The sequence below is a fragment of the Chenopodium album genome, chromosome 2 (assembly GCF_948465745.1).
Source record: "Chenopodium album chromosome 2, dcCheAlbu1.1, whole genome shotgun sequence".
NCBI classification, from domain to species: domain Eukaryota; kingdom Viridiplantae; phylum Streptophyta; class Magnoliopsida; order Caryophyllales; family Amaranthaceae; genus Chenopodium; species Chenopodium album.
In genome coordinates this window covers 82,902,307-82,962,922 of record NC_137835.1, presented here as the reverse complement: position 1 = coordinate 82,962,922, position 60,616 = coordinate 82,902,307, and the positions used below count along the sequence as shown (strand labels likewise).

General features: G+C 35.5%; 3 protein-coding genes across 6 annotated transcripts; 2 read left to right on the top strand and 1 right to left on the bottom strand.

Annotated features, from left to right (window-relative positions):
* The first annotated feature begins 3,764 nt into the window (after positions 1-3,764).
* On the top strand, positions 3,765-8,305 carry LOC145603914 (myosin-binding protein 2-like). The gene is made up of 3 exons (XM_081659885.1): positions 3,765-5,696; positions 5,805-6,053; positions 6,141-8,305. The coding sequence occupies exons 1-3, from the start codon at positions 4,016-4,018 to the stop codon at positions 7,415-7,417; spliced, it is 3,207 nt and encodes a 1,068-aa protein (XP_081516011.1). The 5' UTR covers positions 3,765-4,015; the 3' UTR covers positions 7,418-8,305.
* A 6,785-nt stretch (positions 8,306-15,090) lies between these two features.
* Positions 15,091-17,556, bottom strand: LOC145603905 (7-deoxyloganetin glucosyltransferase-like). Its single transcript, XM_081659877.1, has 2 exons — positions 16,981-17,556; positions 15,091-16,137 (listed from the first exon to the last, which is right to left on the bottom strand). Exons 1-2 carry the CDS (start codon positions 17,465-17,467, stop codon positions 15,191-15,193), a joined length of 1,434 nt encoding a protein of 477 aa, XP_081516003.1. The 5' UTR covers positions 17,468-17,556; the 3' UTR covers positions 15,091-15,190.
* A 14,955-nt stretch (positions 17,557-32,511) lies between these two features.
* LOC145603889 (membrane-bound transcription factor site-2 protease homolog) lies at positions 32,512-41,774 on the top strand. 4 transcript variants are annotated; one of them, XR_014104914.1, is made up of 12 exons: positions 32,512-32,720; positions 32,811-32,876; positions 34,480-34,546; positions 34,642-34,740; positions 34,933-35,036; positions 36,599-36,746; positions 36,920-37,000; positions 37,115-37,567; positions 37,838-38,155; positions 39,589-39,746; positions 40,393-40,656; positions 40,841-41,774. XR_014104914.1 is itself a non-coding variant. In XM_081659868.1 (11 exons), exons 1-11 carry the CDS (start codon positions 32,626-32,628, stop codon positions 40,469-40,471), a joined length of 1,668 nt encoding a protein of 555 aa, XP_081515994.1. In that variant the 5' UTR covers positions 32,512-32,625; the 3' UTR covers positions 40,472-41,774. The 4 variants fall into 4 exon arrangements, 1 of the variants encoding a protein (XP_081515994.1); XR_014104912.1 differs by having other exon boundaries at positions 40,761-41,774; XR_014104915.1 differs by having other exon boundaries at positions 40,376-40,656; positions 40,761-41,774.
* The last annotated feature ends 18,842 nt before the right edge of the window (positions 41,775-60,616 follow it).

Sequence of the window (60,616 nt, the reverse complement as noted above, 5' to 3'; positions counted from 1 at the left end):
TTAAGGCATAAGAGATTGTCTTATCATGCTTTAAACTTTTAAAGAATGATACTTGCCCCCATATTCAGGATTACATCACGTGACTTAAAACAGAACAGGAAGGAAAACGTTTTTTTACATGATTGATCAATGACATTGAACACTCAATTAGTTCCAGACTCCTGTATTAAATTTGTCACACCAGTTATCCATAAAGGAATATGATATAAGGATCCTTTGTACTCATGACGCAGCTAGCCCTTGCGATGTTAATTATATCTTGGCAATAAGGTGTTACGGAGATTTTTTTATTTTACTGCACAATCACAGAAGATCTCACTCTTAGTTTCGGCTCCTGCTTGCTAAGTATATCCTAGCTTTGCATGTGCAATACCCAGAATTAGTCAAATACCCTTATTCAGCATTTAAGAACATATCCCCTACTTTTAACAAGAGTAGTGATTCAACAAGTTCAACTTATTAGGAATTTTCTCAGTACAATGTCCAAAATCGAGGCCAATAAGCCAGAACAGAACCAACAAACCTCGTTTGGCAATGGGCAAACAGTCTAACTTCGTCACCTACATCCCTAATTTAAATCGTGAAGCAGTAAGCAGTATCCACTATCATGAATTACAAAGCTAGAATCAGACATTGAATTGAATGTGATGCAGATAATATAAATTAAGATCACTATAAATTACCATTAACCTATAGCATCATTAAAAGCCCTCTAGTTAATTAATTAGATTAACTATTCAACTTGCTAATATTATGTTTCTATCTCACAAACTATTGTGATCTCTAATAACTCCAAGCGACAAATAAAACCAATCCATTGATACAAGTCCTACATTCAGCTTCAGACAGCTATCTGCAGAAATGGTTTAATACTTAAGCTCATAAAATCATACCCAAAAAAGGGATTCTGCACAAGAAGCAGTGATAAGTAACATACATTTCACTATGTCAGACACCAACTTGACCTATTAACAGCAAATATTTATATTGGCAAGCTGATTGATTTATTTACTTATATACTCCTAAATAATCCAAATTCTTAATATTCAGATCTCAATGACACACTCAAACAATCAATTAAACATTTTATGCCTAAACTTTTAAATAGGAGGAAAAAAAAAAAAAAAACTGGCAATGAGCTGAAAATTATAAATACTATGAACTAACCCACTGACCCCAGTAAACTTCTGGCAACTGGTATCTCATATTCAAACACATATAATTATGTAGATTTTAACATTATGTTAAACTCAATTATGTAACCACAATTGCAAATACTTAAACCCTAGTAAACCTTTTGTATATTTCTTTTTTCTTCTAATTAGACAGCAATTGTGATATATATGCAAATTCCTTGAGGAACCATGCTAACATTTAAGAATTTCCTTTCCAACTGAATATGCTGAATTTCCAGGTTTTGGTTCATGAGCTCCAAGTTATAAAGAATTATAGGGGAAAAAAAAAGCAGACAACAATCAATTCTGAAGCTAAAATTAGAGGGAATAAAGGGTCCAAATGAGTGCTGAAAAATAACAAGGAATCATTATTCAAACTACATACCTTCTGGAAAATTTCCATTAATGGGGGGTTTTGTTCTGCTGCTGGGGTATTAACTATGATTGATAATCCAAAAAAATTGCGGGAAAATTGAAGAAATATTTTGCATTAATTGGTTTTGCAGAGAGAAGAGGGGCAAGAATTAAAGAAAGAGCAAGATGGTGAGTTAATGACACCAATCAATTGATTAAGTGATTAGCCAGCCCATTGAACGGCCCATGGGCCTTAAAAACAAGTCCCAAATTCAATAGATTGAAAAACTAATAAGATAACAAATTCAGGTATTTCTCACTAATTATAATTGGGCTTGGGTCATTCTCAGTTTCATTTATGTAGAATTCATCATCAAATTGAGGAACAAGTATCAATCAATGACATACTCCCTCCGACCCTAAATTATATACGAAGTATAATACTCCGCATGATAATATTTATTTAAGATCAATTTTAAGATTTTAGGTAGGTAACTTGGAATGTTTAATACGAAGTATACCATTCTATGTGTAGATGAAAGTGCTAAAATTCTCAAACAAATAAAGTTGATAGCCAAAATAAGAGCATGAAAAGACATAATATTCATAAAGTAGTTGAATTTATAGCACATTAGTTGAGGAAATAACATTCAATAGCAGTGCCCTCTATTCCTCCATCACTGCTATTGCTGCTGACTATGAAAGGCTTGAAGATCCATAGACACAAATGCAATGATGCCAATGAAGCGAAATTTAGAATATAGTTTCTTTCGATGATTTAAGTTAGCCGACCCCAAACCATTTTGGAATATTTGAGACTAAGGATTTATCGACTATTGCTATTGCTATTGCATATGATTCATATTCTCCTAAAAAACTCTAGAACGCTCTATTGATACCGTTGTATGTTGTAATGGTGTGACCATAATGAAGTTAGTGACACCCATAATAAGTGTAATTAGCTAGTTGTGGTCCAATTTGGGTTTTTTTTTTGGATTGGAGTTGGGAGGGTTGGGGGTTGTATGTCATCTAATTTATACACAATAAACAAAATAGATTTGCTTTATATCAAATCATCACACATTACGATAACTACATTTCATAGATGGGCAAAATAATTCAATTTTGGCTAAAAATAAAGCCACCCCCATCCCAATAAATCATTCTTAACAGAATAATAGTATAAACAATGACCACAAAATAATATAAATAAATAAATATACAGACAATAGAATTTGAGAAATAATATCTTGACATTTTAAACTTAATGCAATTCAACAAATATCATGATTATACATTTACACTCACTGTATTAATATTACCAAAAAAAATTAAAACATAATTATTTTCAAAAATAGAGGTAGTTTTTATAAATTTATAAAAATAAAAGATATGAAAAGCAGACAAATTGGGATGAATAATAAGGGGGCCTGATTGAAAAAACACATGATGAGACCCAACATCTAAAGCATCTCAAAGGGGCCCCTTAATTAGCTGCTTTATATTTATAATTAATAATCATAATAATAATGTATAAATATTTATGGTCCACCAGCTCATTTCTCAAGTTGGTAGGCCACTTCAAATTAGCTGCCTAACAACAAAATTTTATTAAGTGTGGAGCGTTCATAAATTGCCAAAAGTTGACCAATTCTCTCTATTAACTATATTCTTTTTCATCACCGACCTAATTATTTTCTTAATTTCAAGTATTCTTCTACTAGCACTTAAGAATAATATAAATTCATACCATATAATTATATATTAAGATTTTTTAAGCATGACATCAAATGCAAGGATAATACTGCTGCTTACTGTAAGCTTCTGGATTATTTGTGATGATCTCATGATCTACTACCTTGTATCACAAGCATTCCCGTCACTAATAATATTTATTTGTAAATAATACTCCCTCCCTTGAAGAAATAATCATGTATGAAATTTTCTAAAATAACAATGATTTGCGATTTGTTTTACCATAATAATTTATCGTGCTCAAGTGATCCATAGTACTACGTATGAGACTTGTTACAGTATTACTCCGTATAATTTTATGTGTTAAAACACTCTTTTTTTTTATTTTTTTTTAATCAAATATTAACATAGAAAAATCAGTAATGCTTGCTTCACTTGGTCAAAAAAATCAGATGCTTTCTTACATAAAATCATTTTTTTTAAGAATAGCCAATTCCATTGCATGCTCAATTTACTGAGATCCTTTTTTTGGTATTTCTGCAAATCAAGGGACAAATTTCCCTTTATTTTTGGGACCCTTGCTTCTTTTTCTTGCTTTTGGCTCCCTCAATATTCAAACTACTACTACTCTGTAATAATCTTCCTCTACCATTTCATCTTCTTCTCACCCTATTTTCTCTCTCCTTCCTCAACAACTATCCATCTATCTATCTATCATCATTATCATAATCGCGTTCGAGTTCCTACTGTACATATTATTTCAAAGGAATTCAACTACATACTAATTATCTATGGCACCACCCAACAAATTTTCATCCATGTTACATAGAAGAACAAACAGAATAACTCGTGTTCTAATCTATGCCTTTCTTGAATGGACTCTAATCTTTCTCCTTCTTATTAACTCTCTCTTTTCCTACTTCATCCTTAAATTCGCGCTATATTTTGGCCTTAAACCTCCTTGTTTCCTATGTTCAAGGATTGATCATTTCTTAGACTCTCACAAGAATGACAAAAACAAGAAGACAAAGTTTTCATCCTACTCGGAAATCATTTGTGAACAACATGCTGCTGAGATATCAAAGATTGGGTATTGCTCCCATCATCGAAAGCTCGTTGAATTACATGATTTGTGTGACAGCTGCTCTGCTGCTCCATCAGATGATCCTGAAGTCAGCAAATGGATGACAGAGATTGGTATAGTTAAAGATGAAGATGATGATGCTACAAAGAAGTGTTCTTGTTGTGAAAGAGTATTGATCAAGGTCAATCCAATTAGTAAAGTTTCGTCCTCAGATTTTGTGATTAAAGACAGAGAATTATTGGGTGATTTTTTATCAGATCAAAATGTGCAGATAGGTTCTGATCAGTCAGATGATCAAGCCAAGTTTGGGTATCAAATACTGGATGATGGTGATGAAGAAGCTAAAGAGGAGAACGAAGAAGTAGTTTTCAAAGCAGAGAAGGAACCTCTCGATAATATTAATAGAAATAAGGGTGAAATTGAGGAGATTGTTAGAGTTACAACTCAAAATTTGTGTCCTGATATGCTTCCACAGCATCTAGATTTTTATATTGATCATGATGATTATCGATTAATCCCAGTTGAGTTTATTAATGATGATTCTATCAAGGTGGAGAGTAAAAGTGCAGAAATCAGCAGAAATTTTGAGGGAAGGAAAGAAACTTCATCAGGATTTTCCAGGGAATTTGAGCTTGTTTTCGAGGGAGACGAACTTGTTATTCCTGGGTGTGAGGTTACTACTATTGCTAAGGATTTGCCTAGTATACAGGAAGAAGAGGAACTTGTGATTGAGAAGGTACAAATTCACAAAGAAGAGGAGAAGATGGAGAGTTCGGACAAATTTGAGCTGGTTTTTGAGGGTAATGAGCTTGTTACTGCAGGTATTGAGACTGAGATATTAAATCTTCCTAAAGATGAAGAACAGGTGAAGGGTTCAGACAAATTTGAGCAGGTTTTTGAAGGAAATGATCTTCTTGCTGGTTTCGAGTATGGAAATTTACAAAGTCCTGCCGTGGACAAGATGCAGGGTTCAGACAAATTTGAGTTGGTTTTTAAGGAAAATGAACTTGTTGCTGGTTCTGAATATGAGAACTCACCAAATCCCGAAAGTGAGGAAAATATGAAAAATTCAGAAATTTCTCCGGTGGCTTATGAAGGAGATGAGATCATAAGTGAAAATTTACCTACAGATGAAGAGGAGAGCGTGACAGAGAAGTTGCAAGTTCGCGAAGATGAGGAGGAAGAGGATTCACAACTTCCACAATCAGTTCCAAAGCAGGAAAAGGAGAGAGAAATAGAAGTTTCATTTCTTTCAGAAGAAAAAGAGGAGGAGACTGCAACTACTGGGAGTACACCCAGTTTGGATGTGCAAGAGAGAAACAATCAAGCTGTACAAGCTGATAGCCAAGTAACAGCTGTGAGTTTAGAGACACCTTCTACTTCTTCAGGTACTGACAGACTTGTTCCAACCTCTTTAATCTTTATTCTTTTAATTTTTGAGTTAATTTGTTATTATACTACTGAGTCAAACTAAATAATTTAACCCCTATGAACAGATTCTAAGGAGGATAATGCATCTTATTTGATGACTGATGAAACTGATATTGAGGAAAAGAATCAGAATCCAACAGAGAAGCTATTGTTCCAAGAGTATGAGGCGAATCTTGCATCGCTTTTCAGGAGTTATGAAATCGAAACTGAAACAAATCAGAATTCAACAGATGAGCTCTTGGTTCAAGTGGATGAACCCCCTACAGCCAGCAAACAAGAAACTCACACACTTACTGACAATGTAGTATGTCATGGTAATATTCAAACACCCCTGGTTATTGGTTATTTCATGTTATGTTCTTTTTTTGGGCCTATATCTGATTCTGTAATTCTAAATTCAGATGATGAAATTTGTGAAAGAAGTCTTAATGCCAATGTGAGCATGTCACATGATGAAGTTGAGGAAGACAAAGTTCCTGATACACCAACATCTTCTGAAAGCCTACATAAGAAATTATTGCTGCTAGGGAGAAGGGAATCAGCAACGGAGGAATCACTTGATGGGATGAGTACGATTAGTGAGCATGGAGAAACAATGGAGAAGCTCAAAGTGGACCTACTCACTGAGAGGAAAACTTTGAGAGCATTATACAAAGAGCTAGAGGAAGAGAGGAATGCCTCAGCAATCGCGGCAAATCAAACAATGGCTATGATAACTAGGCTCCAAGAAGAGAAAGCAACAATGCAGTTGGAAGCCTCACAGTACCAAAGAATGATGGAAGAGCAGTCAGAGTATGACCAGGAAGCACTGCAAATGATGAATGAACTCGTGGTGAAGAGAGAGAAAGAGAAGCAAGAGCTCGAGAAGGAGCTTGAAGTGTATAGAAAGAAGGTGATGGAATATGAAGAAAAAGAGAGGATGAGGATAATGTGTAGAAGGAGAAGCAGGAATTCCTCTGCTTCTTGCAGTTATGGAGAGGAGAGTGATGGGCAATCGATAGATTACAATCACGAGGTGAAGGATCAAGAAGAAGATGTTGGAACTAGTCCTCGCTATCAAGCAGAAAATGGGCACCAAGATACACCAACCGATGCAGTCCTATGTTTACAAGACTCATTGGCCGGGTTTGAAGAGGAGAGGCAGGCAATTCTAGAGCAGCTCAAGGTTTTAGAGGAAAAGCTCTTTACTCTAGCAGAGGAGGAAGAGGAACATTTTGAGAACATGAAACCATTTGAGCAGTTCTATGAAGAGAATGGCAAAGATTTCGACATTGATAACAGGGGTGACAATAATGAGTTTATTCATGTCAATGGAAAACATCAGCAAGACAGGAGGATCAACGATTCAATGCCAAAGAAGCTTCTTCTTCCACTGTTTGATGCAGCAGAGTCATTAGATTCCCCAAATGGAGTGTTAAATGGAAATGAAGATGAATTTCATATTACAAAGTTCGAGTTAGAAAAGAAAAGGTTTGCCGTAGAAGAGGAAGTTGATCATGTCTACGAGAGACTACAAGCACTAGAAGCTGATAGGGAGTTCCTAAAACACTGCATTGGCTCATTGAGGAAAGGTGACAAAGGCTTGGATCTTCTTCAAGAGATTCTACAACATTTACGTGATTTGAAGAATGTAGAAGTTCAAGCCATGAAGAATACAGATCATTGTGCTTCAGTGTAAATCCTTCCATGACATTATTGGTAAACATAAGATCACATCACCCTTCAGTTCAACATTGTCATACATCTATCTACACCACAACATACTGATACTAGTCAGTGCCCATGCTAAAGCAGATTCCATTGTTCATGGTTAAGTTTCACTACAAGATCAGTCAAAAAGTCTTGATCTAAGGAATCGAAAGATACAGCTAAAGAAGAGGATCAAACTTTTGTCGTCTAGAATTCAGTGAAGGACCCCTCCTAGATGGAGAAGGGGAGGTTCAGGGTATGCAAACAAGAAAAAATCAAGGTTTGCTGACCCTATTTTTTTAATTTCTTTCATTCTTTTTTGTTTCTGCTTTTGTTCTTTATCCAAAGAAAATGTAAAAAAAAAAAACCCAAATTTTTGTGGGGTTAGTCTATTTTTTTCTTGCCCATCACCTCCCTTTTGAGGAAAAAGGGAATGATGGATTTTAAGTGTGTGTAGGATAGTGGAAGTACTCAGAGCACAACCTGTCATTTTGTATTTGTTTTGTGAGGAACAAAAAAACAAGGCCTGGAAATTTGCAGAAACTGGGAGATCCAACAATGATTCCAGTCTCAAGCAAATAACATTAGTTTTTACCACATAATCTTAGGATTAGGACTATATATAGCTGTATTTATTCTTCATTTTTGTTTTATATCAAGGATATTGTGGTATAAACTTTTGCCTTTTTTTTTGTATTTCTTTTTCTTTTCTATTTTTTGAATCAGTTGATCATCACATGGGTTTTGATCAAAGCTTTTGGAGTAAAGTTAGTCTACCTGTATATTAATCTAATGTAATGAATCTGTTCTGTAAAGTATATAAAGTGAGTGTTTGTTTATGCTTATTCCTAATCAAGCTTTATATTCATATAATTTGCTTGATACTCAACATTATTAAGGACAAAGTACATGTAATTATGGCAATAAGAAGCCAAATTGCTTTTATTGTTAGTTTTGCTTAAAGCAAACTACTTTGCTGATTAATTTAGTAGGTACAATTAAGAATTTCTTTACTCCAAGAAAAAAATCCATGTGCATATTATTAACTACGGAGTACATGATAAATGTTTCCATACTTATCTTCTCTCTAATATTTTAAGGGTCGACATAAAACCTTCAGCAAAAACACGCAAAAATGTTAATAATTTTACTAGATTGAAGCGTGTATAGATAATTGATGTGACACATATATACTTTATGGATCCTGTGATAATTAAGATTTGGATGGTGTAAAGTAACAACTGTCTACATCTTAAAGCCTATAAATAATTTGACATAAGAACCTAGAACTTAAAAAAGCTTTTGCTTGAAGTTCCATAACAGAGTAGGATACCAAGTAGCACACCTAAGGATAGGTACAAAGAAGATGATGAGCCACAAAAGAAGAAACATATGCATATACTGATAGTGATGGTAGAGAAGATAATTAAAGTAGAAATGGAACACATTGTCAAAGATAGGAGTCAAAAAGTTCCAGCATGTATTACACACACACACACACATCAAAGAAATAAAACAGCATGTATCATCACTTGTTGGCTTTGAACTCAGACCATTTATTGACATTTGAAACTAGTGCTAATGTTACCAATAGATGCATACAGCAATAATGCACACATCAATAAGGCACGCATCATCTATATTCAGAGAAAAATTGTAGATTGTCAATCCACATAGCCTTAATACAACACTACCTCTGTCAGGATTTAGTTGTCACATTATTATTATAAAATACATTATCAATCATGACAAATAATTCAAGACGGAGGGAGTACATGTAGAGTACCGAGGTTCATTATGGAATTGACACTTACCAAATCGTTACACTGATGCAAAATTCGTGTTTGCTTTTCACCTTTACTCAGTTATGGTTTTCTTTGCTATTCTGCTTCATTGAGTCTAAAGTGGACTCGAAATGAAACAATCGAAAAGACAAAGTGTCTGAATATCTGTAAAGAAACATTAAAGAAAAAAAAAATTAATTCTAATCATGTATCTAATATTCTCATGCAGAGATGTGAAGCATGCATGGACTTAGGTAACTTATATTATATCAACAATTCAACATACTGCATTTCTAGGGCTGATCATGGACCAGGCAAAACAACGAACAAATGATCCGGCCATTCTGCCCCTAACACTGTCAAGTCTGAGGTTAATGAGAAGGAATGGCCTAGGACAAAATTACCAAGAAAACTAGTCAGGCCAGAAATTGAAGGCTCAATTCAGGCCGAGTCAGCTCAGGTATTAAGCAAAAGTGTTCCAAATATAATCAAGTTTTTTCCAGCAATCTTCTGTCACCTTGATATAATTATAGCTTCAATGATAATTACCAACGAATATAAACTCCTAATATGCGAAGAACAAGAAACTAAAAACGTACTTAGAAAGCAAATTATGCTTTAGTACAATAATCTTCACAAGTGAGACAAGAAAAAAGGCTAATATGCTTATAAACCACATAATTGAGAGATTATAGGACATCATATGTGAAAGGCAATAACATTGGGGCCCTTAAGTAGTCATACTGCTTTGGATGCCAAACATCTCAAGTTTTCATTGTCAAAGAACCTACTTTAGCAATTAAGTTAATTGATCCTACAAATTAACACCCACTTATTTCGTTACAATTTCCTAAGAATGTTGTACGGTTCACCTCTTTTGTGTAACAGATGATTTTAGTTTCTACTGATTTAAATAGTTCACTCTCATTTGTACGATCAAGTGCAACTGATTATTATAATCATAACTATGATACTAATTGTTTACTCAGTAGCCTCTAGCCCTCTACTAGAGATGATAGATTAATCAAGAGATGTGCATATCGCAACTGCATTTCACTTGTTAATCCGACTTGATACAGGGGGTTTAGGAGTTATCTATTATAACCAGTAAACTTCCTCTAGCTTCATCAATAAGTCAAAATCAAGCACAATAACTAAGATAATTCTTATGGTATCTTGATACTTAAGTATTTAAGTCATAATGTCGGATACAAACATACAATTTTGGAACTAACTGTGACTGAATGTGAAGTTGGTAAAGGGTCAATCATGCTGAAGGGCGGTGAGGGCTAATAGCGTTGAACCAAGGACTGGCAAATTAGTTAATCCCTACCATCACGATTCACGACCACCCAATAGGCCAAGATAGCACAAAATTCATAGCCACATTTTTAACATTCCTTGAGATCAGCTATGAGTTCCTCAATGCAACTATGTGTAAACAAACATTTAAGCTAATCTCATTTCTTGCTGCTTTCATCATTACCTTCCAAGTTCCAACTAAAAACTAATTCCTCAATTAAGTCCTCACTTCAACAACTATTAACAAAATCAATCCAATGTTTTCTGACAACCATCAACAGGATCACACAGAGGGAAATCATGATTCTCAAAGACTGCTCCCAAAAAATTTGTACTAAATTGTATTTCCAACAAAAACAAGGAATTATTCAACATAAGCAAACATCATAACATAATAGACATACATGTCAGATTCCAACCATGTCAAATAACTAGTAGTTGTACTTTACCCCACTAAACAAAAAGATTGCTCATCTATATTATACCATAGATCTAATCTACATTTTCAGTACTACAAAATCATAATTCATACCATATAAAAGGTATCATTAACCCAGTTACACTAATGATTTCTTGTAACTATAATACTTAACAGGACAATAAAAATCAAGGAATATGCATTATATACCAATCACTTGGTCATTGGGCTAAATTTTACAGCTAGGGGTGTTTAATGAACAAAATTTGTTACAAAAGTATAAACCCACACTAATTACCTAATATTTAAGTCAAAATTAATTTACCCATGAGTAAATTGTTCATACCATTCATTAAAAAGCGACTTTTAAAACTACATACAAGTAATTGATATAGGAACGAATAATGATGACTATAGATTTTGGAATAGTCCAAACTCTTGAACCACTATATGATTAGTTATACACATTTGTCTTGTCGACTCGTTTTACATTCCAACACTACTCATTCTACCATGTCACTTGCGATTACTTATAACTATTACTTCGTATATACTAGTACTAGTAAGATTCTTGCAACATACCCTACTAACCCCAACGAAAAACCCTATATTCCCAAAATACCAAGTATTTGTAAGCATAATGTCCCTAAAACTATTAAATTCATATTGTATACTCTCCCTCTGTCTCTAAAAGTTCTTCCGACATTTGTTGCAACTTGCAAGCACCCATAATCTTTACAAACTAAATAGGGTAACATATCCATTACAGTTCAAATGTTTAATTAGGTCAACTCCCAAATTAGCCAATAACTATCAAATTTCCAAAATTAAAAAAAAAAAAATCTTTTTTAGTATTTACAAACGAACCAAAATTCAACAAAATTGTAAAGGGTTACAAGAAAGTAAATACTTAACTATAGTAAGCTAGTGATGTAATGATGTTGAGGATGGTAAATCATACCTTGAATTGTTGTGGCGAATTCTAGAAGAAGACATGATATGGGAGGGGATTTTGGTCTGCTTACTAAAAATTCGATTGACAGAAAGATAGCAAATCCAAATTAATTGCGGGAAAATGGATTGAATGAAATTGGTCACGCAACTTACACCCGTGCTCTATGGACTATGGACTCTATCTATGAGACTATGAGTATGGGCTTGTCTAAATCAAGTGTAATGGATTGTTTTTCGGGTCAAGGTCCGTCTTTGTAGTTTCCACAATAAGATTCACAAATTATTGATTAATGCGGACTTTCATTAAGTTATTATATGACGGTTCAAAGTTACTTTAAAAATATTTGAAGTTCAGTTCAGTAAAATTAAGTTAAGTTCAGTAAAAATAATTTTAGTTCAGTTCAGTAAAATTCAGTTTTTTTAAAGAAGAATTATAATAGAAAATCAGTAAAAATAATTTCAGTTCAGCAAAAATAATTTCAGTTAAGTAAAATTAATTTAAATTCAGTAAAAATAATTTAAGTTCAGCAAATATAATTTTGTTTCAGTAAAAATAATTTCAGTTCAGCAAAAGTAAGGTGAAGAGAACGGGGCCTTACAATTTAAAATCAGAGGTGATAAAAAAAATGGGCCGAATCGGGCCTTAACATGAAAAGTCATGCCCAAACCCGCAAAAAAAGTAGTGGGCTTCTTATCAGGACAAAGCAAGCTTTTTGAGCTTTTTTCAGGCCTAGTTCGAGATTTTAACTAAAAATGCGTTTTTAGGCTTGCTCAAATCCACCCTATTTTCGGGTCGGGCCGATGTTGATCACCTCTATTTTAAACTACAAAATTTGTCACTTTCATAACAAAAATGTTACCCTTAAAAGACATTTACAATGTATTAGATTAATCATATTAGCCTTTAACCTTTCAAAACATGTATTTATTACAAATTACATATTAAAATACAATCAAACTCATACAAATAAATACTAACCTTTAATGGGGTTAAAGTTACCATAAAAATTGTTGAAGTTATCCTCAAATTGGTTGTATTATAATAAAATTAACGTAACAAGACTTATTGCTAAAGATTTAGATCAAGTTCACTTCACCTTATTTATGCTGAACTGAAATTATTTTTCATACACTGAAATTACTTTTTTTTTAACTGCATTGAAATTAATTTAACTAAACTGAAATTATTTTTACTGATTTCTATTATATTTCTTCTTAAAAGTTATTGATATTAATTGAATTTAAATTATTTTTACTAAACTTTTTTTTTTTGAAGCCCCTTAATTTATTATTTATTGAATTGAAATTATTTTTATTAAACTTAATTTATTATTTACTGAGGTGGTTTTATTTTTACTGAACTAGTTTTATTTAACTGAACTAAATTGAAACTATTTTTTATTGAACATCATTTTTATAGGTGAATTGAACAGGGTCTTAATCCAGCTATCCAATCCGATCCCCACTGAATAATATAGCTTTCAAATTTGGTCAATGCTTAGGGTTTAGATTTGAGTTTGGGTTAGTTCGGATTGAGTTTGAGTTCGGATTATTATAGATGGGTTAGGTCACCTTAAATCCCATTAAGAACAGTAGATTGATGTGTACATTGAGGTTAGGGACACCGGCCACCGGACAAGTATGGGTCTTGGTTTGGTGGGTAGTGAGGCAGGGATGGTGAATTGGTGATAAATTAAAAACCATACCGCATGGGTGATGGCCTTGTGTAATACACTAATACCCCTCATGATTGCTTTAAAAGGAGTTTAATATACTACTCCTACTAACAAGGTGCATCTTCTTATTAGGGAACTCATATGCTAAGATACTCCACAGTTAAGCGTGGAGTATAATTGTATAAATAGTGATTGGGATGAATTTTGGACCTTTTTAATGTTTGTAAAAATAAATCTTGTTTGAGCCCAGGCCACTTTATTGTATAAATTTAATGAATTGTATTGATGGTGGGTCTCACACATAAAATTTGAACATATTTATTTATTATTGATGAAAGGTTTGTTAAGTGAAGGGTTTGTTTAACGGTGATGTGGCAAATGAAAAAAACATCTTAGAGTAACTAAAATGATTTTTAAAGGGATATTTTTTGGCACGCAAATCGAGAAAATAATTAAATTGGGTAGTAATTAAAAAGTTATTAGTAATTTTGGGCTGCAATTTGCAAAAAAATAAATCTAATGATCTTTACTTCGCTAGTGAACTCTATAAAGTAGCAGATCTCTATCTTGAAGTCGGGCGGCTGCATTTTACAAAATACTTCATCCGTTTATTTATAGTTGCAACACACACTTTATCACAATATTTAAGAAAGCGAACCTCACATGATATAATACACTTAAAATGAGACTAAAAAATTGTTAGGAGTATAATCAAGTGATAGGTAAAAGATTTAAAATACACTTAAAATGTGGCTACAATTAGCAAATTTCCCAATTTTTTTACGCATTTTTTTTCCTTTTCATTTTTAAGATCTTAAAATGATAAATTATAATTTAAAAACAACGATTACCCTTTACTCAATTTCCAAGACTCCCATTTCGAACTTTTCATGCATGATTGCATGAATATGAATACATGACGCATGGTTGTTAGCAAGCTGCTTTTACTAGCACTGGTGGCCTCTGATCAATTTTGTCAATATGTCTCCAGACTTTATTTTGTCAAGTTTTGTCATTCTGAATTCATGGGAATATATTACTAGTAGATGATGTAAACGTTACGATGTACTCGTAAACTAAAGGATCATGCTCTTTAAAATTAAACGTGACCGGGTCTAAGCATCTAGCTTTGCAACAAATACTCAATGAAATTGGATCATAATTATTATTTCAATGATTTTTCAATGACTCAATTTTTATAATTTTTGTAAAAAAAATTTTATAAAGGAAAATGATAAACATAGTCCTTGTATATAGAAGACATGCTTGAGATACAAGTTCGACCTCCGTTATCTTTATTTGATTGAGAGTAGAGAACTTTGTTGGATTCCTTTTCCTACTCCTTCAACGAACTCTTATGAGTGAATTCAAATTGTGTTTTCTCCTTTGATAGATCAGATTAATTGAGTAAGCATGTATTTACACGTGATTTGTATTATTAAAGAATTTATGTTTTGCTTTTTTCTAATCTTTTAATCATGGTAAAATACTTTCTTAAAAAGAAAAGTCGGAAAAATATAGAGAATAATTCAAGACTGAAAAATGATTATATATTCAAGAAAAATTGCAAGATCGATCAAGATTCGATTACACGTTTTATAGGTTATTAGGTTACATCCTTTTTTTATTTAAAAAGAGCGATTTGAAATAAGCACATGATTTACTAAAGTATCCAAATTAACACAAGAGGATCCATGTGGACTCATGGTTGCTTCAATGGCCAAATTCTTCCACTTGATGACATTCTTCATAATATCCTTTCTCTTTTCTCCCTCCATAAACTCTTTTACCATCTTAGTAACATCATCTCTTTTCTTAGCATCACTTATATTTATACCAACACCTAGACAATTACAACAATACCAACAAGCAGTAAGTTGGTCGAGAAGAACGGGTTGACAAAGCAATGGTACTCCATTGCTAATACTCTCAGTTACCGAATTCCACCCACATTGTGTCACGAAACCTCCGATAGAAGGATGAGCCAACACCCTCTTTTGGTCACACCAATGTGCGAATATACCTCTATGTTTCACCTCATCTTCGTAACCAAGCGGAAGAGTATTAGGCCTACCGTTAACTTGGCCTGGTCTAACGATCCAAAAGAATTTAGCTAGACTATTTGCAAGCCCCCATGCTAGTTCATCAAATTGCTCAATGGTCAATTGTGCTATTGTCCCAAAACTTACGTATAACACCGAGTTTGGCTCTTGAGAGTCAAGCCATTGTATGTAGTCACAATTTTCTTGTGTTTCTGTATTTGGACGATGGATATCATTTACATCAACATCTTTTATTTGGTCAAGTAACAAATCGAATGGACCAACTGCGTAGATGTTCGGCGAAAAAGATGAAAGATCTTCTAGGACATCTTTCTCTAAACCATCAAATGTGTTCAGGATGATTGCTTTTGATTCTAGAGCTTTTTTTAAATATGAGCTTACATAGTTCAAACATCTATCATTTGGATTTGTAGCTCTGAATGTAGTTGGCAAGTTCTTTAAGCGTATTCCCTTCAAACTTGGTATCCAATCAATTATCGTCTCAAGATAACCATTAGTTAGACAGCTTGAGTCTGCACGCACATACATTATATATGCATATTAGAGCGAGTAAGGTCATGTTTGGTTAGCCTTATTTCAAGACCTCAATATTTATTTCAAATCAAAACAGAAAAATTAATTCAGATCTAATTGGATCAGAAAAAATAAGTTTAGAATAAACTTTATCATTTTATTTGCAATTTTTAATTGATAAATATCTTTATTTTAATTAACAAGCTAGGAATTATGAAAATTACATTATTAGTAAAATACATATTATTACGGATGCATCTAATAAGAACCCTTTTTGATGTATTTATTTAAAAGTAGATTGTGCATACAAGGTTAACCTTTGGTCAAATCATATTAGAAAAAAATAAGTTTAGATTTAAAAAATGTGGAGTATAAATTCGGATAAAAAATAATAATAATAAAAAATAAAGTTTCAAAACAAAACACATGAGCAAAAATAGACAAGGTAAACTAATGAATGGCACCTAAGACAATATTTGTATCAATTAGGTGTGAAAGCAACAAATTATGAACGAAGGCAGTATATTTTTTAACATTAATATCTACTTTAATAATGAGTATTGATTGCTTTAACTTGATTAATCCGATCACAATAGCCCCAAAAATCTTATATAATCATAATTAAATTCTCAATTAGGTCAAATTGTTAAATTTTTTTCCCCTAAATGAATACCATGTGAATATTTTCTTTGTTCAAAATTACGTGATTGTGAGATAACTAAGCAATTATTAAATTATATAGTGATAAGAACAAAGTAGATTAAACAAATTGTACGTACATTAAACTAACTTATTAAGTGTTATATTTTTTTCCAAACAAAGAAGTTAGCTGTCTACTATACCTTTTAGGGGTATAATCCCTTTGTCAAGAAGTTGACGGTCTTGCAAGTAACCCAACACTCCACAAGCGCTAATAATGTCCAACCCCACGGCAGGAATCCCCATTTCTTCAGCCACATCAAGGGTAATTTTGGACATCGCGAGATCAAAAACCATGCAAGACAAGCTCTTAGACTTATTACCGAGTTTTACAAGGACTTCCTTAAGGAGAGGTGCCAAAGTCTCATCAATAACAGAATCAACACCGGACGCCAAATCATTTGAGTCGTCGAGAATGGACTCGAATTTGAAGGTAATTTTAGAATCACCCTTAGAAGAAAATGTTGCATCATTTTGGGTGGTAGATTGAAAAAGGGTTTGATGAAAGTAATGAGTGTTTAGGAAGGTAATATGGAATCCATATTTGAAATGGAGGATTTGAGCAAATTTTAGCATGGGAAATATATGGCTTTTTGATGGAAATGGGATGCAAATTGCATGTTTCATCATGTTAATTAATCGGCAAGCTTGCTTAGCTTATTTGTTTTTAAATTAGCTATTTGGCTAGGCTATACTCTTCTCAGTAAACTTTGCTTGCTATTTAAAGATGGATTTGGTGCTATTGTAATTTAATGCTCGTATGTATGGTCAAAGTCAATTTTGTAGTTACCCACCCTTGGACCCACACGCATGTTCTTGTTCAGTATTGTAGTGAATTCAAATCAGTCATGCATGCCATGAGCTATAGTGGTACGACAAAATTATTAGAGGGGTCGGGATTTAAATCTTTTACCTCTCCCTTTGTTATGTTCTAGCATGTTATAAGTAAATAAAATATTTAAATTTATTAACTAATTAATTACAATAATTTATTAGGGGTCGAATTTCAAATGACCCGATGAAAAGTCTCCTTCTAATGAGCTACCTCATTTGCCTAGTTAAAAACATAATTAAAATCAATTAACAAGCAATTAACTACGTACATTTATCCCTCATAATTCGTAATTACTCCAGTGCAAGAGCTTTTGTTGGGTTTTTTTTTTTTTTTTTTTTCTCTCTTCTGCTTGATGAGATGATGACCTTAAAATCTTAATCACTTTCCTCCTTAATAGTAACTTTTTTTTTTTTTTGGACATGAAAGAAAACTTTTATTGCATTGGACAGTCGACATCAATAATTTTTTTTGAAGGAAGTCGACATCAATAATTGATCAGTGGAAAACACGTTGATTTTATGGTCTAGTAATATTGACCTCCCATTTCTTATCATCAAGGGTTGCTGGCAAGAGTTAATAGGTTTTAATGCTCCATCATGCATGCATGGCCCTATATTATTGATTACTTTTGTCAAGCTTTTTATTTTTAATTTAACTATAGTACACCTGTGCAAGAATATATATTTTAAAGAAAGATATTAAAAAAATTATAATAACAAAATGTTTATTTTAAATACGGGAAGTTGATTTTGATATAATAACTGTTCCGGGTGAAAACAATGGGGCCTTTCCGAAGGCCCGCTAAAGTGGTGAAGACTGGATTCGGTCCAAGTGATGTTGGGCCGAAGGTTTCCTGCACAGCGAACACACGTAAACTAGCCTTGGGGTGTTGCCGAGGAAGGCCCCTCCGATGCTAAAGTCAGTACAATGTGTAGAGAGAGAAAGCTATGCAAGAGAATTAATTGCTTGAGGCTTTGTGTGTATCTACAAATGAATGAATTGAAGGCTTTTATACCTTAGCACATATGGAGAATGTGGGCCGTGGCCCAATTGACATGTCTGGTGGACTGACCTTGACTTTAGCATAATTTGAGAGATGAACCTTGACCTTGGGCTTGTAATTGGATCATTTAATAACTAGGCCCAATTGGAATAAATTGGACCCAAACAACTTGCCCCCCAGACCCGGCCTGGAAGGATGACGGGTCGGGTTTGATTAATCAGAAAAAGGAGGGAAGTAAATGATTTAATTAATCCAAAAAATTTGAATTTAAACCGCAATTAAGGAAATGACGGCGGTTGGGCGAATAATTTGTGGAAGTTGGACGGATAATGGGCGGTTTAGCCACGAGATCGTGTGTTTAACGGTTACTCACTGGGGTATTTAAGAGAAATTAAGGCACGGACTCCCAAAATTCCCATTTCTGGACATATAATCAAGGAGCGCACCGTCTCTTCTCATTTCTTTCACAGAACCCAGAATTTTCGAGAGAAACCAAGAACCCGCTTCAAAACTTCGCAAATTCCCCGAGCATTGAGCTTAGAAACTGAGACTCGTCAATACCAATTCGTCAATCGGCGACTTTCGCTTCAGATTAAGGTAATTCCCTTTGATTTTAGTTTTTATTTTTCTTCAAATTCGAACTCTTTTTCCTTTTTTCGACTTTTTTCCTCGAAACTCATCAATGGCGAGGGAAGTTAGAGGTAGGGCCCGTGCTCCAAGAAGAGCAAGGTCGATTCCCGATCCTAGGAACAGGACGGGGACCTGGAATGGACAGAGAGCAGAGTCTGACCCTGCTGAAGGGATTAGGGCGACTCCCATTTCTTCGGCTCCTCCTCAGGGGGCGGAGGGGCCGAGCGTTTCTGGGCGAGATGATGAAATTCCCGCCGTCCTTTGGGATATCCTTCCTGGGTTTTCGGAGTGGGAGGATGCTGAAGTGGCTTCGGCCATGATAAAGAACCGCCCCTACTCATGGTGGGTAGAGAATGCTGAGCAGTATCGGTTTGCCGAGCAGATCGAGTTGCATTACGGCATCCTCGAAGCTGATGGGTATTGGTGCCGAATGCCTGTGGCATCCGATAGAATCCATCGTCCACCCCCGGGGTATGTGGGGGTATATACAAGACAACTTCAATATGGGCTGAGGTTCCCTTTGGACGTATTCGTCCGAGACTTGCTGATCCACTATAATATTTCTCTATGTCAGCTAACTCCCATTAGCATCCGAAGGGTGATGACATACTTATGGGTCTGCAAGTTTTTCAGGTATGTGCCGAACCTGCACTGCTTCAAAAAGCTCCATCGGCTAGTGCCAAATATTCAAAGTGGGCACGGACATCACGGCTCTGGGTGGTACCGGATTGAGTCTCGGCCCCAGTACCTAACCATGTGGCCGAATGACTCTTCAGACAAGGACTGGAGAGGTCAGTGGATCTGGGTTAGGGCGCCCACAGATCCGGACCACCCTTGCGTCTTCAGTGCCCCCAGGTATCTTGCCGAGCCTGATCCCGACATGGGAAGCTTGGGTCCCCCCGAAGGTGACGGTTCGGATCCGAACCTTAATCAACTGAACATCTTCGGCAAGCGGCCGAACCCGGGGGGCAGCGGTCGAATGCAGCATATCCCGGAGACTTGGCTCCCCGATACGCATTATGTCTTCCAAGAGAACATGTTAGCAGCTGTCGGCCTCAGCCGAAAGTTTAGGGATGGTAAGTTTCTTCGGCTGGGGCCGAGGCCTTTTAGTTATATCTTTTCCTCTGCTTTTACTTCGTACTTCTCTGCTGTGCCGACCTAGCTGAACTAATCTTTTCCCTCTTCTTCTTTCAGAGCGGGACGAGACCAACGTTGGCATTAAATACGATCGTCTCGGCGTCAACCGAGAACGGGTCGTAACTGCTCGGGCTCCTTCTATCACTGAATCGAAGCATAGGGAAGTCCATCTAGACTCTACCCATTTCCAAATTGAGGTTGTTGCTCTATATCAGAAGCAGAAGCCTTGGTGGAAGAAGAGGGATCCCTTGTTTCAGCTGCTAGACGAAGAAGCTGAAGCTGCCCGTACAGCCGAAGAGGTTGCACGGGTTATTGAAGCTTGCGAAGGAGGAGTGGGGTCTTCCAGGGCTGCTGAAGAAGAAGCTGCAGCTAGGGCAGCTGAAGAAGACGAGGCTTTGCTGAAGACTTCGGTGAGTTCTTTAGACTTAGCTTTTCAGCTTTGCTGTTGCTTTCTTTGCTGCTACTCATACCCTTCGTCCCCCCTTGTCTTTTACAGTCCGAGGAGAGTAATAGAAAGAGAGAGGGTAAAGCCCCTGCTCGTCCCGAAGACCAGGTACAAGAAGAGTCTGAAGACTCTGACATGGATGAGCAGCCGCTTCAAAAAAGGCGACGAAGAATGGCCATCATCGGCCCTCATGACTTTCAAAGGAGGCCGATGACCATCGGCATCGAGATAAGGGAACCTGAGGAAGGCGGTGGATCGCCGAGGGTTCCCCGGCCGCTGGCTCAATCACCTCCGAGGACCCCTCCGCCACCTCCCGAGATGGAGGTGGATCAGAAAACTCCCGATCCTAAGGGAGGGGTTCAAGAGGAAGCTCAAGAGAGTGCTGCTGAGCACAGAGATGAGGATGCTGTGATGCCCAATGCTGAGGGTTTCACAGCCGATATTGCAAGAGAGGTTGAGGCTTTCGTCCTCACACCTGATGAAGAAGCGGAGGTCATAGTAATTGACTCTGCTGAGAAGAAGGGGGATGCCGAGCCATCTAAGACTCAAGAAGCTCCATCGTCATCCTTCCCTTCCTTCCAGACGCTGCAGTCTGGAGAAATGGGTTTCTCGGCCCCCCGAATGCCAATCCCAGATCACATCTGGGACCTCATATGGGGTCAGAACCGAGAAGGTGCTGCAGCCTACTTCGGCAACTTTGCTGGCATGTCCGAAGTAGATAGGGCGAGGATCTGGTCGCTGAAGGCCACTGCTGGGATGGGCGAATCCAGCAGATCAGTTCCAGACCCAGCCAGGTCTAACCAACTGCTGATGATGCAGGTGATTCTCCTTCTTTGCCTTTATCTCTTTTCCACTTCAGCTCTTCAGTTGTGTTTTGTTTATTTCTTTATTTTTTTATTTTTCTTTTTTGACTTGTGCCCCTGTTTCCAGTTTGTGCACAATCAGACTCTCACTGTAGAGCTGATAGATACCCTACAAGATAGGGTTGACGCTGCTGAGTATGACAAGAAGGTAGCCGAGGAGGAGCTAAAGCTTGCCAAGCTGAAGCAAGCAGCGGCTGAAGAGAAGCAGCAGAAGGGTGAAGAGTATGAGAAGAAAGCTGCTGAAGCCCTTCAGACCTTCTGCGATGCCATGGAGAAGGAAGTTTTCCCCCCGCTGATGGAAGGGGAAAAATTCCTTCAGGAGCACATGGGAGTGGATATTTCCAAATTCAAAGCTGCCATCGGGAGCCGAATCCAAGAAGGAACTGCTGCACAAGCTGAAGTGCAGCAGAAGTTGGAAGCTCTTGAAGCCAGCAGAATGGCTGCTGAAGAGGTGCTCCAGGCTCGGAATGTCCAACTCTCCGAAGCTGCTACTGCCGCTGAAGCTCAACTAGCTAAGCTCCAAGAGGCTGAGGATCAGCTGAAGGTCAAGGAAGATAAGTTGACCCAAGCTCAGACCAAGGCTTCCCAAGTTCAGCAGGAACTGAACGAGCAGAAAGAGTCTTCCTCCAAGCTTGCTGATGAGCTAAAGGAATCCAAGGAAGACCTGGAGGAGACGAGAAAGAAGCTGGCTGATGCTGAGGCTCTACTCAAGGTCCGCATCTATACCCAAGAAGAGTATGAAATGGGTTTTAGAAACGGGTTCAGAGTGTGCCGAAGAGTCTGCCTACATGCTGAGCCGAAGCTCGACTGGTCCAAATGTGCTGAATGGGTCCAGGATCCCGAAGACCCTCACATGAAGTATGCAACTCCAATCGAAGCTGAAATTCTTAAGGCTGAGGAAGCCGAAGAAGAAGCTGAGAGGGAGGAGTTGGAGGCTGAACAGAGGGAGAGGGAGGCTCAGCAGGGTGCAAAGCCCGCCTCTTCTGCTGCTGGGGCTGAGGCCACCATGGGGCCCAACAACGTTGATCAGTCTGATCCTCGGGCTGAAGCATAGGAACTCGGGCAGTCGTCTTCAGAATCTTGCGATTCATCGTGCGCTCAACTTTAGACTTGTCGCTTTCTGAATTTTTTGCCTTGTTTTTTGCTTCAGCTTGCCTTGTCGTACAAACAGTTTATTTTTGTTTCTGTACATATTTCGGCAGCTGTTATTTTCCGCTTGTGGGCGGCTGCCGATATAGTCTTTGATTTATTTGAACTTGTAGCTCACTTTTCTGAGCATGAATCATTAATCTGATGTTCCTTTCTTCAACTGCTTTGTCTTATTTTGAATGCTTTACTGTTTCTGATCTCGAAAAATTTTCGCAAAAATTCGTGAAGTAAAAAGCTTTCGACTTAAAGAGTTCTGCTGAACATAAACTTGCACTGGTAGTGCCTCTTGCCCCCCCCCCCAGAAATCTAAAGATTCAAGTCTTTGGATTACTGAGCTGGGTTTTATTTTTCTATCTTTTAAAAATGGATATCCGAAACACAGGGCCAACTGAAGGCAATGCTTCGGATAATGGCTTTCTGGGATACAAGGCTCAGTTAAGGCAATATCCCAGACTTGTCCATGGACTCATGTCTTTGGAGAACAAGTCTTACTGAAGCTTGACTTCAGCTGGAAGACCAGTGTTCTTTAAAAAGACGGGTTTGTCAGCAATCCGAAACCCATTTACCCGGAGGCGAAGGTTTCAGACGGGGCTGAATAAAAAACCCTTAAAGAGTAGATAGAACAAAGAAAACTTTGAAAGAATAAAAAGTTGCAAATATTTATATAAATGGTGGCTCCAAGGCCTTTTATTAATTCAAAATGTACTTACAAAGATTGTTCTGCCTCGAAGGGTTTACACATGATATTTCTTCAGTACATCAGCGTTCCAGTGATTTTTCAACTCAGTTCCATCCAACTGCCGAAGTCGGTATGTCCCTGGCTGAAGCTCATCACAGATTTTGAGGGGCCCTTCCCATGTAGCTGAGAGTTTCCCATGGACTCGGCCTTTCTGAATTGCAGCAGCATTCCGAAGGACAAGGTCTCCAATTTTGAGGGGCCTTGCATGGACCCTTCGGTTGTAAAATTTGCTGATTCTCTGCTTATAAGCAGCCATTCTGTCTCGGGCTGAGTCTCTTACTTCGTCGAGGAAATCGAGAGATTCCTTCATCAGTTGCTCATTCTCAGCCGAGAAGTGGTGCACTCGTAAACTCTCAGAGCCAATTTCCACTGGAAGGACGGCTTCGGCACCATACACCAGTTCAAAAGGTGAATAGCCCGTTGCCTCTTTTTCAATTGTCCGTAGGGACCAAAGGGTTCCTGGGAGCTCCTCCAGCCACTTGGACTTTTGATCTTCCACCCTCTTTTTGAGGGCATTTAGGATCTGTTTATTTGCAGCTTCGGCTTGTCCGTTACTTTGCGGGTGGCATACCGCTAAATATGCCAGTTTGATACCGAACTGATCTGTATACCGCTTCAGCGGTAAGTTATCGAATTGTCTCCCATGATCGAAGACAAATACTCTCGGGATGCCGAAACGAGTGATGATATTCAGCCAGATAAATTTTCTGACAGTTTGCTCTGTAATGTTCGAGGCTGCTTCGGCCTCGATCCATTTACTGAAGTAGTCAACACCGACTATCAGCCATTTTTTCTGGTACATAGCATCTGGAAATGGTCCCAGTATATCCAGTCCCCATTGGGCAAACGGGAGTGGATTAAGAATCGGCTGAAGATCCCTAGCTGGCTGATGGATAACTGGTGCGAATTTTTGACATTTTTCGCATTTCCGAACCAGCTCCTTAGCATCTGAGATCATGGTGGGCCAGTAATATCCGGCCCTCAATGCCTTGTGGGCTAAGGTCCTTCCCCCGATGTGGTTCCCGCAGATGCCGAGGTGAATCTCCCGTAGGATATAATCTGCATCTGTTGGTCCCACGCATTTCAGCAATGGGGCTGAGAAGGATTTTTTCAGAAGTTCCCCCCTGAAGACGATGAACCTTGAGCTGGTTCTCTTTAGCTTGGAGGCCAAAATTCTATCTTCGGGAATCTCTCCCCGAAGCTTGAAAGCTAGGATGGGGTCCATCCAGCTAGGCTCTGGGTCAGCGCAGCACACTTCAGGTGCTTCGTCGACACTTCTTTCTCGACGCACCTCCACATATACAGATCTGTTCAGCTCAGTGAGAGTTGAACTAGCAAGTTTGGAGAGTGCATCGGCCTGAGTATTCTGACCCCTTGGGATCAGTTGAACCTCGAAAGTTCTCAGCTTTGCAATGACTGATTTGATCTTGGCAAGATAGGCTATCATGGAGGGCTCTTTGGCCTCGTAGCTGCCACTGATCTGATATGCAACTAGCTGAGAGTCTGTTTTCAGGCAGACATGCTCGGCTTCCAGGGAGATGCACAGCTCTAGGCCAGCGATTGCTGCCTCATATTCAGCTTCGTTGTTCGAAGCCTTGAAAGAAAATTTTAGTGCATACTCAAAGGATTTGCCTTCGGGGGAGGTTATCACTACCCCTGCCCCCGAACCATTTACGGTGGAGGATCCATCCGTAAACACGATCCAGACTTTCCTTTCATTATCTAACGTCTCTTGGTACGAGCATTTGGCCAAGAAATCCGCTAGAGCTTGAGCCTTTATGGCAGCTCTCGGCTGGTAGCTGATGCTGAATTCGGTGAGCTCAAAAGCCCACTTGGCCAGCCTACCAGATTTTTCAACTTTGCCGAGAACTTTTTCCAGCGACTGATCAGTTAAGACCACTATCTGATGGCAATCAAAATAGGGCCTCAGCTTCCGAGCAGCTACCACTACCGCAAAAGCGACTTTCTCGAGTAGAGGGTAGCGAGTCTCGGCATCCGTCAGGGTGTGACTGACGAAATAGATCGGTTGCTGAATTTTGCTTTCTTCCTTCAGCAGCACTGCACTGATGGTGGCTGGGCTAACAGCCACATACAGATACAAAGTTTCTCCCTCTGCGGGGCTAGCCAGCGTTGGGAGTTGAGCCAGATGCTCCCGAAGCTGCTTGAAGGCTTCTTTTTGCTCTTCCTCCCAAACGAGCTCCTTTGTTTTCGGGAGTTTCAGGGCTTTGAAGAAAGGTAACCCCTTATCCGAAGCTCTAGAAATGAACCTCGAAAGGGCTGCCATTCTTCCGGTGAGCCGCTGAACATCCCGCTTTGTTTTCGGCTCAGGAAGGTCGAGCGCTGCTTTGACTTTGGAGGGATTGGCATCAATCCCCCTCTTGCTGACCATGAACCCAAGGAATTTCCCTGACTTCACGCCGAAGACACACTTCTTCGGATTCAGCTTCATTTTATGCTTTCTTAAGGTGGCGAAGGTTTCAGCCAGGTCCTTAACATGGTCCTCGAATTTTTTGCTTTTGACGATCGAATCGTCAACATAGACTTCCATGTTTCGGCCCTTTTGATCGGCGAAAACTTTATCCACCAGCCTTTGATAGGTCGCCCCCGCATTTTTCAATCCGAAGGGCATCATTTTATAATTGTACACCCCGGCGTTCGTGACGAATGCCGTCTTTGCTCGATCGTCGGGGTGCATGAAGATCTGATGATACCCTGAGAATGCGTCCATGAAACTAAGCAAGGCATGGCCACTTGTCGAGTCGACTAGCTGATCGATCCTCGGCAAGGGATAGAAATCTTTCGGACAAGCCTTATTTAGGTCCGTGAAGTCAACGCACATCCTCCAGGTACCATTGCTCGATGAAGCCTGCCTCCAGCAACTTTTTGACCTCGGCTGCGATGTCTCGATTCTTATTTGTAGAGTAACTCCGCTTCTTTTGCTTAATTGGTCGACACGTTGGGTCAACGTTAAGCTTATGGGAGATGAGGTTTGGACTTATTCCGGGCATATCAGCTGCCGAGAAAGCAAACACATCTCTGTTGTCCCGAAGGAGCTGAATAAGTTCACAACGGGTGTTCGGATCAATGTCCATCCCGATTGTTACACATTTCTCAGCGTCTCCTTCGATCAATTCAACCGTTTCAGTCTGCTGGTCCATGTCCATTGCTGATGGACTGGACTCTTCACAATCTGGCCTGCTGTCTATGTCAGCCGGCGTCCCAGACTTCTTGTTCTTCGGCTGGCTCTCTGAGTCTTTCGGCTCAGGTGAAGAGCTAGCTTTTTCCCTCTCTGGCCCTTTTTCTCTGGGCACAGAACCTTGGGCCGAAGCACTTAGGCCTTTCGGCTTTTTTGTGCTGGGCTCTCTTTCTTTTTCTTTCTCCTCCTCATCCTTGTCATCGTCATCTGGGCGACTAGTGGATGGCTTGAGGTAGTTGCACCTTCGGGCGTCCTTTTGGCTGCCCTGGATCCTTTCGGGGAAGCCGGCGTCTGAGACGTAAATCATCAGCTGATGATAAGTTGAGACGACCCCTTGGATCTCATGAATTATGGCTCCCCAAAATCACGTTGTACACTGAAGGAGCGTCAATGACTAAAAATTCAGTCATGACATTCCTGGCTGCTTCATCGCAGCCGATGGTGACAGGAAGTGTCACCTTCCCATCTGGGTAAGTAGAAGCCCCATTAAATCCGGATACCGGGTAGGGTACTGGCGTAAGGTGCTTGGGCTTCAGCTTGATTTGATTGTAGGCCTTTCGGAACAGGATGTTTGCTCCGCTGCCACCGTCAACAAGGACTTTGCTGACGTCATGGTAGGCCACCGTGGCGATAATCACCAACGGATCCTCGTGAGGGAACGTTACCCCCCGGCAGTCGGCGGCTGTGAACGTCATATTCGGCACCGGCGACTGGGGAGGCTGAATGTCCGCGTTGTTCACCTGGTGGGTCAGAGCCCTAAGGTGTCGCTTGTGTTCCCTCCGAGAGCATATTCCTCCCGAGATAACATTGATCGGAGAGAATTTTCCCTCCGCATTTTTATTGTTCTTCCGGGGGAAGTCGAGGTCTTGCCGAGAGTCCTTTGCTGACTTCTCGGCCTCCTTTTTCTCGCGGTGATCCGCGATGTATTTTTTCAAGTATCCCTTCCGGACCATGTCCTCGATCTGGTCCTTCAGCTGGATACACTCCTCAGTGTTATGTCCCGGAGATTCGTGGAACTCGCACCACTGATTTTTATTTTTTCGCTGATACCACTCTGGGAGTGGTCTCGGCTTTCGGTAACTCTGCTCTTCCTTCGTCACGCTGTAAATTTTGGCACGTGGAAGAGAGAGCGGAGTGTAGGACTCGTATCTGCCTGTGTACGAGGCAGATTTCTCCTTCTTCGGCTCGTTGGCCGAAGATTGTTCCGAAGCCTTGGCCTTTCCCTTTGTCCTCTGGCCTTGGCCTTCAGACAAGGGTGTTTGTTTTTGCTTCCCTCCCCCAGATTGAGGTTGGGTTTTTGTTTTGTTCCACTCTTCGGCTCGGATAAATTTATCCGAGGCATTCAGAGCTTCCTCCAAGGTCTGCGGGGTATTCATGACCATGAAGTCTAGGAACTTTCCAGGCTGAAGGCCATTCTGCATTGCAAAAACGGCTAGCCCCTGGTCCAGCTGAGAAACGCTGGATGACTCGTTGCTGAAACGGGTCAAGTAGTCTCGGAGGCTTTCGGTCTCCCCCTGCTGCAGACCCATAAGTTCTGCAGTAGTCTTTTCTCGGCGGTTTGCCGTGGAAAACTTGCTTCTAAATTTGGAGGACAGATCGTCCCACCCTGTTATGGAGCCTTGTTTCACTCCCCTGGAGATCCACGCTTGCGCGACCCCCTTGAGAGTGGTTGGAAAATATTTGCACCAAGTCGCTTCGGACCTGGGGCAAAGATGCATGTGAGCCTCATACGAGGCAATGTGGTCCTTCGGATCCGAAGTCCCATCATATTTGATGTGCGACGGTATTTTAACCGTGGGCACGTGCTCTTCCAGTATCCATTGCTCGAATGGGGAACTGGTGGGTAGCATAACGGCCTTGCCCTTGTTCCTGGCCGAAGGGACCGCGCTCTGCCCTCTCAGAGAGGTAGGAGTGGTTTTCGTCCCTGGCTGGGAAGTTTGGGCCTCGGCTGCAGGGAACGAGAGGCGACTGTGCACGCTCGGTTCCTTGCCGCCGAGTCGGTCGAGGACGCTTCGGCGAACAGTCTCAGGTTGTTCTCGACGAGCAGATTCTGGCCGAGAAGCTGAGCTGCTGCTCTTATGCGTTTCTGGTCGAGAGGTTGAGGATCGCGAGAAAAATTGAGGGTTCTTTTTCCTCTCTCTTTCAGTTCTCCATGTATCCTCTTCCCACTTTTCCAGTTCCCGGAAGGAATGAGGTTTTCCACCATCATGGTCTAGCTTCCTCCGCTGATGCCGGGTATGCGGAGGAGTTCGATCGCGAGGTGGAGGCATATTTTGTGCCCTCATGGCCTCCATGAGCACTGCCAGCGCTCTCGCCACCTCCTCCGAGCTGGGCCCCGTCAAAGGGGTCCTCGGCTGAGTGTGGGAATGAGAGCGGACGGTCAATGGTTGGCTTTGGGGCACGGAATGAGTCCTATGACCGGACTGATCTCTACTAGACCGAGAGGGACTCGGCCTATGATGAGAGTTGTGAATTACGGGAGAAAGGGAATCCTCCCTGTATGACCCTCCTCCCGAACTGGTACCCTTGGGAGAGTTCCGGTCCGGTGAGGGTGATGGGGTAGGAGTTTTAGGCTTTTCGCCTGCTCCTTGACGGAGGCTTTTGCTCTTGCGGTTCTTAGCCATTGCCACTAAGATGATTGCAAGATGATTTTGATTAGAAATTTGGCTTAAAGATTTTTGAAAGTCTTCCCCACAGACGGCGCCAAATTGTTCCGGGTGAAAACAATGGGGCCTTTCCGAAGGCCTGCTAAAGTGGTGAAGACTGGATTCGGTCCAAGTGATGTTGGGCCGAAGGTTTCCTGCACAGCGAACACACGTAAACTAGCCTCGGGGTGTTGCCGAGGAAGGCCCCTCCGATGCTAAAGTCAGTACAATGTGTAGAGAGAGAAAGCTATGCAAGAGAATTAATTGCTTGAGGCTTTGTGTGTATCTACAAATGAATGAATTGAAGGCTTTTATACCTTAGCACATATGGAGAATGTGGGCCGTGGCCCAATTGACATGTCTAGTGGACTGACCTTGACTTTAGCATAATTTGAGAGATGAACCTTGACCTTGGGCTTGTAATTGGATCATTTAATAACTAGGCCCAATTGGAATAAATTGGACCCAAACAATAACTAACTTTTTTATGTGGCTAACTGGCTGGTCACACTGTGTGACTAACTAATATGGTAGTTTATTTGTCAGTGCTTTAAGAGCTACCCGTTTAGTATTATAGATGTTATCATGTCAGTGTTATAAGGGGTTATTCCATTAGTGTTATAATTTAAGGGGTTACTTTGTTCTTTTACAAGCAATTACATTGGTGGCTTGTCACACAAAAAATGTGTTGTATATTAAGTAGTCATCGAATGATTTTTTGTTTTAGTACATATTTTTAAAAAATAACAAATTGTTACAAATTGGTCTCTACATTGGTAACGATCTCGAAATATACCTAATAGAGTGGACTTAAATATTAGTTATGTATGTTTAGATGATTTCTAGAAAAATTCAATTTGTTTGGTTTATTTGGATCCAAACCCCTTCAATCTGTTCCAACTTGAAAATCTGACTTATCAAAATATTCTAGTTGCTATACAAATACTAATTCGTTAAAATTATACAGATGGTATTAAATTTCTTTTTTATCTGAATGATGAACACCCCTGTAGCCCTAAGAAGTACCACCGACTAATTTTCAATCTCAATTCCACCTCTGACGTTCAAACTCCCATTCTCACATGTCAAACACCCCATTAATCTTATACCATTTGACTCATTAGGTTACCTTGTGTCCAATAATTGTATTAGTTATACTTCAAACTTCTATGTTAGTTTTGCCTTTTAGAATAGAAATGGCTTTATGCCTTTCTCTTACTTTGAGAGGGATAAGGGCCGGGCCATAATGCCGTGTTTGAGCAGTAAAGTTGCATGTCATGCCGCTCCTGCCCTTGTGGGTAAAGCTAGTTGGGTTAAGGGGGATCTTTTATGAAAATGACTATTTTTATAAAACTATTTATCAAAACGGCTACTTATCAATATTAATTCCAAAACTAGCTAATTTATTATCTTAGAAGGAAATTATTTATTTCTTATATTCTTTTGAACTAGTTTGGTTCACTTTATGGGGTATTTTTAAAGATTTTTTTTTTAGGTTTTTTTTTCTTAGGGGGGGGGGGGAATTCTGCCATAGTTTAAGGCATCCAATGATGAGAGGGTAGCTAACTTGTTTTTCGTAGGGTGTGCTTTTGTTTTCTATTTTGTTTGTTTTAATTTCTTTGTTTTAATTAATTCTCTGGAGACTCTACTTTGTTAAGAGGTGCAAGCATCAGCATTTAAAAAAAAATAGAAAGAAAAACTCAAAAAAATTGTTCCAAATTTCCATTTAACAAAAAAATAAAATAAATAAACAACTGAGAACATATTCATTGTCTACCATTATATATCACATAAATATTTATAAATTTTATTTATTATACACATTAAACTAAAAAATATTCAAATTAGCTGACATTAACAAAAGTATACAATTAACAGGCATGAAAAAGATTAACAATACCTTAAAACCCCTTATTGTTGTATAAATTTGCGGTAGTGTTGATAGAACAATACTACTTAAAATTCCAAATTTAAATGATACGATCTAGACAAAAAAATTAGTATATTTGTACTCCGTATGTCGTTAAAATTTCCAACTTAAAAAAAAAACCTAAAAACAAAATTGAAATAAAACCAAAAAACAAAATAAAAAAAAAATCAATAAAGTGAACCTGAACAAAATTGGTTCAAAATAATAAAAGAAATAGCTAGTTTTGGAATTAAAATTCATAATTAGCCGTTTTGGTAAATAATTTTGTCAAATTAGCCGTTTTGGTAAAAGATCCGGTTAAGGGGGCCGGTGTCAAGGGAGGAGTACCCAAATTGAGAGAATAAAATACATTTTTTTTTATACGGTAAGACATGGGTGCCCCAAGGGAATAAAATGCATAAGTATCCTAAACTCTTTTTTTTTTTTTTTGCTCACTTATGTTTTACTAATACCAATTTACCAAAAAAATATATAAATTATTATGTGTCCCCCTGGCATGACACAAACAACAGGTGAATCATGTTAATACGTTATGCATGGGCTCTATTTTGAAAGATCAATACTATATTGACACAACACGATTATTAATTCTTGCATGAAATAAACTAGCAAACATTGCCTATTTGACACGGTCGAGTAGGACATAGCCTATCAAGCACAACCTGTGCCCATCTTTAATTTCACCCCTAATATTACAAATGTCCCCTTAAATTTGCATATTGGGCTTATCTAGTTGACATAATAGGGCTTTTACTAAAAAGAAGACAACAGAAAAGTAAGGCTCTGTTCATATATACTGAACTGACTTGAGCTGAACTGGTTGGAGTTGAAATGAACTGGACTGAATAGAGATGAAATGAATATTTATGAGAGAAGGAAATTATAAACTGAGCTGAACTGAACTAACTAGAGCTGAACTGAACCGAACTGAAATTAAGGTGAAGTGAACGTACCCTGAATTGAGAAGGAATTTCCTTGAAAAAAAACACAAGTTTGTCTCTATTGAACTGAATATTTTATGAGAAAAGAAAATTAGAAACTGAACTTTAAAAAAAAAATCAAGCGAATAAGCCCTTATTTAGAAATGTATATGATGCCAACTACGAGTAAGATTTTATGTTGATTTATTTACGAAAATAACAGTGCATAAATTGAGGCTTCCTCAAATTTCCTCGATTGCAAATTGGAGAGAAGGTGACAGTTGCAGAGTACAGTAATGGAGGGAAGGCGATTCAGACGGCAGTCAAGAGTTCGAGCTCACACCCTTTTACCCCTGCGTTCTACTCGTCTTTCCAACACCATTTCTTGCTGGTATCTTCTTCCTCTTTTTCTTTCTGTGTTTATATTCTTTTCAATCAACTTCTGCAATTTTAATTTCTGGGTTTGTTTCCAATTTTCCAGGTATTGCGACCTTAAAATTTCTCGCTTCAATGAACCCATTTACCAATTTGGGCAGAAATACGCCAGGTCAATTTTATGCATAACTTTTTGTGTTTGAATGTTTGATCTTTAATTTATCTTACCTGATCATAGCTTGCATAATATTTTGTTACTCCGTAATTAATGGTGGATATATGTACTCTATATGACAATAATTTCCGGGTTTCCGGTTCCGGCCCGAGCATGATTGCAGCAAACATATTGCTCATTGATTATCAATTTGTTCTAGAGTGTGTTGTTCATGGTGATTTATTGTGAAACTTAATTGAGGTTTTTGTTTAATGATGTACTTACCTTTTGTGGAGGAACCTTTGCTGGATTTTAATTAGATTATGAGGCGAAAAGTATGAGATGAGCTAATTTGATGAATAATGCATTGATATATAGGTGTAGATAAATTTGTAGCCAGAATCTAGTCCTCTTTATAAAAGTTGTGTCATACATATGTTATCTCCATTACTTAATTCCTAGTGTTTTCCTAAAGAAGTTGCGCTCCAAGTGGTGACAAAATCACCGTTAAGCTTAGATTTTACTTCAGCTATACATCTTATATTGTATGTGTGACTATCATGCTTGGGTTGAGGAGGTTTTGAGCTGTTTTAAAATGATATTAGTGATTTTAGTAGTAATTTGTGTTCCCCATCATGCTGATTAGCATATTGTTTGAATGAAAAATTGTTACATCTTCTCAAATGTTGGTGATTATGTTGTGACTCATGATGAAGAAGTTTGGACTTTGGAGTATATCTTGTTGCGTAGCTGTGTGTCAAAAGTTTATTTGCTCCACTGAGTCCACTCAGATTAGCTGTCTTACTTCTGAAAGTCATGGGAGTATAAGACAGAAAAAACCTGGAATGTTTGTTATGTCAAAAGAAAACTTCTTACCTTGTATGTGCTGAAGTGCTGAATCACTGAATCATTATATATATTGGTAATGTCCGTATTTTTCTAGCTTTTCATCTCTTTAACATTGTTTATACTTTATAGTATGGCTCCCACACCATCATAATTTCTTTGGGGAAGATGATGTACATCTTGAACCATTCAAAAGATATTCGGACTTGCAAAGAAGAACAAAAACAATGATATGCTCTTTCGGCTGGATTTTACTGTTATATTTTAAACCATTAGGATATCAAGAAGGTTAGAAACTTAGAATACTTCCAGATTTTCAGAATGAGGAATTAGAGTATTTTGGCTTAAGAATATTTCAGATTTAACAAATAATAAAGGCATGTTGTGTTTGCATTCCTCACTCTCACCAAAATAGAGTGCTAGAACAGATATTTTGTGACCAAGCCACTGCATTTATGTTATTATGGTAGAACATTATTGGTATAGTTGGCTGCTGTTTCATGATAATTGGGGTCAATATCTTCTTCCAGAAATTGCGCTTGAAAGTTCTATCTTTGTTGCATCAGTCTTTAGCTGTTTGTCAGTGTCCTGTTAATCTGTCATTCTAAACAGTCTACCATCCACATCACGTTTGCAGCTTTTTTTTTCTTTATTGTATGTTCTAAATTAGAAGCTATGTTCCACAGTAGATGCCTTGGCTTTCTTTTATTGAATGACATGAATATGAATGTCCTTTATCTGTTATTGCTTACCTATATGATGGTTGCTTCTACAGATATTTGAGAGTTTGGTTTTCTGTGGGAGTTGGTTTCAGTTTAAGTGTGCTTTTTGGAGTCACCATGGTTAGAAAAACACCCCCTCCCAACAACAAAAAATGATTTTCCTGTTTTCCACCTTTCTTGATTCATGCATAACTTTCTGATTTATGTATGGGCAGATTCTTATTTGGGAATCAGTGGCTACTTTATGTCTATCTGATGGAAGAGATAAAATAAGTGATCTTTTCAGCTCCTTACTGTTTGGTGCTAACCCCTCTGTGAGCTTCTGCTTTTCTCTTCCTGCCCCAATTCTTCCCACAAATTGTTTAAGTACGTACTTAGACAATAGACACTGATTTCCTTCTTCGAGCAAAGTTGTCTTGACTCTTGAAGAAGGTTCTTCTGGAATGTTAAAAAGGCATATTCAGTCATCACACTGCTTGCGTTAACACACTATTTCCATCTTGCAGGTTTTTGGCTTTTATATGTCATTGACTGATGTTTTATACTTGGTAGTCTCCACTGTGGTATCTGTAGCAGTGCATGAATTTGGACATGCCACTGCTGCTGCAAGGTCATCTCTCTCTCTCTCTCTCTCTCTCTCTCTCTCTCTCTCTCTCTCTAGCTGTTTTACTTTCAATGTAATGTAAGATAAGATATCTAGGCTTTGAGCTTAGCTAGTTGATAATGCATCTGAAGTTTTAAACTAAAGATTTGTGAAACAATAGTGTGCATGTATAAGTTGCCAGCTACTCCCTCTGTACATATTTAAAAGTAGTAAAGGAATCTGATTCTGCAATCATTTTCACTTTCTTTTACCCCTCTTTTTTAATATATGCAGGGTAGTGGTTCAAACTTGTGATACCATCTCCAATATGTGTTCAAAGTAACTTTTAATATACTTACTTATAGCCCTTTGTTGCTCTCTGATTTTACCGTCTACTATGTGCTAATAACTTGCAAGAGTTGGAACTTTTAGTACGATGCTTAACTAATAACTAGAATGCAGTGTACAACAGCTATAAGCTTGGGTTTAGGCTTGTTATTAATTTTACTATCCAATGTGGTCTGTTAGGGTTGTCATACAGAGATGGTGCCTATTGGGCTGGATAGCCTTGAAATGGCTGCCAACAAATATTATTCTATTGATGACTGAAGGATATTGACTTATTGATGACTGAAGGTATAACTAAGAAACGAAGTTGGGCCCATTGTGGACTACTCATTGACCTCTGCAATTTTAATGAATAATGATAACTCTATGTAGGATATACTTGTCCTGCTGCCTGCAATTCTTGAGCTTCAATCAGCCTTGTCTGTGTTCTACTTAGCTTCTGTTTGCATCCTTCAGGTGGTCCCTTTGGCTTGATTTCTACTCTTTAGTAGGTCAAACAATTTAATTGACACTTTCATACTTGTTATTGAGTCATGAAATGTTTAAGGCACTGTAATTCTTCACTTCTTAAGTATTAAGATGAAGTATAGCTTAGACTTTATTGTAATATGCTATTGTCTATCTGATGTCATTTGCATACATTTGAAGTAACTTTACAGTAGTATGATATCCTAAAGTCAAAACCTGTTATTTTGCATTAAGGTTATAACTAATATGAAGTATATATCATGGAAAAATTAAAAGATCTTATATGCTGCCCGTTTTACTTAACCTTGCTATTTTTCTTGAAATAATTTACCATTGTTTTTTTTTTCCTTTGAGGGGGGGGGGGGGGGGGCAAAATATTAGGTAATACTGATTATTCTCACTGAGGTTCTCTGACACACCATGCAAGTCAAATATGGCTAAAGTTCCAACTTTCACAATTTCTCCTGTGTATGCAATTTCTTCTCCATAATCTCCACCTTTATTTTCCAGCTGAATTCCACAAAGTTATATAGCTGTTAAACCTAGTTTGATTGCGCTTACGTCAGCAGAGTCTAACCTGATGATGTGATGCTTATTTTGATGACCAGTTTTCTTGTAGCTATTTTTTTCCCTACCGGTGTTGCATATTTGAATGAGCTAGTCTAGAAACCTGTTATTGCTGAAACTACATATGAAACATCTATTTAGATTTTGCTACTGTAGAGCTGTCTTCTCATCTTTGCCGCTCTAGGGACCTCTTAAATGGGAAGCAGTGAAGGAATACAGTTGGAGTACATTGCCATATTTCTAGCTGTTCTGTTTCCAGGGGCATTGGTTGCACTTAATCACGAATTATTGCAAATTAAACCACACTCTGCTGCCCTTCGTATATATTGTGCTGGTATTTGGCACAATGCTGTGGTGAGTTTGTTCAGATTCCTTTTTTTTTTTTTTATAAAAAAAAATCTGAATCGTCTTAATGAGTGTTGATTGCCAATTGTAGCTAATGCATTTTGTGATTTGGATTTGGAATTTACTCTGAGAGATTAGCCATGTGGGTTACTTAGAGCTAACTGCTTGGGTTCTTTGTCAAGTTTTGTGCAGCTTGTGGTTTGGCGTTGTTGCTGTTGCCTCTAATGCTTTCTCCTTTCTACATACATGGGGAGGGCCCTGTGGTAATATTACATCTATAAACTATTTCCATGTGATGTTTGTACATACATCAATTTGTTTGTAAGCAACGTGATGATGGGCTTCTTATAGGGTTGGCATATATAATCTGAGTGCAGGTACTGGGTATCTCTGGAAGCTCACCTGTGTCTGGTTATCTGTCTCCTGGTGATGTCATTGTGTCATTGGATGGAACTAAAATTAGCAATGCACGAGAATGGCTAGAAATGGCAAATTTTCTGGAAAAGCAGACATTGGTTAGCTCTGAATCCCAGGTTATGAAAGGATCTCTGACTGTTAATAGGAAAACTTACTGTGTCCCTAGTTCTTTGGTGGAGAAAAGTGTAACTGTGCTCTTGATGAGTAACCAGACTGCTTGTCCCGATGAGCACTTTGCTTTTGTATCTGTTCCCTGTTTCGAATCAAGTGCTCATTCTTCCAACAAAGAGGCATATGATATTCAGAGAATTAATAATAATGGATACTGCCTCAATTCTGCTGATATTGTCAAGCTTAAAAGTTGCAAAAGCTTGTGGACAACTGATATTAGAAGTAGCTGCATATGCTCAGAGGTAGACGTCTTCATCTGGTTTATCTAATTTTTAATCAATCATTTTGTTTATTGGGTGAAGATCTCAAAATTTGTGGATCTGGTTTGGTTTGAGACTGCATTACTATGCATCTTGACCTCTGCAGACCTTGTCTACTATGTGACACGAGACACGTGACTTGTTTATGTTTAATACCTGGTTTAAATAGCTATCAGCCTAACATACACCATCTGAAATTGCCCCCCCCCCCTCTCTTAATTACATTTTATTATTTTTATTTTATCTTTGCAGAATGAGCTTTGCATGTCACCAGTTCAAATGCCTGGTGTTGTGTGGGTTGAGATTATGTATAGAAGTCCTTACTCTCTTCAATGCATGAAACTAGAAAAAAACCTGACTGTTGTGGAGAGTTCTGATTCTGGGGATGACTGTCACAAGTCATTTCTATTTGTTGGTGATGTGATTTCTATGGCACGTTCAGTGAGTATGACATCATTCCAACCACGTGTTGCTTCTCCGTTAGGCGCATATCTAGCAGATATGCTAGAGAAGATTTTGGCGTGCACCTTCCAAGTGTCGGTTGCTTTGGCCCTCCTCAACAGCCTTCCGGTATGTTCACTGGTATTGCATATTTTTCACTAGACTTATGCATTGTATTAGTTTTGTCTTGAGATGTAAAGTTATCGTTCTTAAACTTTTATCTCGAGATGCGATGCTCATTTTGTTACAACTGGGAGAAAATTTATGTTTTTGGGTTGGCTGATATGTATGGCTTTTAGTAAATTAACTTAAGTTTTTTTACCTTATTAAACTTTTTTCCTTATTAAACCTTGTTGATCCAGCTAATCTTTTTGGAAAGCAACTTAAGCAGGTTATAAATTATGAAAGTAGCATGCACTAATCGGCTTGCTGAACTCTTCCTTTTTTTTTTTTTTGGGGGGTGGGGGGGGGGGGGGGGGGGGGGTTGGGAGTTTGCTGCTGTCCTGCTGCAACTCCAAAATTAAATTAAAGCAATGTTATTGGTCCATCCGTAATGGACTCAGATTTTTCAATAACTTGCTCACACAAAATAATATCAAAATAGAGAAAAGATTGATCCATCCGTTATTGGGAGTTTGCTGCTGGCCTGCTGCAACTCCAAAATTAAATTAAAGCACTGTTCTTGGTCCATCCGTGATGACTCAGATTTTTCAATAACTTGCTCACACAAAATAATATCAAAATAGAGAGAAAAGATTGATTCATTGATTGCAAAATTAAAGCTTTTTACAACTAGTAGCTTGGAGGCTACTACTCTCCAAACTAGTGAGCTGTAGCATGAGGCTATCACTCTCCAAGGCAGTGACTTTCAGACTTTAGGTCACAAGTCTCCTCAATTTTCCTCACCAGTTGCCTGTCACCATGTTTTTCTCTCTCTTTATTTATGTACATGGTTTCATCAATCCCTACGATGATTCTACACTAAGCTTTTGTCATGTGTGCATAGATGGCTTCTCTCAATTCATTGCATATTCTCTTGTTTATACTAAATTTGATGACTACTAAGTATTAACACTATTAGACTACCCGTAATGCCCCTTCCCCAGGTCGGTAGTCAGTTCATTACACCATCCAACTAATCTAAGTGAGATTAAAAGACGGACTCTGGAAAACAATAAAGTTGCCGGTAATGTGCCTAACTTGTAAGATCCAGGGATGCTGTGGAGTTGTGGAGTGTTCACTCCCTTCTTGTTAAGAGTGATGTCATGGGTCTGAAAATTAAGGTCTTCTGGTTTTCTAAAAATTGTAGGCCATATTCCTTTGCCATACACACTCAAGACTGCTGACTTTTCCTATCATCTGGAGTAGGAACTGAAGAATTAGATGTTTACAGTTTCTAATCTCCACATGTACTATTTCAATCTATTGTCTAAAGCGCAGTCTGATTTAACTCTTATCTTAATGATAAAATTGATTATTGCTCTATTGTGCAACCTGATCATCAAGTCATGTATGACATTGGACAGTAAATACTGAAATGATGCTGATCTGTATTTTACCAGGTCTACGGTCTCGATGGTGAATCAATCTTGGAGGCAAGCTCTTTTTATGTTACTGTTTTGAGTCCTGGGAGGAGGAAACTCTTGCTTCAAGCTTCCCTATTTGGGGGCTCCATCATTTCTTGCCTTGTATTTATTAGAATATTTCTCATTAAATTCTGGTAAGTTTTTTTTTTGTTTTTTTTTTTTTTTTTTTTTTTTGGGGGGGGGGGGGGGATGGGTGGGTGGGGGGTATTGTCAGCTAAATCCTGGAAATCATGGTATATGGGTTATGTTGCAAAAAATGTTTTCATCTCTGTGTCAATGCCAAATTTCCGGTTTTTATGATACCTTCTTTTTGCACTGAATTTATATCCCCATTTTCTGCTTTTGTGGCTGTCTTTTGATGGTCCTGCCACTGAATTTTCTTATTGATCTTATTATAGCACATCTGCATATGAAAAATCATATGAAAATGAATTCATAGGAAGTCAGATACAGTCTTCATAAAACATATGCCATGTGATTAAAAATATCCATGTCGCTATCATATTTTTTACTTAGTAATACAGTATGAAAATACATAAAGTGCCCAAAATTCAGATAACAAGATTTCTAATTGTTTCACCATTATAATTTGTGTATTTTGATCCTATACAGAAATCAATAGTAGTCTTGTATTCTTGTAGCATTTCTAAGCTGCTTTGTATCATTAAATCATTCTTATGCTCAGCCTAGTTAGATTGGTTCTCCCATACTCCAATTACCAGTAATTGATTTCATTCCTTCAATTTGTATCACCCTGTTCAAGCTGAATTAATCATCCAGGTGCTGTCCATCTGCTTTGACGTGGAACTTATTGACTCGGGCAAATAATCTGACAGCCTGTCTGACATCTTTATCATAGTAGGATGAGATATAGTTGTGAACTTGTGACCAAATAAAACTCCACCTGGTCTCAACAGCTTGTAAGCCTTATTGATATCGAACCAGCTGAGTGGAATTCATGCCTTGCATTAACCTCGATTAAGTCACCATAGATGCCCCATTCACAGAGCTTCTCTGAAGCGGAAATTTTTGAATGTTGTATAGGTAAGATGGATTTTGTTGCATTTTGAGAAATCACATTTCTGATAAACTGATTTAGCATCATAATATCACCATATGGCATAGCTAATTCTTCAAAGTTCAAACAGGTCCTGGCCTGTTCAGAAATTCATCTAGGCAGATGATCTGTGTCTCTAAGCCTAGCTGACTTGTCAGATTGGCCATGTAGGTTGCAGATACATCGAAGGAAGCACTTAACTTAATTATGCTCTTTGGTTGAACTCTCTGGATTTAACTCGTGTAATTCACCTCATATAAGCCCCACCCTTTGGCTCTCTTTGACAGGAGGGATGAGGTGATTCTTGGTGGGATTGGTAGTCTTTTTCATTAAAGGGTTGAAGGCGGTTATGATGAAGTCATCATTGGATGTGCCATTGTATACTTGATCAATAATTGTCGGGCAAACGAATTCAGAAGGCACTGGTTCAGCACAGTGAGCTGTGAGCTAACTGTACAGAGGGTAAGATGTAGTAAGAATGATTTTTTGACAGTGTAAAGATGTTTTGGAGATCATGAAAGTTGTGATATCTTTGATTTTGAAAGATGAGCCGACCAAGTGGCCTGAGTTGTAAGATAGTGAGGAGAATGATGTGAGATAGTGTTGCAAGGGCAGCAGATAGCTTTGCTTTGGTGTTTAACCTGCTGAGAAGATTGATCTCCAGCTGCTGATTTTTCAAAAATATAACGTATTAGATTGGAATTTTGGAAAAAAACAAAAAAAAAAAAAAGGCAGAAAAAAAAAATAGTATTATGTCAATACTAAAACAATTTTTCTCTTCTGCGAGATGGTTGGTGACGGAGATATTTCTTGCCACTAGTTGCTTCACGAGATTCGGCTTTCTGTCTTGCAGTTCTCTATTTGCAAACTTCGCAAGGTTCCTTGTCAGTGGATTGTCCCTGCTCACTGGTTGGCTGCTCAGGCTCGTCGTCGACAATTGCTTAGTTGGTCCTTCTAGTTTCTGTTTGTATTTTCTTTTTTAGGACTTCTTGTCAAAAAAAAAAAAAAAACCTTGCAAATATTATACACTAGATGAACTATCTACCGGAACAATGGCCTTCCAAATTACTTCGTATATAAATATTTCTCAAGATCAAGCCTTTAAGCTAGGTATCTCATCATTCAAACAACAATAGTATTCTTGCCGTTTATATCCTGACTTCCATTATCGTCCTCTTATTTATTATTAGGTTTTTTTTTTCTCAAGTGCGATGTTTTATCTAGGGTCCCGTTTAAGTGTGATGTTTCTTTCACCTTATATTTGCTAAACTGAAATTATTTTTACTGAAACAAAATTATATTTGCTGAACTTAAATTAATTTTACTTAACTAATATTATTTTTGCTGAACTGAAATTATTTTTACTGATTTTCTATTATAATTCTTCTTGAAGAAAACTGAATTTTACTGAACTGAACTTATTTTTACGGAAATATTGTTTTTAACCACCTCACAAAAACACGAAAATTGCTTTTACCACCTCCCAAAAAAAAAGTTTTACTTTACCACCAGATAAATTTCAAAAATTTGGTATTACCACCACTTCACTGATTCCGTTTAGTTATCCGTTAAGTGGGCTCATAAAGCCACGTTTCGTGTTATTATTGGCCAAAAAAAGAAAAAAAAATAAAGAAAAACCTAAAACTACCCAGCCACCACCACAACGCCACCACCGCCCTCTTCCCAACCCAACAGTGCCCTCCTCGAACCCACCACCGGCGTCGCACCACCAGCCCCAACCCACCTGAACCCTCCCCCTCCCTTTCGCGCAACCCTGTCGCCCCCGAAAACAACGAAACTCAAAACCCTCGTTCCACGAATCTGGCCACAAATGGCCGAAATCGGCCGGTTTTGGGGATTAGTGGCCTTAACCGGCCGATTTTGGCCTTTTAAGGCCGAATTCGTGGTTGTTTAGGGGGGACGAGGGTTTTGGGTTTGGTGGTTTTGGGGGGCGATATGGTTGCGGGAAAGGGGGGGGGATGGTTCAGGTGGGTTGGGGTTGGTGGTGCGACGCGGGTGATGGTTTCGGGGAGGGCTGTGGTGAGTTGGGGGAAGGCGGGGGTGGCGCTGTGGTGGTGGCTGGGGTGGTTTTAGGTTTTTTTGGATTTTTTTAATTTCTCTTTTTTTTAACAAATAAAATGCTGACACGTGTTATTGTGGGCCACACTCAACATAATTTTTGGATGAAAACCGTTAAGTGGTGGTAAAACCTATCTTCGTGTTTTTTATGAGATGGTAAAATAAAGCGTTTTTTTTTTTTTTTTTGGAGGTGGTAAAAGCAATTTTCGTGTTTTTGTGAGGTGGTAAAAAAACAAAATTTCCTATTTTTACTGAACTGAAATTATTATCTTTGATTTAATCATTTCTACTAGTGCATTGCACGAGATGGAAACTAGTTATAATTTATATTAGTAGCGTAATTTTTTTGTGCGGCTGACCATGTTGTGTGACCGCTTACGAAAGAACAAAATGACCCTCATAACACAGATGAAAGAACACATATAACATTGGCCAAATAATCTTTTTAAGTTATGATATTGAGCGAGTAACCCTATAACATTGGTCAAGTAATCCTTCTATTTTTTTCAAGTGCTTTATTGAGATTTTTTGCAGTATTTACTTAACTTAATTTGACCATTGTTTGTCAATTATTCATAAAAAATAAAAAATAAAAAAAATTGCGTTATATGTTGAAATTGTCTTAATTAATAGATTATTAAAATTTAATGGTTGTAATTTATAGTCATTGATAATTTAAACGGATTTTTCACCATATACCATTGGGTTTAACGTTAATTCACCATATACCACCCAAAATTTTCTAATTCACCATATACCATTCAGTTTTAGAAAAATGTCACAACATACCATAATTGACTAACGGACGTTAACACCGTTAGTCATTAAGGCTAATAATGCCACGTGGCAACATATAACTGGTTCCCTTTTAAATTATTATTTAATTTTAGAATTTAACTAATTATCATAAAATAAAAAAATAAAAAAAATCCAACCACCCAAAGGCGGCGTGGCAGCCAGCCACCGCCTTGTCCCGACAACCCCTGCCGGCACATAATCTGACCAAAACCCCGGCGCCGACGCGAAAACCCACCAGAACCCCTGTGCCGACGTGGAATCTGGCCAGAACCCACGTCGGCGCTCTCCCCCTTCCCTTGAACCACCGTTCCCGAACACTAAAAACCCCCTATCTCCCTCGAAAAACCCTCCCCCAACCACCGGCCGACGCTCAAACCCCTTTTCCTTGCGTCGGCGAACCTAATTCCCTTCCCTCACGTTGTCGTCGCTTAGTTTACTTGAAAACAACCACCCTAAAACCCGGAAATCGAAACCCTAGATTTTGGTTTAAGGGTTTCGAGGTGGTGATTCAGGGGAGCAGGAAGATGGAGATGGCAGAGGGAGGCGCGGATTAGGTTTGCCGGCTTTTGCAAGGGGGTTTGGAAGGCGGGGGGGTTGGGAGGGAGACTTTTTGAGGAAGGGAGGGGGTTTTAGATTTAGAAGATGGTGGTTTAGGGGAAGAGGAAGACGCAGACGGGAGGTTCGGGGTTAAGGTGGCACTGCCGCGGGGTTTAGGGAGGAAGTGTCGGTGTAGGGTGGCTGGGGGTTGGGGGCATTGTGGGTGACTGGGTTGCGATGTGGTGGTTGGTTGAGGTTTTTTTTTATTTTAGAATAATTATTTAATTATATAAATAATATTACTAATCACCTATTACAAGCTACCACGTGGCTTAATTAACGTTAATCACTAACTGAGTTAACGGAAATGTCATGTTGTGACATTTTCATAAAACTGAAGGTTATATGGTGAATTTGAAAATTTTGGATGGTATATGGTGAATTAACGTTAAACTGAATGGTATATGGTGAAAATTCCGTAATTTAAAATAGGCAATTTCGCAAAAAAAAAAAAAAAAAAAAAAAAAAAACAAACAAACCACCTTTTAAATCTTGTTTTTTGCATATAACCACCTTTTAAAAAAAATGTTGTAAAAGACCACCTATTTTAAAAAATTTGTTGCAAATTATCACTTTTTAAGGCAAATTTATCAATTTTTTTACATTGAATTGGTGGTAATTTACAAAATTTTAAAAATTGGTGGTCATTTGCAACATTTTTTTTAAAAGGTGGTTATATGCAAAAAAATAAAATAAAAATAAATAAATAAATAAAAGATTTAAAAGGTGATTTTTTTTTATCAAAATTCCCTAATTAATCAAAAAAATTCATCTATATGACTACATGTGTGTCAAATTTAATGGACCACCTAATAAAAATAAATAAAAAAATAGAAAGGGAAGTAGGCTCATAGCATTTATTTATTTATTTTTTAAAAAAAAGGGCTAAGTATGTGTAAAAAAGAAAAATACAGCAGTGTAAAGTACTATAATAACTACGGTAAAAATTACTATAGTAAGGATCTGTTTACATTTACTTAAGTTCAGCTCCAACAAGTTCAGCTCCTAATTTCCCTCTCTCATAAAATATTAATTTCAGCTCAGTTCAGTTCAGTTCAGTTCAGCTCCAATTAGTTCAGTTCGGTTCAGCTCAACTCAGTTCAGTGAACAACCCTAACTGCGGTAAAAGATTTTAAGAGGACAAACCCAATCTTATACTCCCGTCACCGTACTATATGCCTATAAATTAGAAAATAATAAATAAACAACAAAGATACTACTTGTATAACACGTTTAGGTCAAGTTTTGCACTAGCAGGCCAAAATTTTCCGAAAGACTTGTCAGGTAATTGCAAAATTATGGTGAGGAAGAAGGGTGGGAGAGGAAGGGCATCATCATCCAGATCGAGTGGAAACACTGCAATTTCATCCGGTATAATTTTTCATCATCTACTAATTAATTAATTTTACTTCTAATATAATGTGTATAATCCTATGTATGTAATTGGTTTTTTTTTTTAAAAAAATTAATCGTATGTTTTTTTTTTAATTTTGTTTAATTAAGAGTCTTTGTTACACCACGTAGAAGAAGATACCGCATTACACTTTAGTGGTTAATTAACGCTATATACCTCATTCACGTTTGAGAGTAACCATAGGGTTATTAGGGTTTTTTGCAATCATTAATCAAGTATTCAAAAAACATACAAAAAAAAAAAAAAAAAAACAACATACTTCATAAATGTTTTATTACTCGGATATCGTGGTAAGTTAAATGAAGTGAAAAGGGAAATACCCGTCCAAACTACTTCATTGTGTTTTGTAGTTTTTTTTATTATTATTTTTATGATCGATATAACGACTAACTGTTATCATGTTTGGTCTGTATTGTAACTGCCGGAAAGTCATTAGCACTTCACAGAATAAATAACCTTAAAAATGATAGAGTTCCACTAAAAAAAGCTACTCAAAATCTTACAAAAGTAATCATGGATGAAAGTATTCAGTGCCAATGAGAACATATTTAGAAAAAAGTGAACACGGGTTTGAGGTAAGGATTTTTTTCTGTTATATAATAAATTCTTAATGAGAAAAAAATTATTTGTATTAAGTTTTACGGTGATGTTTGCAGCAAGTGAGAACGGTAACGTTTGGAGAAATCAAATATGAAACAGAAACATTTATATTTCACTTTTTAGAGGCGTCGGTATTTTTTTCGGTCTTATATTAGATTTATTGTTATATTAATGTACTCCATATGATTTGATGAGTATTTTGTATATTATGTGTATTTTAAAAATAAAAATAAAAAAAAAAAAACCAAAAAACAAAAGTGTTCATTTTGACATTACACTTATTTTTTTTATAACTAGGTACAATCCTACGTAAACAAATTATATTAAACTATATAAATATTAACAAATTATGTGAAAACATATATTATTATAATATATTTTAAATAAAATTGTTTGTCAATTGAATCCATTATGAGTGAAAGTTTATATCGATTAAATATTTATGTATATTTTTTTTTTGTAGAGTGATTTTCATTAATTTTCTAAATTGATGAGTAAAGCAATGCAGGCTGATATATCTGTTTTGGTAAAATCATTTTTTTACTAATATAATTTTAAAGTGCTAAACTTTGTTTTGTATTCATATTTATATTATATCTATAAACAAATATAAGAATGAAATTAATGAGGATGAAAAAATAGAGCACAAAAAAGGGTTTATTTACTGATCTCCACTTGGTCTGTTTAAAGACCCTCATAAGTTAAAAACAGTGGCTTCAGTAATGAATGTAGGGTAATATTCTAAATAAGAACAACTCACTTCTAATGGTTATTAAATTTTTTCATTTTCTTAAAATATTGTTGTTCCTTAAATACAGTTATTATTATCGAATAAAAAAAAAAAAACTGCTGCTACCGAATGCTTCATTCTGTTAAGAGACTTTTATGCAAAAGAAAACAAGACCAACGTCCACACATTATCCAAGATGTTTTGGACCGAGCATGGAAAGAGTGGGAAGATCCAGAAAAACCGAAGGGGAAAAGAAGGTTATTTTTTTTGTCCCAAATTTGTTTATCCCCTCTTATAAGATACATATCTTATTTTGACTGACTTTTTTTTATAACAGTGTTGTGTTAAGCAAAGAAGAAGATGATGAAAATGATGATAATGAGAAGGATGAAACTAGGTTAGTATAGCTTTTTAGTGATTTTCATTGATGTAAAAAGTTTCTCTTTTTGTTTTAGACTTTTAATGATATTCAGTTTTTCTTTAACAACAGTAGTTTTTAATCATTTTCAGTTTCTCTTTAATAACAGTAGTCTTGGAACCCAAGCCTAAGAAAAGGAGTTGTCATTTAATAACAGTATTCCTGGAACCTAAGCCCAAGAAGAGTTATCATCAGATATTCAGATCAATCAGAAGATCAAGGTAGTTTGGTCATCTGTAAAAGCCATAATACTTTCGAACTTTTCTGTCTTTTATATATATATAAATATTTATTTTTTTATAATTGGGTACAATCCTACGTAAACAAATTATATTAAACTATATAAATATTAACAAATTACGTGAAAACATATATTATAATAATATATTTTAAATAAAATTGTGGGTCAATTGAATCCATTATGAGTGAAAATTTATATTGATTAAATATTTATGTATATTTATTTTTTTTGTAGAGTGATTTTCATTAATTTTCTAAATTAATGAGTAAAACAATGCAGGCAGATATAGCTGTTTTGTTAAAAAAAAAAATTTACTAATATAATTTTTAAGTGCTAAACTTTGTTTTGTATTCATATTTAGTTTGTATCTGTAAACAAATATAAGAATGAAATTAATTAGGATGAATAAATAGAGCATAAAAAAAGGTTTATTTACTTGATCTCACTCTCGGCATCAATCAAATTTTGACAGCGGTTAACAAAATTGATAATCCAAACGAGAATCAACAAAGGTTTGATTCATATTTTTTCTATTTAACTTCTCGTGCATGCATATAAAATTAATGAAAATATTTTTGTTATTCTTCAATTTCAGATATAATGAAATAACTGATTTTTTTTATTAGTGGATCTGTACTTTTTGGACTTACAGCTGGTACAGGCAATAAATTCAATTTCGAAAAACCTTAAATCTTTCCTATCATATGATTAATTGAGTTATTGGATAAATTTGAATTATCATATGCTCGTACAACTAAAGTCCCGATTCAAGGATATGTTACATTTGTGTTTTTTTTTTCAATTATTTGTTAATTTTTTTAAAAGAACATTATTTGTTAATTAACAAAGTTTCTCATGCAAAATATGTGACATTAAAATATGACATTATTTGTATTTATAGTTTGTTTAATTTTCATTTACGTAACTATATTTTGTTTTTTATAGTTTAATTTAAGGGATATACATCCTTTGATTATATAAAATTATATAGGAAAGTAATAATATAAAAATTTTAATGACCTATATCAATCTATTTAATGTTACTAATTACGTGTGTCAAATTCAATCAAACACATTACAAAAATTAAGAAAGTAGGCTAGTGAAAAAAAAAAGTTACAGCAGTGTAAAGTAATATAGTAAGTTAGTAAGTACGATAAAAGATTTGAAAGGACAAACTCAATTTTATACTTCTTGCTACTATATGATTGTATAACACGTTTACTATTGGTAGCACTTTAGCAAAGGATGTGAAATTCGCAATATCATGCCGATTTTTCCGGAAAGAGACGTCAAGCAATTGAAAATGGTGATGAAGAGGGGTGGGAGAGGAAGGACATTCTCATTTAAATCTACGGGAAGAGGAAAAAGTGCAACTTCTCAAGGTATAATTTTTCATCATCTAAGTGTTAATTATACTTGTAATAATGTGTATAATCTTATGTATTTTGATTTTGTTTAAGAGTTTTTTGTTTAAGGGTTTTTGTTAAACCACCATTGTTGAAGCTTGGGAAGAAGAAGATAATACACTTAGTAATCAAGTAATTATAGGGTTATTAATTAGGGTTATATGCAATCATTAATGAAGTATTTAAAAACACAAAATCCTCTCCAATTGCTTATTAAAAAATTGTACTAGTATAAAGTTACCTATTTGATATGAAAATGTACACTATAACGTGAATTTAAGAACTAGAGTTATTTATGTTTTTCATTATAAATTAGTGCAAAAAACACGGTACAACTTAGTCCGATTAATACATCAATTGAGACCAAAAGGTAACTCGAGGCCAAGTCAGCGTGCTTCACATTTCCTCTCGCTACCAAATAGCTGACATTTTTACCAAGCCCACATATTCTGTTCGTGCCAGCCGATTGTCTCCCACCGCTACGACTGCGGGGGTGTATTAGACAATGTATAGATTATTCCCTAGGCCACTGCTATTAATGATTATGTAATGTTTCCCTATGCATCATGTATTACTTAACTTAGGCCCTTTGTAATTTGTATATATACTCAGTGAAGTAATTAATGTGAATAGTCAAGGATTGCATTCCTACAGGATTATTCTATGGAAGAGTAACTTCTAAGTCGTATTTTATACTTCCTTCACTTTCTTTAATTCTCTAAAAGATTAGAAACGAACACTTTATTACCTCCCAACCATCCCAGATGCAAGTAAAACTGCAGCAATGGTCATGTTTCATGTAGCCACTTTCGTGGAAATTTGTATTAAACGCACCAACTTAATTTGATTAAGACTCAACTTAAAAGTTAAGGGAGGAGAGAGAAGTCAATGGAGGGAAAAGGGGAGATATAAAGTCACCTACTTCTTATAAATAATCTTTTACTATCAAGTTTTAATATTTTCTATTTGTTAAGTTCAAGGAAGCTGAATAAATTTTTTTCTCCCAGATTTAAGGCTGATGAGATTCACGAAACAGATGAAAAGAAAAATAAACGCTGCATAAATATTTTAGTTGTTGGACATACTGGTAAGTTAAATTTTATAAAAGCTGCATCTTTTCTAAGGTATCATTTTTTTTAGTGCTTGTTCACCACTGAATGTTAAATCTTTCGTGTATGTAGTATGTAGACACTCCAATATTATCTTTTATCATCCCTAGTATTTTGGAACTTATTATTCATTTGCCTCATGAGTTAACTCTATTTGTTAGTCTCCTCACTAGTCCTGTAACTTTCGATAGTTGTTTGAACTATGGGCTGATCAAAATTATGAGTTTGGTTTCATTTGCAAAAGCATGTTCATAATTTTTGTTTCAATATCATGTTTGGTATCTTATCCTTGCTATATGATGCTACTATGCGTAACAGTGCAAGTTTCCGTTTCATCTCTCTTAATAAACTATTTTGTGCACTGGTGTTTTTTTTTTTTTTTTGGAAGTGCTTTATTGGTTTATATGTCGAGAATTATGATACACATTGACCTCCAATGCTAGTGTTGTTGATCACTTTATTGGTTAATCCCATAATTTTATACCATTACTCTAGCTTGCAACTTATGTTGTTGATCACTTTATTGGTTAATCCCTTAATTTTGTACCATTATTCTAGCTTGCAACTTTATGATACCAGTTTGAAGTTTTATTTCAACAAGGTTGCTTTGTTTTGGCTCAATTGGTGCATTGTGCAAGTTGCTCTTATTTTCTTTGAAACTCTTTGTTTTTATTCATCTACAACTTAATGAAGTGAAAAGGGAAATTCCTTCAGTGTGTTTTATTCTTTGGTTTATATTAGGTGCTGGGAAGTCATTGACACTTCACAGAATTAATAACCTTGAGAGTGATAGAATTGCGCTGGAAAAAGCTACTCAAAATATTGCTGAAGTAACCATGGATGAAAGTACCTCGGGCCAGGAGACCCCTTTCTATTAATCTCAATGATTTATCTTGGCGGAATTATATTTTATCTTTTATCTTCTCCTAATATATTAAATGCGTATTTAATTCGACTATTTTTGTTATATGCTAGGCTATTGGAACATGCTATGGACAAAAAAGAAGGTGAACTTGAGGTAAAGATTTGTTTAAGCTACATGTTCTAATATGTTGGCAATGTTTAGGTGGGAAAGAGGAAGGGTTGGCATTCTGTCCTAAAAATCATTTTGTTTGCATTACACTAGGGAAAGGGAGGAGTAGGAAAAAGAAGGAAGAGAAAGGGAGGTAATGGAAGGGAAGAGAAAGGGAGATAAGGGCGAGCGGTCCCCTAGCATAAGAGGGATGGACCCTATGACCTCTTAGAGCCCTAGGAAGTCTATTTTTCCCCTAACATCATTAATAGTTTTGTTTCCATGTTCTGCAACTTAAAGACTAAGAAATGCTCAATTAACAAGAAAAGGTGTGTATTTGACTCCTTCTATGTGTATATAAAGAGAAGGATAATTAGTGACAACTATTCTGGGGAATTTTACACCTATGATTTTAAAGGGAAAGGAATATATCATTCACAATTGGTTTATTCTAGTGTTTTATTTAGAATTATAATGATTGGAAACGGGTATTGTATTAACGTTTTTATTCTTACCGTGATGTTTGTTGCAGGACCCATTCGAAGAAATCAAATATGAATCAGAGAGATCTGTATTTCACTTTTTAGATGCGCCGGTATTTTATTTTGTTTTGGGCTAGATATTTTATTATATTATTGGTTTAAAAGTCTTTTAATGAACATAATTATAGCAAATGTTTATCCTTTTTTTTTAATGCAGAGTGATTTTTGTTATACTTTTTAATTGATGAATAAAACAAGGGCGACCGACATAGCTATCCTGGTAAGTACTTTTTTTTTTCAACAATATGTATTGATTTTTAAGTACTAAAGTTTGTTCTGTATACATTTTGTATCTCTCGGCGAGGACGAGAATGAAATCGATGAGGTTGAAAAACAAGAACAAACACAAATGTTTATTTTCTTGATTTCGGTCCTCGACATCAAAAAAGTTCTAATAGCAATCAACAACATCGATAGTCCAAATGAGAGTCAACAAAGGTTTGATTTATATTTCTTTTATTTTACTTCTCGTTTATTCATACTAGTTGGATCATCGCGTTCTACGCACGCGTCAACCAACTTTAAATGCAAATATGAATCAACTTAAGATTAAAAGAATGACTAATCACCTGAAAAAAAACATTTTAGACAACATTAGGATATAATAATAATATATAAAGACAAATTAGAGTTATAAGTTAAATCACAACATTACACTTTCTCCGTTTTTTAAAATCACAACATTTCGTTCTTTCTTCTTTTTTCAAATAGGGAATTAATCCTCGGGGTTCCTGTAAAAACAACAACAAATACAATGAAAAAACGGAAAAGACTCTCTTAGTCTTTTTAAGATGTTAAATCATGTTTTCAAAAAAAAAAAAAAAGATGTTAAATCACAACATTTACAAAGCATAATTTTGCACACACTCTCTTGACCGTCTTGTTAGATTTTCCCGAAACATATTTATATAATATCAATTTTTTTTTTATTATAACACAACTAAAAATATGTAAATCATAAGAAGTATATACACACATGCAAGTGACCATGAATATTATGATTATTAATTTAACCTTTTTTTTTCTAAGCTCAATTTTACAGATTAGAGTGTGTCGACCCTTCTACCACATCTCTTTTTAAGAATAATTAGTTAGAACAGAAAGATAGTTTAAAATAAACGTTATTAAAACTAAGAATAATAATTAAAAAAAAAAACTTTTAGTAAATGAAATTAACCCTTAAAAATTGAAATGAACTCCATATAAACAAAAATAAACTCAACTAATGAAGATAAACCTAAACGAAATGAAAAATAAATAAAATAAACAATTAAAACCCAAAATAACGAAGATAAAAAAAATTAAATAAACAAAACCCACCACAATAAAAGCAATTTTTTTGTGTGTGTTTAGAGAGCCACACAAGGGCGGGGTGAGAAATGATTCCAAGATCACTTGAGATCAAGAAGAAAGCTCTAACCACTTGAGCTATCTCTCACTCTCTAAAAATAAAAAATAAAAAAGGGTCGGGGAAAATTTGAGTACTTCTTTGTTCCTATTTTTTTCCTCCTTTGCAAAAATACAGGCCAAATTAAACATTAAATTCTTTGACGATAAAATACTCTAATTCTATAAGAGACAATATATTTTGGATTTGTCTCATTGTATAATTTATCAATATCTATCTATTGTAGTTTTTATAAATTTTTACACGCCAAATGGAGATAAGACCGTGAAGCCCCAAAAAGTTAAAGGAAAAATTGTTAAAAATAATATAACCTTTGGCACATTCTTTTTTAATAACACAACTTTTTGATTATTTTGTAATAATACAACCTTAAGGGAAAGTTCATATTAAACAAGACAAAATCGAATTTTCGGTTGGAAAAAATGGAGCAAAATATTAGATTATTAGTGAACAAGAATGTATAACATGCACTAATTTCTACTCCGTACCATATCTTTTAATATTTCATACTCTTTCTGTGTTTTAATAAGTATTACATTTTGGCCAGCACAAAATTTTAGGCACTTTTATTAACTCAAATAAAATAAGAGGTAAGTGGGATAGTTAGAGTATTAAAAAAATTGTACAAGAAAGATAGTAGGTTTAATAGTTTATTGAAAAGTAACGAATGTGAGGGGAAAAAAAGAATAAAAAAAAAGAAGTATTGAGTTTGAGGGAGGACCATGATAAGAGAGATATATATATTATTAAAGTGTAATTTTTTTACCAAAATAATGTAATACTTATTAAAAACACATCCGCATTTGATAAGTGTAAACTTATTAAAATACGAAAAGGGTAATGAGTAATATGTAATTTATACTTATTAATAATTAAATATATTATTGGTCAACATTTTACATTCGATATGTGTACCAAGTTATCAAAAAATTACGATCGAAATACGTAAATAGAAAGATTTTTGTAAAACGGATGAAGTAATATATATTGTATATAAAGGTGTCCTATAGTCTATACGGTTATACCTATAATGTCTATATACTCCCTCCGTTTTTAATTACTTGCTCCATTTCTCTTGGGCACGTATGCCGATGCTAATTTTTGATCAATTATATGTTTAATTATCAATAAGTATAAATTCTAACAATTAAAAATTAGGGAGCAATTTAAGGTACACTTAGTGTACAAAAGGAATCTTGTACACAAGTTTCCTATTGGTTGATTGGGAATATTTCTTTTTTGTGGGCCACCTTCATTTTCATTTGAATTTCAAACTTGTTTTTTAAATTTCAACTTTTGAATTTCAAATTTATCTATCCTTTCACCTACCCAAATTAATCATTACATATTACTAAAAGCGAATCTTAACACACACTTGTCAATGTATTATTAAAAAATTTCCCGCCAAAAGTACCTTCTAAAAAAATTATTGTTACTTAAGGGAAAAAAAATTATATCTAAATTATGACATAATTTGTTTTATATAAAATATAAATCTTTTCCTAAAAGATTAAACTATCCCTTATAAGTTTATAACTATTACATGTTTTTAAAATATTTTCTCTTGCATGCTTTTATTTTTAATATACTCTATATTTTTTAATACTCAAGTCATTATATTAAAAAAATTATAATAAATTGTCAAAAATATTTAACTACCGTGCATTGCACGGGATTTAACCTAGTGTAGTATATAATCCCCAAAAAAAAAAATCAGATTTTTTGACCTCATTTTTTTTCTCTCCTAATTTTTTTTTCTCTCTCCTAATGTTTCCCCTCTAATGTATCTGTGTAAATAACGAATGAAGAACAATGAATAAAATGTAAATAAAATATTTGATTTAACTTAACATTTTAATTTTTAGGATTCTTATGGGATGCATATGTCGTTTTTTCTAATTTCTCTCTCCTAATGTTTCCCCTCTAATGTATCTGTGTAAATAACAAATGAAGAACAATATACAAATCTGATTTTCTGAATTTCAGCGTGAAACAGATTGATGGTGGTGCGATAAGGTGTTGGTTAAAATGCGAACGCCGTGGGTGAATGTGTTGCCGGTGAACAACCTATCGGCGTCGGTGAATTTTTTGTAATGTTCGTGTATATTCCGGCCCGTCGTGGTGTGGCTTACAATTATTAAAATGAATTGTAGTGATTATATATTTGAAGAATAAACTAATTTGAATGAAAGTATGGTGAAGGTGTGAAAAACAAAAACAGATTTAGAATTATTAGCTGCAAAATTGGTTAAAGATTATGTTTTACAATTCACCCAAAACAAACGATCCGGAATTTGAATCGACTCCAAGAAAACGATTTGTTGGGACACTCATACAAACATTGTAATATATAGTTTTTTTCCCACATAATGAACGTGCTGATACCCCTTAGTCCAATGATTAACTTTGAAAGCTGCATGTGCATACATCAAACCACTGTTCGAACACTGTGATGGCATGAATTGTATTTTTTTTTCTGGTTTTTAATTATTTTTAACTTTACAGAATCATATCTAATTTTAAAATATCAGAATAACATAAAAGTTAATGAATGAAACAATGTTATACGTATATCTTTTTTTTAGTTTTTAATTATTTGATGTTAGTGAATGAAACAAGGTTATACATTTAGATATAAATTATTTATATTTAATAACTATTTTATTAGTATTTAAAAAAAACTATTTTATTTAAAACAAAAGGTATGTTAATAAGTTAAAATTTTCACTACTTTGATAAACATAAAAAGAGAACTTATTCAACTAATAATACATATTAATATGTAATCCAGTGAATGTGCTGATACCCCCCTAGTCCTATGGTGTTGATATTATCAAAATGTTGTATTATTCAAATGCATTCAGTGTTCGAACCTTGCGACCATGATAAAATCATCTCTTTTTTTTGTCCCCTAAAAACATTTTTTATTTTAAAGAATCATTCTTCTTTTAATAAAATCTTGTTTGATAAGCGTGTTACTATGAGATCTCCGCACAACATGTTTAAAATGCTAGTACACACTATAGTTTGAAATGAATTAATAAAACTAATGGTATGTGTTGTGGAATATGTGGACCAGACTTCCAACCGCCATCACCTCCCAATCCACTTTGCCCTTTTTTTTCCCTTTTATACATTTTTTTCTCTTTCTTTGATCCATTTTTAGTACATGCATTTTAAAGATCAGAATGACATGTTCAAATTCCATAAGGTGTACAATCTGGCATGGTGGGAGGCTTGTATATTATCCTAAGTTGAAGTACAAAGATGGAGAACACCTTGTTGTTAACAAAACATAATTTTTTTTTTTTATTTCTTTGAAGGGAACAAAGATATACTTTTAGATGTATAACTAATCTTTAATAACTATTTTTTTTTTCTAAAATAAAATATTTTCCAATGGTCTAATAAACAAACCCCTTTGAGTTATGATGGATAGTCATCTTGTGTTCGAATCTTGTGGAGGTACAAAAGAAACACATTTTGCTTTTTATTTTTTATAAATTTTCATTTTAAGTATCATTTTTGTATTTAAAAAATCATAACTAATTGTTATTAATATAATATTAAGAAAACCATATTTGTATATATAAAGTCAAAACATACACCATATTTCAAAGTGAAAAAAAAAATCAAAAAACTCTTTTTATTTTAAATGTTTTGCACGTAAATTATTTGTATTATGTGTCCAATCAATTATTTATGGACATAAGCCAGGAAATTTAGTCTAATAGATACACTATAAAAATTAATTTGTTTTCATCCAATGTATGTGCTGATACCCCTTAGTCTAGTAATAAACAAACCCCTTGAATGACTATGGATAGTCGTCCTGTGTTCGAATTTTATGGAGGTATAAAAGAAACACGTTTTGATCTTTTATTTTTTATAAATTTTCATTTTAAGTATCATTTTGGTATTTTAAAACTCAAAAATAATTAATATTAATTTTAAAGGAATCATATTTGTATTTGTAAAATCAAAACTTACACCGTATTTCAAAGTCATGAAATTTATTGGAACTTTGTAACACCTTATCAAACTTATTATACCTTATTGAACTTATGAGACCTTACTAAACTAATTTGAACTTATTGTTCCTTATTGGACCTTATTAGTACAAGTATCCATCATTCGGATTAAAATTCGAAATTTAATCAAATCAAAACTAAATTATTAATTCGGATCGGATTTGAACTTTAAATCGAATTGGATTAGATTGAATATTTTTTGAAAATTCGGACGTTTGAATTGGATTGGATTGACCTTGTTTAAATCCAAAAAAACCGAAATAAATTAAATATGAAATCGTTAGTTTATGAATAAGTATTGTTAATATAATCATGCTAAACTATTATTATAATTATTACTATTTATCATGTAACCTACTTACGTTTTCAATACTTTTATTAATCGTGTACAACTACACTTTTAAGAATTAATTTTTTTATTATTGTATTTTAATTTTTATTTTCGCATTAGGCCCAAAATATTTGAAACGTATTTTAATTTGCACTCTCATATCGAATCCAAATAACTGAATTTTAAATCGGTTTGAATTAGAGTGGATTTGGTGAGGAATTCAGACCGGGTTGGATTTTATAATTGAAAATTAAAATTATTTCGGATCGGAATGGATTTGGGATAAATTCAAACCAAAAACCGAATGGACACCCCTCCTAATTAGACCTTATTATTAGACTTGATTAGAACTTATTGAAATTTATTATACCTTATTTAACTTAATGTAACTTATTAAACCTTATTTAACTTATTATTGGACCTTATTATAACTGATCTAACTTATTAGACCTAAAACTTATTTTTATCAGGTGACGAGAACAAGCCCTTAGTGAATGACGGTGTGCAATTGAAATAATTTTAAATTTGACCGCTATCAAAATATCTCACTTTGATTAATATATTTAAGATTGAAAAATGAATTCAGGATCCTAACATATTTATTAATATCAAATCATATTTCAATTTCTCGTATATATTCTAGGCTATAATTTGAAAATGAATTCTTATTTTAGTAGCATCATTTTTCAATTCTTTTTAGCCCTTCACTAATGTTATATTTTTACCCCTTCTTGACTTATATGCGGAGTATTTATATGATGAATTCATGTTAATATCTCTTACCATTTTAACTTTTGTTTCTTCCTTTACAATAAAGTGTGCGTACAATAGACTTTGTATTTTATTGTCTAAATATTTTTATGACAATAGAGCCCTAATTAATTTCATTGGTATAATTTTCAATTTTATTTCAGCTATTCCTAGTTTACTTTTAGTCCACCGTGACTTAATTTAATATTACTTATTATAATAAGAATTATTAAATATTTATACTAGTCAAGTATATTAGTTTTTAAAATAACAATATAATAAATTTTGCATTGTTAGTCTTATAAAATATAATGGTCATGAGATCAAATATTCAATACATTCATTTTATTTATATTTTTAATGTATGTAGTCGATATTGAATGAAACAAGATGCAGAGTCAAGTGGTGCCATAGACTTGTTTTTAAATTATATTTCTTGGTATCAAGTTACTAATAAAAGTATTCACTGAATATGTTTAGTATCAGTAGACGAATGAATATATCAAATTTTATTATATTGAAGGAGATGAAGAAACTTTAAGTATGCGCTAATGGTGAAAAGGGAAATTACTTTTTCTCTCCTAATTACTATTTCCAAAGCTAAATGTCAGTGCCACATGAAATTTTACCACCATTAAGAGTTCATTGAATGGGAGTTTAGCGAAAATCTTCCCTCATTTTATTTTCAGTAAAATTTTAAATGTTAAGTGATCATTTTTGGTTTTATAGAATTATAACTAACAAAAGAAATGAACGAATCATTTATGTTTTACAAAAATCGAAATTAACAAACATATTTGTTCGAACTCTTTGACAGTACATTGGTTTGATAACTTTCCAATTTTAGTAATCATATTTGTTTTTAATATATCAAAATAACAAAGTCAATTTTTTTTTTAAAATTTCTTTTAAGGGAATAAAGTTATACTTTTATGTGTAACTCTCTATATAATAACAAAGGGCCTACAAATAATCTTTAATTTTTATTTTTTTAGTAAATCAAATCTACACAGTGCTCTTAAATAAGTATTTTATATTTCTAAAAAAAAGTATTTTTTAAGTAACAACTTTTCAAATTTAAGAAATTTTAAAAAATAACCACTTCATTTAATACCCAACTTTCAATAAATGTAACCTATGTTGATGGATATGATGTGAAACATACAAAAACGATTATATTAATTCCCAAATAACTTATATAAATAGTTCATTTTAGTGGATGTTTTTTAATATGATAAATTTAATATATAGATGTATGATTTCAAACTCAATTTAATAAATTGAAACTTACTTAGTAATGGATAACATATATAAATTTAATATTTATAAGTGCACGTGTTGATACCCCATGACTTGGTTGGTCAATGCTTTCCTATTGTAAACAAGTGATTCGTGTTCGATTCTTCACTATACCAGAACTTTAGATCAAATCAAAACTGAATTATTAATTCAGATCGGATCCAAACTTTAAATCGAATCGGATCGGATCGGATCGGTTTGAATTTTTTTGAAAATTCGGACGTTCGAATGGGATTGGATTGACCTTGTTTGAATCCAAATAACCGAAATAAATTAAATATGAAATCGTTAGTTTAAAAATAAGTATTGTTAATATAATCATGCTAAACTATTATTATAATTATTACTATTTATCATGTAACCTATTTACGTTTTCAATACTTCTATTAATCGTGTACAACTATACTTTTAATAAATAATTTTTTTATATTATTGTATTTTAATTTTTATTATCGCATTAGGCCCAAAATATATGCAACGTATTTTAATTTGCACTCTCGTAACGAGTCCAAATAACTGAATTTTAAATATGTTTGAATCGGATTGGATTTGGTGAGGAATTCAGATCAGGTTGGATTTGATAATTGAAAATCGAAATTTATTTCGGATCGGATTGGATTTGGGCTAAATTCAAACCAAAAACCGAATGGACACTCCTACTTATTATTAGACCTTATTATTAGACTTGATTAGAACTTAGTGAAATTTATTAGACCTTAATTAACTTAATGTAACTTATTAGACCTTATGTAACTTATTGGACATTATTATAACTTATCTGAACTAATATGAACTTATTAGACCTAAAAATTATTTTTATAAGGCGAAGAGAACAAACCCTTAGCGAATGACGGTGTGCAATTGAAATAGTTTTAAATTTGACCGCCTATTAAAATATCTCACTTTGATTAATATATTTAAGGTTTTTTTTTTTTTTTTTGTTGAAACACATTATTAAACCAAAACAACAACATACAATAATCATCATAATATATTAATAAGCGTATTATTACCATTTAATGAATCGTATTGTCTTTAATAGAATCATCTAATATATTTGACATAAATATAAATAGTACAAATAAATAAATAATACAATAATATATGTGCTGATACCCCTTGGTGTAGTTGGTGAATGCTTTCCTATTATGTATAAGTGATCCGTGTTCGAATCCAAACTA

What these genes read in the sequence shown, in the direction of transcription:
- LOC145603914 (XM_081659885.1), top strand. Translation starts at nt 4,016, where the DNA reads ATGGCACCACCCAACAAATTTTCATCCATGTTACATAGAAGAACAAAC. An exon ending in GACACCTTCTACTTCTTCAG is followed by an intron (nt 5,697 to 5,804) that starts GTACTGACAGAC and finishes CCCTATGAACAG; the next exon opens with ATTCTAAGGAGGATAATGCA. An exon ending in TGACAATGTAGTATGTCATG is followed by an intron (nt 6,054 to 6,140) that starts GTAATATTCAAA and finishes TTCTAAATTCAG; the next exon opens with ATGATGAAATTTGTGAAAGA.
- LOC145603889 (XM_081659868.1), top strand. Translation starts at nt 32,626, where the DNA reads ATGGAGGGAAGGCGATTCAGACGGCAGTCAAGAGTTCGAGCTCACACC. An exon ending in TTTGGGCAGAAATACGCCAG is followed by an intron (nt 32,877 to 34,479) that starts GTCAATTTTATG and finishes TTGCTTCTACAG; the next exon opens with ATATTTGAGAGTTTGGTTTT. An exon ending in GTAGCTGCATATGCTCAGAG is followed by an intron (nt 37,568 to 37,837) that starts GTAGACGTCTTC and finishes TTATCTTTGCAG; the next exon opens with AATGAGCTTTGCATGTCACC.
- LOC145603905 (XM_081659877.1), bottom strand. Translation starts at nt 17,467, where the DNA reads ATGATGAAACATGCAATTTGCATCCCATTTCCATCAAAAAGCCATATA. An exon ending in AGGGATTATACCCCTAAAAG is followed by an intron (nt 16,138 to 16,980) that starts GTATAGTAGACA and finishes ATGTGCGTGCAG; the next exon opens with ACTCAAGCTGTCTAACTAAT.